Source organism: Aegilops tauschii, chromosome 4, assembly GCF_002575655.3.
Source record: "Aegilops tauschii subsp. strangulata cultivar AL8/78 chromosome 4, Aet v6.0, whole genome shotgun sequence".
NCBI classification, from domain to species: Eukaryota; Viridiplantae; Streptophyta; class Magnoliopsida; order Poales; family Poaceae; genus Aegilops; species Aegilops tauschii.
In genome coordinates, this window is record NC_053038.3 from 341,238,053 (window position 1) to 341,310,141 (window position 72,089).

The 72,089-nt window shown below is 43.8% G+C and overlaps 3 protein-coding genes and 1 non-coding gene across 6 annotated transcripts; all 4 read right to left on the minus strand.

The window, feature by feature from the left end:
* Positions 1-6,931: 6,931 nt before the first annotated feature.
* Positions 6,932-8,539, minus strand: LOC109785438 (uncharacterized). The gene has a single exon (XM_045227869.2). It carries the CDS (start codon positions 8,224-8,226, stop codon positions 7,045-7,047), a length of 1,182 nt encoding a protein of 393 aa, XP_045083804.1. The 5' UTR covers positions 8,227-8,539; the 3' UTR covers positions 6,932-7,044.
* A 289-nt stretch (positions 8,540-8,828) lies between these two features.
* Positions 8,829-8,899, minus strand: TRNAG-GCC (transfer RNA glycine (anticodon GCC)). Its single transcript has one exon. It is a non-coding gene; the product is annotated as a tRNA-Gly (tRNA).
* A 160-nt stretch (positions 8,900-9,059) lies between these two features.
* LOC109785442 (uncharacterized) lies at positions 9,060-12,649 on the minus strand. Its single transcript, XM_020344050.4, has 2 exons — positions 11,464-12,649; positions 9,060-9,615 (listed from the first exon to the last, which is right to left on the minus strand). The coding sequence occupies exons 1-2, from the start codon at positions 12,442-12,444 to the stop codon at positions 9,412-9,414; spliced, it is 1,185 nt and encodes a 394-aa protein (XP_020199639.1). The 5' UTR covers positions 12,445-12,649; the 3' UTR covers positions 9,060-9,411.
* Positions 12,650-14,016: 1,367 nt separating this feature from the next.
* Positions 14,017-19,841, minus strand: LOC109785441 (uncharacterized). 3 transcript variants are annotated; one of them, XR_002238110.4, is made up of 12 exons: positions 19,481-19,841; positions 18,784-18,826; positions 18,542-18,595; positions 17,832-17,895; positions 17,479-17,535; positions 17,300-17,394; positions 17,164-17,202; positions 16,956-17,044; positions 16,732-16,810; positions 15,524-15,571; positions 14,844-15,077; positions 14,017-14,179 (listed from the first exon to the last, which is right to left on the minus strand). XR_002238110.4 is itself a non-coding variant. In XM_020344049.4 (11 exons), exons 1-11 carry the CDS (start codon positions 19,666-19,668, stop codon positions 14,997-14,999), a joined length of 837 nt encoding a protein of 278 aa, XP_020199638.1. In that variant the 5' UTR covers positions 19,669-19,841; the 3' UTR covers positions 14,536-14,996. The 3 variants fall into 3 exon arrangements, 1 of the variants encoding a protein (XP_020199638.1); XR_002238109.4 differs by having other exon boundaries at positions 14,017-14,311; XM_020344049.4 differs by lacking the exon at positions 14,017-14,179 and having other exon boundaries at positions 14,536-15,077.
* Positions 19,842-72,089: the final 52,248 nt, after the last annotated feature.

Here is a 72,089-nt window from a genome sequence, read left to right on the forward strand (position 1 = left end):
GGCCTAAAAATACTAGCCAGAAATGAGGTTAAGGTATACACAGGGAACATAGTAAGTGTTACTATACCTTCCATCGGTGTATTGCCGTCTGTATTTATTTTCATAATTCATTTAGAGTTTTACAAACTCTAGCCCATTGCATAAGGTATCTTGCAAGAAGGTTGTTCATAAGAGAACTTTTTATGTTCGATGTTATGAATAACACAAGGGCCATACTTTCATTATGAATGAGATGTATGTTATGAATATTGATAATAATACAATACCTCTGGGTTTACTTTCATAATTCATTTTAGAGTTTCTTACACTCTAGCCCATTGCATAATGTTTTTTGCAAAAGGGTTGTTCATAAAAGAACAATTGTTGTTCAGTATTATGAATAACATGAAGGGCCATGCTTCCATCCAAGATGGGATGTATGTTATGAATATTGATGGTAAATGATACGTCCATAACACTGACGCTAAATGTCGCAAGACTATGAGAATACCACACATGTGTGGAACTGCATTTGGTCAAATTGGAGAAACCCGCATGAAAAAATTCCATTATGATGGATTTTGAAGTCGTTTGATTTTGAATCATCTGACACTTGCAACTTTCCTCCGAAAAGTGAAGTGACTGAAATACCGTTCACAGGCCATAAGGAACGAGCAACAAACTTATTGGTGATCATACATTTTGATGTGTGTAGTTCAATAAATGTTGTTGCAAGTAGTGGATTTATATATCTTCATAAATGACTCAAGTAGATATATGGATATTTGCTTGATGAGACGTAAGTCTGGATCTTTTGAAATCATTCGAAAGGTTTTCAAAAATGAAGTAGAAGTTATTGTAACAAGGAAATTATGTTTCTATAATTTGATTGCAGAAAGGAATATCTGAGTTACAAGTTTAGCGAATGTCTGATGAGTTGTGAAAAGAGTTTCATAACTTACACCTTCCGGAACACCACTATGAGTGGAATGTCTGTGAAGATGTAATCAAACCATTTATGACATGGTAAGGTCAAAGATGACATAAATAAATTTGCCATTATCCCTTTTAAAGTGATGCTTTAGAGACTGCGGCTTTTACACTGAAAAGAGCTACATCGGGTCTGTTGAAATGAAGCCATGGTATGGTACGCCCAACCATGTTATATATTTTCTTAACATTTGGAATATGGGGCTTGTGTAAAAGGTTACAAACCTATTCCAAATCAGACAAGTGCTACTTTGTAGGTTATACCAAAATGTTGGGTATTCCTCCCTCACTATACCGAGGCAAATAGTTTTGCCGCGAAACGGTGTGCTTTTAAAGAGAATGGTTCTTTCAAAAAGGTGAGTGGGAGAATAGTGCAACTCGACAAGATAAACAGTATCTTTGTCATCAGATCAAAGGAAAGAGACCTTGGAAGTAATTCCAGAGTTTCCTACTGCGACTAATATGGAAGTCCCTACAATAAAATGTATGAACTTCGGCCGAACTTGCAGCTGAACCACGTAGGCAAGGCTCATGCAAACCTCTCAGGTGCGCAAACGAGATATTGTTGTTAGACAACATTATACCTACGATACACAAGGAAGCGTTGATGGGCCCTGACTCCGGAATTGGCTAAATGCCAATACAACCCGAGTTAGTTTCCATATAAGTGATTCAAGATTAAAACCTTGATACACCTTTCGAAAGACTTAGAGTCTAACGAATATTTATGGAACTTAAAACTGATACGGATAAAAATGTTTTATCCATAAAGCTCGACTTGTTGAAATAACAAGTTCAAGAGTTGACTACGATGAGGTTGTTTTCATCGTAGCGATGCTTAAAGTCTGTTCGGGTTGAACTAGCAATTAATACATATTTCAATCATGAGATATGAAACATGGATGAAAATAGGATTTCCATCTGATGGAAATGAAACCAAGGACTTGCATGTGTTACAGTCCAAGGCATTTTGTCTATCCAGAGGATGCTAGTAAGGGTGCAAACTTCAGAGTTCCAGCGATGGACAAAAGAGAGCAAAATGGAGTTGGAATCTTCGTGCTTTGATGAAATGGTCAAAGGGGTTTGACTTCATCAATGGGTAACGAAGATGCTTGTAATTCAAGAAAGTAAGTGGGAGCATAATAATATTTCTAAAAACCTTGTGTGCTTGACACATTGTTAATTGGAAATAAATTTCTTGACATGAATTAGGACTTCATTTGAAAATAGTTTTTTGATGAAGTGCTTAGGCTAAATAGCCTCAATATTAGGCATAATGATCTATGGAGATAGAATTACCTAATAGGGCTAAGCAATGAATACATATTGACAAGGTGCTAAAACCATTTAGCATTTAAAACCGCCAGGGAGTGATTCTTGCCGGAGTCACATGGAAGAGTTTTTTGCAAGACTTGGTGTCCCAAAACACTGATGAGCAAAATACATGATGCAGATTCCACACACTTTTGTGTTTGGATTAATCATGTATTCCATGGTATGTAAAACAACCAGATATGTCCGATACTCCCAAGGTGTTGCGAGTATGGATACCAAAGTGATCAAATTACTGATCATGGGACAACAGTGAAAGATGTCACAGAGTACTAGAGTAAGTACTGATGACATGGTTTTCTCGCAAGCAGAGATCATGAAGAGTTCATTGTAAAATGTTACATCGATACAGTCTTCATCTTTTCTCCATGCGTTTTTCGATTTAAATTAAGGGTTTTGTGTAACACACAATGTGGTGGCACAGTTAGTTGGAATTTGTTCAAACTAGTTACTGTGGCGAATTCTATAACAAGGGCTAAGTATGTTGACGCTTTAGAAGCGACAAAGAAGATGTTGAATCATATAGTTCATTCATGAACTTAGTATGGTTCCAAGATGGCTTCTGACAATGGGACACTACTGCAGGTAGTTGTTCCATAACTCAGTCTGAGGAATCCAGGTTTAACCTGTGATTCACATACATACAAAGCCAAGTCCACACAAAATATGAATTTTGTGAAAGCATGAAAATGCGAGGATATGTAGAGATACACACGGAGCTGAAATTGTCAGATCCGATGGACATCAGGCTATACCACATGTGAAGCATTTTTTACACCAGTATGCCATAGGTGTAAAATGCATTAGCATTAACTAGATTATTGACTCTAGTGCAAGTGGGAGTCTGTAGGAGATATGCCCTAGAGGCAATAATAAATGATATTATTTATCTCTGAGTTCATAATTATGTTTATGTTCCATGCTATAACTGCAATGATTCTCGAGTCTGCAATATCCACGAGGCTCAGAGGAAGACTCATATGCACGTGTGGAATAATAAACGGTAAGAAGTATTCCTAGTCTGGCCTCTAAGACTAGCTCAAGTTTTGCATGATGGTTCTGTTCTCCTGATCATGGGCATGTCTATGCCAGCAATTTTGAGGGCACAATGTTAAGAGAACATTTGTGTTGAATCGACCCGGATTGATGTTATGCTATGAGATACTTTCGTCACAAGTTAATGGTTTATAACACAGAGATAGTTAATGTTTGCATAATTCCTTAGACCATGAGAGTATCGAGTTTCTTCATGCTTGCTTCATGAACTTTGGGGTTTGTTAAACGTCATCCGTAACTAGATGGCTATTACGGCGGCTTACGGGTTCATGGGAAAGTATGTTAAGTAACTTGATAGCTCGAGATTGGGATTTGCTCCTCCGACGATGGAGAGATATACTCGGGCCCTCTTGGTGTTACGGTGTCCATCATCGTCTGGCCAGACACTTTGTGATTTGATCACGGGGATGCCGGAACACGAAACGAGAAAAGAGAACAAAACCGGTAACGAGGTAACTAGCATAGTGGACAAGTTGTTGATCCACGGGAATGCCAACATGTCTCACCTCGGGTATTTGTAACATATCGCGAAGCAACAGGAATAGCACACGGCAACTGGAGGTTCACTCGAATATTTATTCGTGTGGGTATAGGGGTCAATATGGGTGTCCACGGCTCCGATGTTGATCATTGATCGGAAGGGGTTCCGGGTCATGTCTATACTTCACCGAACCTATAGGGTCACACGCTTAAGGGTCATCTATCTGCTGAATACTAGACAGGGAGTCTGAGAGAAAATCACCGAAAAAGTTTCGGACACCGAAAAGTTTCGGACAGCGGAATCGTACCGCAGAGAGAGGTCATCGGATAAGTTTTGATGATACCAAAAAGTTGTTTCGGGATACACCATCAAGTCAAATTGGTTTCGGCACATGCCTGATAATTCTTGGAGGATGCCAGAATCATTCTGGAAGCTTTTTGGAATTTTCTGAGATAAAAACCGGAAATGTTCCGGAGCTGCCGGAGCCACTTCAGATGCGTTTCGCACATGAAAATCACTAAAACCGGAATTGTTTCGGAACGCATTGAAAATCATTTTAGTGGGTACTGGAAATGTTCTTAAGCCACATAAATATTTTCAGTTCGATCAGACGCTGAAAAATGTCGTCGTGAATAGTGAAAATCAGCTTTATGGTTACTTTATGGAAAGCCACCTTTTGGGGCTTTGTTCCAAAAGATCTTGGGGATGACATGGATGGATATGAGCCATTTTTTGGGCCCCTCATGGGGGTGTGGCCGGCCACATGGGGTATCCCCCCTTGGGGACCCTCTTGTTCATTGGTTTCACTCCTAGGTCCTTGTGGAAGGACTTCATTCATGTGCATTTTGGGTTTTTTGTGAAACTACCCTACCCCCTTGGGATTTCCTATAAATAGAGGTGGAGGGGCAGCCCTCCACAATCATCCCTTGCTCTCATACACATGCCATGCATTATCTGGCTTCTTCTCTCCCTCCCACGAAAAGAGTTTCGTAGAGCCGTAAGGCTGTCTGGGTTCCGACAAGAACTAGTTCTGGACGGCGAAGCCCTGCCGGATAGATGACACCGTATGTGTGCAACTCTGTAGAGAGATCGTAGTTTCGGTCTTAGTTCGTGAGTGCCTCCCGGAGGGCTGTCCGTGTGACCGTCCGAGTTTCGAAGGTCCTCCCGAAGGGCTGTCCGAGTGACCATTCGAGTTTCGAAGGTCCTCCCGAAGGGCTGTCCGCGACACCGTCCGGGGGGCTGTTCGACCGCCTCCCGGAGGGCTGTCTGAGGAGAAGATGAGGGTATACATCCTCGCGGTTGGGAGGTTGTAAATCCTAGCTACGGGGATCTGCACCGCCCATCGTCATCGACTCTACTTCCCGCTGCGCTACGAGTTGGTAACGAAAAAGATCAAACCATGTATGCAGTCTCCATAGTGGTCCTGGGTTGGTGCGTAGGTCAGAAATTTTTTGTTTTCTGCTGCGTTACCCTACAAATATACCCCCTGACCTCCGTCATATTTATCGATTTTTTCGCCCCCGCCACTTCGCTTTGAAGACAATCTTCGTTTTCGGCTCTGATACCCCCTGAACATAAAAGACAATTCATCTTCATCAACGTTGTTCCTCGTCTCTCTGAGATGAGTTGTGAGTAGGCTAGACTATGGGTTCATGTCATTAGCCAAGATGCAATATCTCCCCTTTGTAGACCAATACAATAGTCATTCTAGTTTCTGTCCATTATTATGGTTAATCTGATGTAAACCCTTATTGTGATGTTGATCGTGTGATGAATTGCCTTTTATGTTTAGATCATAAGAATGACCTATGTTATTTTTTTATGTTCGGATCATATGGATGACCTATGTTTGATTTATGTATGCATAGTTTCTCCTGTTATTTGTCTACTCTTTGCTGGTTTAGATGGGTAATTAGTGGTGGGAAAAGGAGTGCATTAGCTTGGTTTAATCTTCGAGGTAAACTATTGTAATGAAAAAAAGTGAAAAAGTCTTGCATTGCATTATAGCCATTAAGGATATGCATCTAATAAAATCATGCAAACAATAGCATGGCATCATGTGTAAAGAAATTATTTGTGTTTACACTTAATGCTTGATAGGTGCAAAAAGTGCATTGGCCTTGAAGCGGATTATTACCTATAGATGCAGGGTGAGTTTCAGTCCACATAATTATGGCTATACTGATATCATCACATTACAATTAGTCTAGCATGAGCATGAGATATTTCATTTTAAACTTTTTCACATGAGTATGTTACTTGCCACATTTTTATGTATTCGAGAGTTACACTTGATGAACCTATAAACTTGGTCCACTTTTTAGCATAAGAATTAACTTCAAACAACTTTTATACTCATTTTTATTCCTAGATATCTTTTTCTAAATACAAAATATTATCTGCTGCCACATTATCTTTTTAATTATCTTGTCATCGGACTATTAGCAAGACTAGTAAGGTTGACACCCTTGTTGGTATTGTTGGGGCACAAATTTTATTTGTGTTGTAGGACTTATCATTGGTGTAAAAATCTTGTACCTTCATGGATTGATATCTTGGTTTCTCACTGGGAAACAATTACCGCTTGCTACAAACTCTTACACCAAGAGGTTAACTGGTTGTTAGGCTATACACGCAGCAACAAGCAAGACAAACTATCATTGGACTCGTGAAGACCTTCATGGATGGATTACCTTGGTAGTTGAGTGAAAATCTTCTACCTGTTACAAACCCGCTTGAGTGCCCAATAGATATGAGAGCAATAATGCTAGACCTACAAAAGTTTGACCTTCCAAACTAATTGTACCCCCCCCCCCCTCCCCCAATTTTAAGTGGGAGTGGGCCCCTCATCCCTATATTATCAAGCATAATCCTCCACATCAATTTGTATGTAAAGTTTTTAAGTAAACCTTCGTAGATGTAGCATTACTCATATGGGAGTCATGGGTTTGCAACATCTCATACCATAATGGCATAATAGGTCGTGGAGTTGGTGAAGCATTGCTCAAATCATGTTGTAATAAATAGGTACAAAAATCTTAATTTACATACAAATACAAATAATTCTCCAACAAAAGGAGGCAGAAAATGTGACGAGCAGCAAAATCCTTAATACTTACCCCTAGCATCTCACAATTTTATTTACCTAGCTATGACACAATACTAACTGAAGATTCTGTGACGGGTGTACAGTCTGCTGTGATGTCTCACGCCTGCTTCCCCCTGACCTTGTTGAGATGCACAAAGTCAAAGGCCACCACGACGGTCCTGTCCATCCTCTTGACGACGAACCTCTCCACCAGCACCGACCGGCCGGCCACCTTCTCGGCCTCCTCCTCCTCGTCGACCCACCCGCCCCTGTACTCCTCCCACCGCAGCCTCTCCCACACGCTCGCGCACACCCCCACGCTCTGCCCGGCCGCGGCTCTGAACCACACGTACCCGTCACCGTGCCGCGAGGCGCCGCTGGACACCTCCTGCCTCGCCTCCAGGCTCCCGCCGATGAGCACCTTGCTGCTGTACAGCTTAGAGCCGTTATCTGTCTGCTGGACTGGCTCCCAGCGCTGCTCGAGCGCCACCTCGTAGAAGGCGGCGCGGTCCATCTGCTCCGACGGGGACACGCCGTCTTCTTTGATGAGATAGAACGGGCAGTACCATTTTCCCACAGCCGTCGACACCGCTGTCGCCGCGGGGGAGGCGACGAGGAGGCTCGCGTCGGCGAGCTGGCGCGACCGGAGCGCCACGTTGAGGCCCGGCGCGTCGCCGAGGTCGAGGCGGTTCTTGGTGGGCTTGGAGGCGTACACGCGCCAGTACTTCTTGCGGTAGAGGTAGTTGGGGAAGCCGTCGGCGGCGACGGCCTTGGCCGTGAACCGGCCGCGGCGGCGCTGGACGATCTCGATCTGCTGGTAGAGGTCGGCGGGGTCGAACGGCTGCGGCTTGACGTCGTTGATGCAGCGGCAGAAGCAGCACGGGGTCATGTCCTCCTCGCGGGAGCAGGTCCGGACGAGCCCCTTGCGCTTGCCCGAGGCGACGACGGCGTAGTAGCGGTTGGAGGCGACGGGCTGGTCGGGGACGGGCACGAAGATGACGGAGTCGGTGTAGGTGGTGCTGCTCTGCCCGTGGTGCTCCGTGTAGCGGAGCGTCAGCACGCGGTTCTGCGGGAACGGGAGGTCGCGCACGCGCGTCCCGCCGCACTGCCCCCAGCAGCACGTCTCGTCGTCGCCCCCGTCGTCGTCGCCCTTCACGACGAGGTAGCCTGAGTTTCGGCCGTCCGGCGGCGGCCGGGAAGCCGCCTCCGGGTGGCTCATGAAGAGAGAGAGCGGCTTGGTCGCGTACATGGCTCCTTGATTGTCTGATTCCTGTGTGTGTCTTCCAAGTTTAATTTGCATATATACTACAAGTACGGGTGCGGCACTGAAACTATATGAAAATATGTTTGTGATCTGATCTTATCGTGTGATTAGTAAAAGGGAGTTAGACAAGAAAGTCTGGACGACCGTGAGTTGTTCACTGGACCAAGGAAACGCGTCGTTTGACGCGATTAGTTGCCGCTAGCGCACGTAGTACCTCGTCTGTTGGACGTATTGCAACATTCAGAGTTTCACAAAATATAAGCTTCGTCCAAGAAATTACCTCTGTTTGACCACTGGAATCTCCGAGGAGTTTCTTGTTTTGCCGGGAACAAGGTACGGCTTAACCTGCTCCGCCACGATCACCGCACTCTTTGCAGGAACATGCATATACATTTCGATAATCCAATCCCATGTGGATATGAGCTGGTACTCGTTGACTTTTATTTCCTGAAATTTCCATTAAACCAAGAGATTGTGGCAAGATCACACATTACAGTGATGACCATCTGAACAAATAAACAGAAAAATACAACGAGCACATGACGTAAAAACAGAAAAATGGACTGCTAAACACAAACCAAAGCTGATTTGGGCATCGCCGTCCACAGGAGAATGATAGAAAACGAAAGAAAAAAAATTGCACCAGCCGGGAATCGAACCCGGGTCTGTACCGTGGCAGGGTACTATTCTACCACTAGACCACTGGTGCTCGGATGAGAGAAATGCTCAACAAACATATACTACATCTCGTTATACTACATCTCGTTCCAGACCTTTGCACCCAGCCTTTGGCTTGCTGGACATAATATATTCAGGCACACATCAGGGTTCTTCACAGCATATGGTGACGGGAACAAAAGAAGCGGAAATTGTAACAGAACCAAAATCTCATTCCACTTTATCAAGAATCTGACACAAAGAAGGCCATACAGTATGATAAATGAACGTCAAAAACTATGGCAAAATTATTCTGGTACTAATTTGCTATCCCGGCCACGGGCTGGAAAAATGATACATATAACTCAGCCAAAAAGAAAAGAAATACAACGTACAGACAGATCATCGTTAGACAAATTTCGATGCACGGCGCAACATCCAAATGGATCCTCTGCTGCACACAACTGTATCTAGGCTCTGCCTCTTTCATCAGCCGAGGACACGCCACAGCGAGGAAGCACTTGGCTTCCAGAAAAACACAATCACTTCCAAGAAATGCTCCAACTATTTTCTCCTTTTCTCATTAAATCTTTCAAAGAACGACTTCGAGGCTTCGTATGTGGACCAGCAGATGGCAGCTGCTGGTGCGTGGAACAGCATTCTCGGCTTCCATCCCCTCATGAGCCCAACGTATCCATCGCGCTTTATAATCGTTCTAAACACATCTCCTATAGAGCTACTAGCAAAGCGTTCACAGCCGCATACACCCTGACCACACACAAAAAAGAGAACACTGTTATTACCTTGAAAGTGAAAAACAGGTGGATGACATTCATGTAAACACAAAAATGAACAAGTTATCCAAAGTTGAAAATGTGCGAGGACTATAGAAAGATGATAACATGCACAGCTTATGGGACCATGATATAAGCAACTGTTAGCTAGACCACACATAAGAAGGGTTTGACGGCCCTATTTAGTTAGTTACAGGTAACAACACTAACTGGCAAATATAGTTAAGAAAGTATATGCAACTTGATCTTTAATCCATGTTATTGTATGGTTGTACCAAATGGCCTACACTATACAAGTCGATCACTGAACAACACATGCAACACACACCAGATTTCACGGTAGCCAATTACTCTATAGGTTTTAGGGAATATTTCAAGGTGGCCATAACTTGAATTTTCCCTTATCATCTATTTGTGTGTGTTTCTCTCTGTTGCGTGTTGGCTGACAGAATCCGTGTAGAACGGCGAGGTTCACATTTAGTAACAAAGGGACCCATAGATGGACACATAGAAAGGAAATATACAAGCCCTTTTGCCTAAAGACCAAGAGATTGCTGACAACCTCCATGTTGTGTATGTAGCACATAAGAAAAACATGTTTCTCAATTAACTGAGCTAGGGATAGTCACGACTCATCATAAGATTAATAAAGGTAAAAGTTCAATGAGCTGACCTACCAGTGATGGATCGATAATGACAACGGATCTACAAGCCACATAAGTACGCATAAGACAATCGGTGTGTCATGTCAAACAGAAGTACTATAAATGATAGTGAGGAGCTGAGGATATTGAGATGTTATTAGCACTAATGTTCCAAGTTACAACTACAATATCAGTAATGTGATAACCAATCATTTGTAACTTCTCATCAACATTTCCATCAAAACCTTGTAAGGTCAGCTGTTGGCTGTTGATGTCATTTCAACCAGGGTAAGGCGGACTAAAACTTACACCTTGAGTTTTATAGTAATTTTTTTATTTTTCCTAGCTGAAAGCGCCACGACAAGATTAATGTTCCATAGGTGGAAAGACTGCAGCTTCAGAAGAGACCCTAGTTTAGCATATCCATATCTAACTGGTTAGTAAGCACTTAGCGCGACCAAAAAGATGCTCCTTGTATCACTAGCTCTTCAACATTAATGGTACAGAGCACGCTATAAGGCATCGATCAGCAATAAGTCACTAACAGATCAAAGAGCCACTGGAAAGTATAAATTTTAACTGTAAAAAGTCATTCCAAGAATCTTGGAGGTGAACAGAAACACCACCACAGGCAGCACAAATCAACTCAGAACAGCTCCAAGATATAGGGTAAGGTGGCATAAAACTCACACCTTGAGTCTATACTAATTTGTTTCGATTTTTCCTAGCAGAAAGCGCAACTACACAATTAATGTTCCATAGGTGAAAAGACTGCAACTTTAGAAGAGGCCCAAGTTTAGCATAGCTATATCTAACTGGCCAGTAAGCACTTAGCGCGACCGCAATGATGCTCCTTGTATCACTAGCTCTTCAACATTAATGGTACAGAGCACCCTTAAGGACAGCGATCACCGATAAGTCACTAACAGATCAAAGGGCCACTGGAAAATATAAATTTTAACTGTAAAAAGTCATTCCAAGAATCTTGGAGGTGAACAGAAACAACGGCACAGGCCTAAAATCTCTCCATTTGCTGAGCAAGACAAATTAGCTCAGACCAGCTCCAGTGATATATACTCCCTTTAAGTTAGTACAAAGTTGAGTCATCTATTTTGGAACGGAGGGAGTACTAGACGTCATTAAAGGCCACGGCCAAACCAAACGTGTAAGATCCTCACCTGGCACTGCAGCTGCGTCTTGACAACGTCGAGTGGTGTGGTCAACGCGGCTGCTAGAGCACCGGCGGCAGCACCTGCAGTGGCGTGCACGGCAAGCGACTCCTCGTCAGCTGCCATGTCTCCGAGCACACGCTTGGCCGCCTCGTAGGTGGAGAAGTGGACGGCGGTGTAGGGCGCGTTCATAAGCACCGTGGTCCGGTACGACACGAAGAAGGCCCTGAGGCCCTCGTCGCGGAACACGGTGCGGACGCAGTGCGCGACGCCGGTGTAGGGGCTGCTCGTGAGCTGCAGCCGCTGCTTGACGGTGTCCATCGGGGTGAAGACCGCATCGCTGGCGATGGTGGCGAGCACCCCCGAGGAGGCGTGCGCCGCGGGGTTGTTGGGGCCGAACCGGTCCGAGAGGCGCGACTTGGCGAACTCGTAGACGGAGAAGTAGACGGCGTGGGCGGGGCCGGCACCGAGGGCCATGGCGGGGAGGCCGCGGTAGAGCGCGAGCGCGCCGCCCTCCCCGGCGACGGCGGCCCGCAGCGCGGCCCCCAGCGAGAGGGTCGGGCGGCAGGGCGGCGAGGCGGCCTGCATGTGCGTCTTGAGGGTGTCGACCGGGAACATGGCCGTGTGCTCGACGACGCCGGCGACGGAGCCGGCGAGCATGTACTGCCAGAAGCGCAGACCGTCGTGGGTCGCGGCGGCGGCCGGCCCCGCGACGCCCAGGGCCGGCTTGGGCGGGTCCTGGGCCGGCCCCTCGGCGGCGGCGGCGGCGGGGAGGAGCCTGTCGGGGGTGCGGTAGTCGGCGGCCATGGCGAGGGGCGCCGCTAGGGTTAGGGTTTTGAGCGGGAACGGGGCGGGGGAGGGGGCGAGGGTGGAGGAATAATGAAGAGGAGGAGGCGAGATTTGGAGGAGATGTCGCCATTTAGGCGGAGGGGAGGGGGAGGAGGCGTTGGTGGCGCCCCGGTGGTCAAGTCCATCTCCAGGTCCAGGCATCCCTCTTCGGCCTCCTCTCCTCTCTCGCCTCCTGTCGCGGTTTCTTCCCCAAGTTTCTCTCTTCCTCTGCTCGTGCAATGTAAATTCTCTCTCTCTCTTTCAGGTTTCCAAGAGGCAAATTCTGTCTTTTTTGCCTCCTTTCTTTCTTTCTTTCTTGTGGCGTCGTCAATGAACTTCCTTTTAATTCCCTGGTTTTTTTTAATTCCCTGGTTAATTATGCGTCTAGGAGCAAGGAGAGTTGCCTTTTATGTCCAAAAGGGGATATTCTAGAGATCAATCTCTGGTCTAATTGGAATTGTACACGTTACGTGGTTGTTTATAGCCCCGATTTCACCTGGGTTATCCATCTTCTCTAGTGGAAGTTGAATTGTCCGGCTGTCAACATGACACTGAATCTGTGACGTAACTGTCCGAGCTCCAAATTAAAGTTCGGATTGTGCTTGGAAGGAAAAGAGTTTGGGCCTAGGAAGACAAGTCCAACATGAGGATCTGCAGGTCAAAGAGCACAAAATGAGCTTGTCTATGTGCCAGGTGGCTCATTTTTTGTTAATGGATCGGACTTGAGAAGGGCGGACAAAATTATGCAGGGGCTATAAATCTGCTGTTCGGGATCGTTTGATCTTATAGAAAACACAAATCAGAGTGACGCGGTGGCCAGGGTAGCAACTTTTTCATATAAAAATTTATGAGCAACTTGCTTGCATACTTTGATACGATCGTACACACAACCCAGATCCACTTCTGTTTTATTTATTTGCTGGGTCGCAAGAGAAGATACAGTTGTCTGTAGTTCACGCAATAGTCTTTCTCCCCAAACAAAGAGTACAAGAAAAAACCGCAAAAAGAAGAAGAAAATGTCAGCTCCTATACTTCCGGAACACAGGAAGCATATACGTAGTTCCCAGTTCGAGTCCGTGACTCCTCTGCCATCCTCATAATTCGTCCAGTCTACAGCATCATGAACAGAATATTCGGCAGCACAAACTGTTTTCATCGAAAGCTGCTTGGTTTGATGATCCAAACGTCAACACATATCAGTATCTTTGTGGCAGCAGTGGCAATACATAAATTCAGATCAACAACATCGCAGATGGCATTAGATCGGTCCTTTCAAAAATGAAGCCTCCAATACCCACAAGGCCTTGAGTCCGCAGAATTTGATTTGCCAAGGACAAAAGCAGCACAGAACAGACAAGAGAACGCCAAGTGATCATGGAAATTTCATGAATCCGTAAAAGGGGAATCTGTTAAATTGTAACCAAACCACTAGTCATCTGCGCCAGAGCCCAGGAACAGCACGTGGCACAATTGCGCAACTGCAGCTTAGAAACTATCCTGTGGCACGTTCATATTCTGAAAATGACAAATGCATAAAGATCCCACTAGTAGAGTATAAACAAGCATCTTTATCTGTACAAAAGAAAATGAAAGCTCCAGCTTCAAAACACAGCCAGGAAAATGATTCCCTCTTGTGCCGGCTCACGGAAAATAGTTGCATCACTTTCTGGGCTAAAAGAATGGCAAGGAAGGGAGCAAATTACCATGCTTCCCTATGATAATAGGTTCCTCTACTCGTAATAACGTCACATCACATTACTTCACCATGTCCACTCCTCCTGATTCATATTATCTGCCAAAAGCTGTGGCCAGTACCAGAAGTCCTGTGGCTTCCACACCTTATAATAGAAGTAAATAAGCAGACACTGAATGTCTAAATCTTGTTTTTTCGCTTGCCCTGCGCCGAGCACAAGCATCATGTTGTCTACAGTACTCACAAACTATGATGCAGAAACATCAGAATTCTACAAGTTCCTTTAAACAGGACAATCGTATGATGCAGATCATAGAATCAACTTCATTCTTTGGCCTGTGTGATCAGACAACATCAATCACAACTGTTGTTACATGCCAGCCGACTTCACAGTTTCATAAGGATGAAAATCAGGATATATAGCTGATCACATTTGATCTGGGTATTACTTGCATGGTGACATATAGAATTTTTATAGTAATCACATCCAAATTTCAGTTCCAATTACATAATTTGCTGTTAAATTTATAGCAGGAAGAACAATTTGAAGAAAATACCAATTTTGAAAAAAGAATCCTTAATTCAAGGGCCTCAAAAACTGAATGAGAGGAAGGCCATTATAGTCATAAACACTTGGCATTGAACCAAATCTGAATATTCCATATTTCCATGTGAATAAATAGCCGAGCATCAACTATTGTAAGGACCCCCTGCCCAAAAATGGAAGAGAGAAAGATAGCACTGCAGGTAGTGTAAGGACCTACTGGGCTTAATTATGATCACTGGGTCACTTATCTCCATTACTAGCTCATTCAGATACTCAACCACTAATATACATGGACAAAGATACATGATTCATTGATGGTACCTGGCATATGGGCAGAGATCAAAGGTTTTGCTTTCACCCCAATCCACATATGCTTGTTCACTGTATTTTTTTTCGAGAAGGAGGAATACCCCCGGCCTCTGCAAGCTTGTTCACTGTATGACTGCCAATACTGGTATTGGATTTTTCTACTTCTCAGTGGTTTACAGTGGTGTATGGTCCTCTAGTGTCTCTGCTCTGACTTCTTGGGTTTCTTCTTGAACGAACAAACATGCTCTGGACAGATAACATACCATAAGATTATATTTGATGCTATCATCCTATCACAGTGACCGTTAAAAAAGAACATCCGATCACAGTGACCATTCAAAAAAAAAACATCTTATCACAGTAATAACTCTGAAGCTTTTCAATGGGGGAGATTATGTAAACTGTACAAACACCATTTTCCCTTTCAGAGAAAGCAAGATTGTGGCTTATACTGGGAATGACAGATAATTAAACAATTTAAAATAATGCAGACGTATGTCAGATACGGAGTACTTGTTAGCAATGAAACTTGTTTCCATGCATCAGTAACTGCATACTATCCCCACCTTGAAATGATCTAAACTATGTATCATTAATTCTGGTTTGTCTGGAGATAAACAGTAGTACAGATCAAAAGAATCACACATACACATCAGCATGTTCTATTAGAATAGAAATTTATTTGACCTTACCTTAATTCTCTGTGGCAAACTGATCCAAAATTCCAGGTTCGGAATGGCCTAGAATACATCAAGTAAGACAGGAATGTGGCTTAAGAGCATTAAAATGGTTAATAAATTGCAATACATGACAACAATCCGTAAATTGTTATGGTTCACATAGAGAAACAGTTCACATATCATCGCAAAGTTATCTTTTGATGCTATGGTGTAATTTCACAGGACACACTATGAGTCAGTTATCTTTTGATATGGATTTGATGCAGTCTCTTTATACATATTTTTATGACATCAACTTTCTTAGTTCATTGTACTGTGGTAACTGTTTCTTATGTAATTCTTCAGAGATCCAGAAAAATAAGAGAAATGTATTACTCCTAACAGCAGGACTAACTTTTAAAATTTCATTTTTCTGGGCAAACCATTCAAAAATTTACACTTGTAAGTAGTTTCACAAAACAACACTTATTTTTTCGTCTAAGGATGTCAATGGAAGTGACAGGTGTGACCACCCGTCAGCATCATAACTTGAAATGCCCATTACGAAGTTGCATCGTCCCTGTATACAGTTGTGTGGTTTCTTGACATTGATAGAAAGAAGTGTAATTCTGTGAATATGTTTCTTCAAATTTTAGTTCTTCGAAATATCAAGGAAAATTGTACTCCCTCTGTCCCAAAATAAGTGTCTCAACTTTAGTACAAAGTTGTACTAAAGTTAGTACAAAGTTGAGATACTTATTTTGGGACGGAGGGAGTATTTTTTTACTCCACCAAAAGCTAAAATGATTGAAACTGAGATTTCCATATGAAACCATATTTTCAGTACTGCAAAGTATCTTTCGAATATCTGAAATTAAGCTACTCCCTAAAAGAAACGACCTAAACTTTTGATCTCCCAACCTGAGTTTGCATTACCCATTTGAAGTTATTTTGATCTCTCAAGTCTCGACATTTGGCTCAGGTACAATTTTAGATATATTTTGGTATCTCAACTCTGGGAATAGTTCCGACTCAATTTTCTTTGTCCAAGACAAGTAGAGCTTCACAAAATTGGACAGAAAATTTGCTGAACCCGTCAACAAAGCTGAGAGACTGAAAATACCCTCAAAAGGTTCAGAGTTTAAACTACACGACAACAACTGAGCAGAGTTTAGCATGACATGGATGTGGTATTTATTCCATAAAACAAGACCAACTACTTTGTGCAAGACTAGCTTTACCTCTACAGAATGAATGCCGAGGAAATAATATCTATAGATTGCACCAATCAGAATGTACCCTCCAAGAAGGCACAAAATTCTGCAAAACAGTTAAATATTAGTCAAGCCAGACCTCAATATGCAGTGAGAAACTTTGCTGGCAGTGGGCGATCATGAGGATTGTTGATCAATGGTCTGGCAACTATGTGAAGTTTAGTAACTAAATGCAACTCAACATAACATACGTTATGAACGAAGTGCCTAACCATCCCCAGCCATTTCCAGCATCAGACACTGATCTTGCACACCCAGAAGGGTGTCTAAGTATCGTAACCTGTGAGGTAACATTTTATTAATGCCTTGCAAGAAATCTGCTATATTCCCAACAAAAAGAAAAAAGAAAAAGAAATCTGCTATGTCAGAAGTACTGCGACAGAAAAATAGCGCACTCACGTAATCACAACTTCCAGATTGGGTAAATTTATCTGGTAGCTGCAAAAGAAAAGGGGGGAGAAAGCAGCACAAAATAAGAATGCAACAGTGACAGAGGAAAGAACAAAGGAAAGTTTAACTGAAAAAATGTACTCACTTGGGCTACAGCTGAATCACAGAAGATGAAAACAGAAATAGAACACTTTGATGAAAACATCTTGAAAATGACACCCTTTTGGGGATTACCGTCATCTGCTTTCCCCTCAGCAAAAACAAACAACTAGGTAAGCTTCACATAGCAAGGATATTTGGGAACGATGCATACATGATTCTTACCTATTAGAGATATATGGGATCCAGATGCCCTTCCAATGGTTGTACAAACATCATACCCTGCAGAAAGAAAAATGTAGACTCCAAGCACTAAGTCACTAATACCAGTAGCCAGAAAGAAATACTGCGATTTAATTTTAAACAAAAATAATTAACATCATTAGAAAATGCAGTGGGAACTACTTAATAATGATTGCAACTTAAGGAGTTTTAAAGGAAGCTTATTATCACCAGAAATGCATACTGAAAAGTACTTAATTGATCGACCACTTCACCAGTGCCATTCTTGGTGCACTTTGTAAGGTACAAGAAGAAAAAGCTGGCAAAAATATATCCAACCAGGGGAACAAACCTACCTCCAATGTTATTTGACGCAAGTGCGCTGCATTGGGTGCCACACCGCAATGGACCACCACAGTCCTAATTTGGTAAAGAAATAGTTAAGACGGAAAAACAAAGCAAACAAAATATGTACCCAGATGCAGGTATAGACAAATCCAACATTAGCAAAATAAACTATGATGCAGTTGGGCTTCTGCTTGATATAAATATAATGGTTTTTGGTTGTCTCTGTTATGTATACAGATCAGCACACTGATGTTACTAGTTCTCAAGACTGTCACAGTAGGTTTTCTTTGGTGACGTACTGGCGATTCAAACCATTATCGCTACTCCTACCACTGCTACTGATATAACACCTTGTTTCTGTTTCCTTTTTTTGTAATAGAAAATAAGAAGACCCAGTTTGAAAAACAAAAAGGTAACATTATAATAGGGTGATTACAAATTTCAGGATGACCTGATCATTTCTGCACTAGTACATGTGATTTGCCAAGAGAATGGAAACGGGGGCTATACTCTTAGGAAGTGTTTCTTGTATTTGTAAAATAAGTGAGATACTCAAGAAAGGCTGAGCCGCTGAGGTATACGCAACATAAGACCAGATGAAAGAACAATAAACAGATGCACTAGCCTGCAGCATCCAAGTAAATAGCATAAACAGACAAGCTAACCGATAAAAGGAAGGTTTCTAATTAAATTATGGGATGATTCATCAGTAGAGTACCTCACAGTGAAGACAGACAGGTGGGTCAAAGTTGAATATCATCTGATCGCAGAGCTGCAAACAATAACAAATGGTGAAGCAGGACACAGAAACCTCTAGGTTATATTATACGCAGAGATTTCAAAGTCCATATTGCAGTTTTTATCCACACCTAGTTGTGGTTGTAGTGTATAGATATCTTAAATGTAGCAACTACATATGCAAAAACAATCACACAAAAGGAGTGTCCTAGCGAAACAAACCTGGAACCAGATGACTGAATCGTTCATGGCCACTTTGTAAAACCTGAAACACAAGATGCTCATTGTTATGGGACAGAGTGGAACTTCGATAGCGATCAGAACACGTGACAGTAAACATACAGGCAATCTGTAAGCTGCATGCTCCGAAATACCAAGTCCTTCGCCAATCGCATAAAGAATATTCAATCATGGTTTCAACATTCAAGAAGTGAGCCAAGGAGAGCACCAATGCAACAACTTGCTCTGCTACCAAGGCAGGTTTCATGGAGTACTTATATACTAATCGGTCCATCATGTGAAAGCCAAGAGGTCCCCAGAACTACAAAATTACTGATCTCCGAATGCCGATGCCAGCAACTAGCACTGTAGTATACTACACTACTGCTACTGCATTCTCCACTATTCAAGAGACGAAATCACGACTTCACAATTGAGTCGGTGATAGCAAGTAAAAAAAAAACATAACACGAGCATTTCGTCAAACATGAGAAGCGCGTGTCCACTAAGCACGAGGACCCTGAGCGTATCGCACGCATCTCCTGTCAATTGGTTCAGGTTGGTTTGATCTCATGACGCGACTCGCAGTCCCGCTCCCAAACTAGCATATCCATATGCCGATCGAATCTAAGGAGTGGCCAATTTATCAACTATAAGCGGTGCCAACGGGCAGTGCGCAGTTGGTTGGTTGGCAAGTTACCCATCCTCGCTGAGGACGCCGTGGCGGTGGGCCGGCGTCGGCGCCGCGAGGCTGAAGTTGTAGAGCGCGCCACCGCGCTCGACCGAGAGCTCGCAGGAGCCGCCTCCACCTTCCGCGGCGGCGAGGCAGAGCAGGCCGAGGCTCCACGCCGCCGCGAGGAGCTGCTGCTGCGGTCTCGGCGCAGGCATTTGCACCGGCGACGCCGAGGAGCGGAGAGCGGCCGGGCGAGGAATCGCCGCCGGCTGCCTCGGGTGCTCCACCGTCTCTTGCACGCTCGCGGAGTCTCAGGGCCGCAGCACGGGCGAGCTTTGGTCGGCTCACGTGGTACGTGTCGCCTTCCGTGTGTCTCTCTCTTGGTCCGGGACGGACCGCGCCGTTGTGGCCTCCGCCTCGGTGCGTCGCGGCCTGCATCCCCCACGTGCTGGCCTCGGGTGCGGTGCAGCGGCTGTTCTTCCCGTGCCGTGCTTGGCATCGCGGGCCCGCTCTGTCAGGTCTGATCAATAAGACTAGCCACAATGGGTAGTAACATGAGCATGTTATTACTCTATGTTACTACCTCTATAGTGAGAAGTAACGTATGTGTAGTAACATGCAACACTTCATTTATTATGCTATAGACTCATCTTGCCTTGATATGTGTGATGTTACAGTAACTAGCTAAGTTACTAGAACTACCTCTCTCTTCATTAACTCATTGCCACATAGACAAATTTGCTGAGTTGGACTTGAAGTTACTGCTAAAGTTACTCCCACTGTGGCTAGTCTAAAACAGTGACATGCTCGGTCGGTGTAAGCAACCGAACGTGTCGAGTTGTTGCTTTTGATTGGTGTGTCACGGTTGTAATCAAGATTTCAGTGGCTCATGAAATTAGAACAACCCTAGCACAATCGTTAAGACGTTCGTTATCGGCATATTTTACGGAGGACGTTGCATTTTTCTCTTGCAACCTGTATATTTTAAAGGGTTTTTTAACATAGTATACATGCAAACGCTCATACCCTCACACATATGAATGCAGAATGTACACCCTATTCTTATGAGTTGGCACATTATCTTAAGATTGCGTAGTCGATCGGAACGTCTCCTCACATTGAACGCATATCGCCGAAAGGTCTGAAAGAAATTCAGAAAAATGCGACTATCAATGCCAAGTGACTTGAACCTTGGTGAGTTGGTTCCACCACAAGAAACCTAACCATCTGAGCTGCACTTAGTTCGCTAATCATTAATTTGAGAGTGTGTTCCAACGCTGACCGTTTGCGGGAAGGGAAGTTTCACCTCTCTCTTATCCTCCCACGTGGCCTATCTTCTGGTGCAAATAGCCATACCAATCCCTTGCACATCTCAATGTTAAAACGAGTCAATTAATGCCCATCGTCGTGTGGCCAACTACCCGCGCCATTTTTCGTTGTATTTCGTAGTGCGCGCGGCACGCGGCTAAGGCTCCCCCCCAACTCCACTTCCCTCTCCACCTCAACTTCCCTCTCCACTTCCCTCCTCGTCCTCATCATGCCCCTTCGCCCAAAGCTAGATTGGGCGTCGTTCATGGAGGAGGAGGAATGGCAACTAGACGAGGAGGGCACGCTGCAAGAGGCCGCCCTCATCGCAGAGGGGGAGTGGTAGAAGCGCTGGCACATGTTGGAGGGCCTCGGCTACCCAGTGCCATGCCGAAGCCCTACCTTGATCGCGTCGAAGGACGCCCGGCGCTGGAGATGCCTTGCCACAACTGGTATTCCACTGCCATGCCAAAGCCTTGCCTCGGTTGAGTTGAAGGCCGACCGACACTGGATCGATCCCTTGCCATAGTCATCTTCTTGCATCTCCTTCACTACTGGGGAGGCTTAGGATGCCTGTGGTGGCTTGCAAGTGCAGAAGGTTTAGTTGTAGCCTTATTTAAGTAAAAGTATCGATCCTACAAGGAGCATAGAAATTTGACGTCTTTCTTGTAGGGACTTATGGGAATTGTGACCGCAAGTTAGTTGTAGATGAAAAGCAAAATGAAGGCGAAAGGTTAGAATGTTTTTGAGTGAAGTACGAACAGAAATAAATCATGCAAAAGAAGTAAAAAAACAACGCTGTGTAAATGAAGTGATGAAACCAACAGGGAGATCGAGGCATTCTCAGTGAGTTCAGAATTCCCACTAGTAAATGTCTAACTTAACTTATGCGATTGCACAGTTCTAAGTTGGATACAACTATCCGAAGTAGTCATATCTTGCATGCCTCTACGTGGTTTCCCCATTCCGGTTCTCACTATGGTAATTAAGACTTTCCCGCAGATGTGGCCACTGAAGGAAATATGCCCTAGAGGCAATAATAAAGTTGTTATTTATATTTCCTTATATCATGACAAATGTTTATTATTCATGCTGGAATTGTATTAACCGGAAACTTAGTACATGTGTGAATACATAGACAAACAGAGTGTCCCTAGTATGCCTCTACTAGCTCGTTAATCAAAGATGGTTAAGTTTACTAGCCATGGACATGTGTTGTCATTTGATGAACGAGATCACATCATTAGAGAATGATGTGATGGACAAGACCCATCCGTTAGCTTAGCATACTGATCGTTTAGTTTATTGCTATTGCTTTCTTCATGACTTATACATGTTCCTCTGACTATGAGATTATGCACCTCCCGAATACCGGAGGAACACCTTGTGTGCTATCAAACGTCACAACTCTACAAGTGTCTCCGAAGGTGTTTGTTGGGTTGGCATAGATCAAGAATAGAATTTGTCACTCCGTGTATCGGAGAGGTATCTCTGGGCCCTCTCAGTAATGCACATCACTATAAGCCTTGCAAGCAATGTGACTAATGAGTTAGTTGCGGGATGATGCATTACGGAACGAGTAAAGATACTTGCTGGTAACGAGATTGAACTAGGTATGATGATACCGACGATCGAATCTCAGGCAAGTAACATACCGATGACAAAGGGAATAACGTATGTTGTTATGCGGTTTGACCGATAAAGATCTTCGTAGAATATGTAGGAGCCAATATGAGCATCTAGGTTCCGCTATTGTGAAGGAAATATGCCCTAGAGGCAATAATAAAGTATTATATATTTCCTTATATCATGATAAATGTTTATTATTCATGCTAGAATTGTATTAACCGGAAACATAATACATGTGTGAATACATAGACAAACAGAGTGTCACTAGTATGCCTCTACTTGACTAGCTCGTTAATCAAAGATGGTTATGTTTCATAGCCATAGACATGAGTTGTCATTTGATTAACGGGATCACCTCATTAGGAGAATGACGTGATTGACATGACCCATTCCGTTAGCTTAGCACCCGATCGTTTAGTATGTTGCTATTGCTTTCTTCATGACTTATACATGTTCCTATGACTATGAGATTATGCAACTCCCGTTTACCGGAGGAACACTTTGTGTGCTACCAAACGTCACAACGTAACTGGGTGATTATAAAGGTGCTCTACAGGTGTCTCCAAAGGTACTTGTTGGGTTGGCGTATTTCGAGATTAGGATTTGTCACTCCGATTGTCGGAGAGGTATCTCTGGGCCCACTCAGTAATGCACATCACTATAAGCCTTGCAAGCATTGTGACTAATGAGTTAGTTGCGGGATGATGTATTACGGAACGAGTAAAGAGACTTGCCGGTAACGAGATTGAACTAGGTATCGAGATACCGACGATCGAATCTCGGGCAAGTAACATACCGATGACAAAGGGAACAACGTATGTTGTTATGCGGTCTGACCGATAAAGATCTTCGTAGAATATGTGGGAGCCAATATGGGCATCCAGGTCCCGCTATTGGTTATTGACCGGAGAGGTGTCTCGGTCATGTCTACATAGTTCTCGAACCCAAAGGGTCCGCACGCTTAAAGTTACGATGACAGTTTTATTATGAGTTTATATGTTTTGATGTACCGAAGGTTGTTCGGAGTCCCGGATGTGATCACGGACATGACGAGGAGTCTCGAAATGGTCGAGACGTAAAGATTGATATATTGGACGACTATATTCGAACACCGGAAGTGTTCCGGAGAAGTTTCGGATTAAACCGGAGTGCCGGAGGGTTACCGGAACCCCCCGGGGAAGTATTGGGCCTTAGTGGGCCTTGAGGGGAGAGAGAGGGCAGCAGCCAGGAGGTGGTGCGCCCCCTCCCAGGAGGAGTCCTAGTTGGACTAGGAGAGGGGGGCGCAGCCCCCTTTCCCTCTCCCTCTCCCTCTCTTTCCTTCCCCCCTTCTTTTCCTAGTAGGACTAGGAAAGGGGAGTCCTACTCCTACTAGGAGGAGGACTCCCCCCCTCTCCTTGGCGCGCCCATAGGCAGCCGGCCTCCCCCTTGCTCCTTTATATACGGGGGCAGGGGGGCACCTCTATACACACTTGATATACGATATTTTAGCCGTGTGCGGTGCCCCCCTCCACCAGATTACACCTCGATAATATCGTCGCGGAGCTTAGGCGAAGCCCTGCGTCGGTGGAACATCATCATCGTCACCACGCCGTCGTGCTGACGAAACTCTCCCTCAACACTCGGCTGGATCGGAGTTCGAGGGACGTCATCGAGCTGAACGTGTGTAGAACTTCGGAGGTGCCGTGCGTTCGGTACTTGATCGGTCGGATCGTGAAGACGTACGACTACATCAACCGCGTTGTGATAACGCTTCCGCTGTCGGTCTACGAGGGTACGTGGACAACACTCTCCCCTCTCGTTGCTATGCATCACCATGATCTTGCGTGTGCGTAGGAAATTTTTTGAAATTACTACGTTCCCCAACAGTGGCATCCGAGCCTGGTTTTATGCGTTGATGCTATGCACGAGTAGAACACAAGTGAGTTGTGGGCGATATAAGTCATACTGCTTACCAGCATGTCATACTTTGGTTCAGCGGTATTGTGAGATGAAGCGGCCCGGACCGACATTACGCGTACGCTTACGCGAGACTGGTTTCACCGTTCGGAGCACTCGTTGCTTAAAGGTGACTGGCGGGTGTCTGTCTCTCTCACTTTAGTTGAACCGAGTGTGGCTACGCCCGGTCCTTGCGAAGGTTAAAACAACACCAACTTGACAAACTATCGTTGTGGTTTTGATGCGTAGGTAAGAACGGTTCTTGCTAAGCCTGTAGCAGCCACGTAAAACATGCAACAACAAAGTAGAGGACGTCTAACTTGTTTTTGCAGGGCATATTGTGATGTGATATGGTCAAGACATGATGTGATATAATTTGTTGTATGAGATGATCATGTTTTGTAACCGAGTTATCGGCAACTGGCAGGAGCCATATGGTTGTCGCTTTATTGTATGAGATGCAATCGCCATGTAATAGTTTTACTTTATCACTAAGCGGTAGCGATAGTCGTAAAAGCAATAAGTTGGCGAGACGACAACGATACTACGATGGAGATCAAGGTGTCGCGCCGGTGACGATGGTGATCATGACGGTGCTCCGGAGATGGAGATCACGAGCACGGTGCTTCGGAGATGGAGATCACAAGCACAAGATGATGATGGCCATATCATATCACTTATATTGATTGCATGTGATGTTAATCCTTTATGCATCTTATCTTGCTTTGATTGACGGTAGCATTATAAGATGATCTCTCACTAAAATTTCAAGACAAAAGTGTTCTCCCTGAGTATGCACCGTTGCGAAAGTTCTTCGTGCTGAGACACCACGTGTTAATCGGGTGTGATAGGCTCTACGTTCAAATACAACGGGTGCAAAACAGTTGCACACGCGGAATACTCAGGTTAAACTTGACGAGCCTAGCATATATACAGATATGGCCTCGGAACACAGAGACCGAAAGGTCGAGTGTGAATCATATAGTAGATATGATCAACATAGTGATGTTCACCATTGAAACTACTCCATCTCACGTGTTAATCGGACATGGTTTAGTTGCTTTGGATCACGTAATCACTTAGATGATTAGAGGGATGTCTATCTAAGTGGGAGTTCTTAAGTAATATGATTAACTGAACTTAAATTTATCATGAACTTAGTCCTGATAGTATTTTGCAAATTATGTTGTAGATCAATAGCTCGCGTTGTTGCTTCCCTGTGTTTATTATTGATATGTTCCTAGAGAAAAATTATGTTGAAAGATGTTAGTAGCAAAGATGCGGATTGGATCCGTGATCTGAGGATTATCCTCATTGCTGCACAGAAGAATTATGTCCTTAATGCACCGCTAGGTGACAGACCTATTGCAGGAGCAGATGCAGACGTTATGAACGTTTGGCTAGCTCAATATGATGACTACTTGATAGTTTAGTGCACCATGCTTAACGGCTTAGAATCGGGACTTCAAAGACGTTTTGAACGTCATGGACCATATGAGATGTTCCAGAAGTTGAAGTTAATATTTCAAGCAAATACCCGAGTTGAGAGATATGAAGTCTCCAACAAGTTCTATAGCGAAAAGATGGAGGAGAATCGCTCAACTAGTGAGCACGTGCTCAGATTGTCTGGGTACTACAATCGCTTGAATCAAGTGGGAGTTAATCTTCCAGATAAAATAGTGATTGACAGAATTCTCTAGTCACCATCACCAAGTTAGTAGAACTTCGTGATGAACTATAGTATGCAAGGGATGACAAAAGTAATTCCCGAGCTCTTCGTGATGCTGAAATCGACGAAGGTAGAAATCAAGAAAAACATCAAGTGTTGATGGTTGACGAGACCACTAGTTTCAAGAAAAGGGCAAAGGGAAGAAGGGTAACTTCAAAAAGAACGGCAAGCAAGTTGCTACTCAAGTGAAGAATCCCAAGTCTGTACCTAAGCCTGAGACTAAGTGATTCTACTGCAAAGGGACTGGTCACTGGAGGCGGAACTGCCCCAAGTATTTGGTGGATAAGAAGGATGGCAAAGTGAACAAAGGTATATTGGATATACATGTTATTGATGTGTACTTTACTAGTGTTTATAGCAACCCCTCGGTATTTGATACTGGTTCAGTTGCTAAGAGTAGTAACTCGAAACGGGAGTTGCAGAATAAACAGACACTAGTAAAAAGGCGAGGTGACGATGTGTGTTGGAAGTAGTTCCAAGATTGATATGATCATCATCGCACACTCCCTGTACTTTCGGGATTAGTGTTGAAACTAAATAAGTGTTATTTGGTGTTTGCGTTGAGCATGAATATGATTTGATCATGTTTATTGCAATACGGTTATTCATTTAAGTTAGAGAACAATTGTTGTTCTGTTTACATGAATAAAAACCTTCTATGGTCATACACACCAACGAAAATGGTTTGTTGGATCTCGATCGTAGTGACACACATATTCATAATATTGAAGCCAAAAGATGCAAAGTTAATAATGATAGTGCAACTTATTTGTGGCACTGCCGTTTAGGTCATATTGGTGTAAAGCGCATGAAGAAATTCCATACCTCATGGGCAAGATGACTAAAACGCCGTTCTCCGGAACTATAGAAAGAGCAACAGATTTGTTGGAAATCATACATACAGATGTATGTGGTCCGATGAATATTGAGGCTCGTAGCAGGTATCATTATTTTCCGACCTTCACAGATGATTTGAGCAGATATGGGTATATCTACTTGATGAAACACAACTCTGAAACATTTGAAAAGTTCAAAGAATTTCAGAGTGAAGTGGAGAATCATCGTAACAAGAAAATAAAAGTTTCTACGATATGATCGCAGAGGTAAAATATTTGAGTTACGAGTTTGGCCTTCAGTTAAAACAATGTGAAATAGTTTCACTACTCACGCCACCTGGAACACCACAGTGTAATGGTGTGTCCGAACATCGTAACCGTACTTTATTAGATATAGTGCGATATATGATGTCTCTTACCGATCTATCACTATCGTTTTCGGGGTTATGCATTAGAGACAGCTACATTCACGTTAAATAGGGCACCATCAAAATCCGTTGAGACGACGCCTTATGAACTGTGGTTTGGCAAGAAACCAAAGTTGTCGTTTCTTAAAGTTTGGGGTTGCGATGCTTATGTGAAAAATTTTCATCCTGATAAGCTCAAACCCAAATCGGAGAAATGTGTCTTCATAGGATACCCAAAGGAGACAATTGGGTACACCTTCTATCACAGATCCGAAGGCAAGACATTCGTTGCTTAGTATGGATCCTTTCCAGAGAAGGAGTTTCTCTCGAAAGAAGTGAGTGGGAGGAAAGTAGAACTTGATGAGGTAACTGTACCTGCTCCCTTATTGGAAAGTAGTTCATCACAGAAATCTGTTCTTGTGACTCCTACATCAATTAGTGAGGAAGTTAATGATGATGATCATGTAACTTCAGATCAAGTTACTACCAAACCTCGTAGGTAAACCAGAGTGAGTTCCACACCAGAGTGGTACAGTAATCCTGTTCTGGAGGTCATGTTATTTGACCATGACGAACCTACGTACTATGAAGAAGCAATGGTGAGCCCAGATTCCGCAAAATGGCTAGAGGCCATGAAATCTGAGATGAGATCCATGTATGAGAACAAAGTATGGACTTTGATTGACTTGCCCAATGATCGGCGAGCCATTGAGATTAAATGGATCTTCAAGAGGAAGACGGACGCTGATAGTAGTGTTACTATCTACAAAGATAGAATTGTCGGAAAAAGGTTTTTGACAAAGTTCAAGGTGTTGACTACGATGAGAGTTTCTCACTCGTATCTATGCTTAAGTCTGTCTGAATCATGTTAGCAATTGCCGCATTTTATGAAATCTGGCAAATGGATAAACAAAACTACATTCCTTAATGGATTTATTAAAGAAGAGTTGTATATGATGCAACCAGGAGGTTTTTTCAATCCTAAAAGTGCTAACAAAATATGCAAGCTCCAGCGATCCATCTATGGACTGGTGCAAGCATCTCGGAGTTGGAATATACACTTTGATAAAGTTGATCAAAGGATATAGTTTTATACAGACTTGCGGTGAAGCCTGAATTTACAAGAAAGTGAGTGGGAGCACTACAGCATTTCTGATAAGTATATGTGAATGACATATTGTTGATCGGAAATAATGTAGAATTATTCTGCAAAGCATAAAGGAGTGTTTGAAAGGAGTTTTTCAAAGAAAGACCTCGGTGAAGCTGCTTACATATTGAGCATCAAGATCTATAGAGATAGATGAAGACGCTTGATGAGTTTTTCAATGAGTACATACCTTAACAAGATTTTGAAATAGTTCAAAATAGAACAGTCAAAGAAAGAGTTCTTGCCTGTGTTACAAGGTGTGAAATTGAGTAAAGACTCAAAGCCCGACCACGGCAAAAGATAGAAAGAGAATGAAAGTCATTCCCTATGCCTTGGCCATAGGTTCTGTAAAGTATGCCATGCTGTGTACCAGATCTATTGTATACCCTACACTGATTTTGGCAAGGGAGTACAATAGTGATCTAGGAGTAGATCACTGGACAACGGTCAAAATTATCCTTAGTGAATAAGGATATGTTTCTCGATTATGGAAGTGACAAAAGGTTCGTCGTAAAGGGTTACGTCGATGCAAGTTTTGACACTAATCTAGATGACTCTAAGTCTCGGTCTAGACACATATTGAAAGTGGGAGCAATTAGCTAAGAGTAGCTCCGTGCAGAGCATTGTAAACATAGAAATTTGCAAAATACTTACGGATCTGAATGTGACAGACCCGTTGACTAAAATTATCTCACAAACAAAACATGATCACACCTTAGTACTCTTTGGGTGTTAATCACATAGCGATGTGAACTAGATTATTGACTCTAGAAAACCCTTTGAGTGTTGGTCACATAGAGATGTGAACTATGGGTGTTAATCACATGGTGATGTGAATTATTGATGTTAAATCACATGGCGATGTGAACTAGATTATTGACTCTAGTGCAAGTGGGAGACTGAAGGAAATATGCCCTAGAGGCAATAATAAAGTATTATATATTTCCTTATATCATGATAAATGTTTATTATTCATGCTAGAATTGTATTAACCGGAAACATAATACATGTGTGAATACATAGACAAACAGAGTGTCACTAGTATGCCTCTACTTGACTAGCTCGTTAATCAAAGATGGTTATGTTTCATAGCCATAGACATGAGTTGTCATTTGATTAACGGGATCACCTCATTAGGAGAATGACGTGATTGACATGACCCATTCCGTTAGCTTAGCACCCGATCGTTTAGTATGTTGCTATTGCTTTCTTCATGACTTATACATGTTCCTATGACTATGAGATTATGCAACTCCCGTTTACCGGAGGAACACTTTGTGTGCTACCAAACGTCACAACGTAACTGGGTGATTATAAAGGTGCTCTACAGGTGTCTCCAAAGGTACTTGTTGGGTTGGCGTATTTCGAGATTAGGATTTGTCACTCCGATTGTCGGAGAGGTATCTCTGGGCCCACTCAGTAATGCACATCACTATAAGCCTTGCAAGCATTGTGACTAATGAGTTAGTTGCGGGATGATGTATTACGGAACGAGTAAAGAGACTTGCCGGTAACGAGATTGAACTAGGTATCGAGATACCGACGATCGAATCTCGGGCAAGTAACATACCGATGACAAAGGGAACAACGTATGTTGTTATGCGGTCTGACCGATAAAGATCTTCGTAGAATATGTGGGAGCCAATATGGGCATCCAGGTCCCGCTATTGGTTATTGACCGGAGAGGTGTCTCGGTCATGTCTACATAGTTCTCGAACCCAAAGGGTCCGCACGCTTAAAGTTACGATGACAGTTTTATTATGAGTTTATATGTTTTGATGTACCGAAGGTTGTTCGGAGTCCCGGATGTGATCACGGACATGACGAGGAGTCTCGAAATGGTCGAGACGTAAAGATTGATATATTGGACGACTATATTCGGACACCGGAAGTGTTCCGGAGAAGTTTCGGATTAAACCGGAGTGCCGGAGGGTTACCGGAACCCCCCGGGGAAGTATTGGGCCTTAGTGGGCCTTGAGGGGAGAGAGAGGGCAGCAGCCAGGAGGTGGTGCGCCCCCTCCCAGGAGGAGTCCTAGTTGGACTAGGAGAGGGGGGCGCAGCCCCCTTTCCCTCTCCCTCTCCCTCTCTTTCCTTCCCCCCTTCTTTTCCTAGTAGGACTAGGAAAGGGGAGTCCTACTCCTACTAGGAGGAGGACTCCCCCCCTCTCCTTGGCGCGCCCATAGGCAGCCGGCCTCTCCCTTGCTCCTTTATATACGGGGGCAGGGGGGCACCTCTATACACACTTGATATACGATATTTTAGCCGTGTGCGGTGCCCCCCTCCACCAGATTACACCTCGATAATATCGTCGCGGAGCTTAGGCGAAGCCCTGCGTCGGTGGAACATCATCATCGTCACCACGCCGTCGTGCTGACGAAACTCTCCCTCAACACTCGGCTGGATCGGAGTTCGAGGGACGTCATCGAGCTGAACGTGTGTAGAACTTCGGAGGTGCCGTGCGTTCGGTACTTGATCGGTCGGATCGTGAAGACGTACGACTACATCAACCGCGTTGTGATAACGCTTCCGCTGTCGGTCTACGAGGGTACGTGGACAACACTCTCCCCTCTCGTTGCTATGCATCACCATGATCTTGCGTGTGCGTAGGAATTTTTTTGAAATTACTACGTTCCCCAACATATTGGTTATTGACCGGACATGTGTCTCGGTCATGTCTACATAGTTCTCGAACCCGTAGGGTCCGCACGCTTAATGTTCGATGACGATTTGTATTATGAGTTATGTGATTTGATGACCGAAGTTTGTTCGAAGTCCCGGATGAGATCAAGGACATGACGGGGAGTTTCGAAATGGTCAAGAGGTAAAGATTCATATATTGGAAGGCTATATTCGGACATCGGAAAGGTTCCGAGTGATTCGGGTATTTTTCGTTGTACCGGGGAGTTACCAGAATTTACCGGGAGAAGTAATGGGCCTTATTGGGCCATACGGGAAAAGAGGAGGCAGGCCAAGGGAAGGTGCCCCCCCCGTGGGTCCGAATTGGACTAGGGGAAGGGGGCGGCGCCCCCTTGCCTTTTCCTGTTCCCTCTCTCTTTCCCTCTTTCCTTCTCTCCTACTCCAAAAAGGAAAGGGAATCCTACTAGGACTTGGGAGTCCTAGTAGGACTCCCTACACTTGGCGCGCCCCTAGGAGGGTCGGCCTCTCTCCCTCCCTCCTTTATACGTGGGGAGGGGCACCCCAAAGGAACACAAGTTTCTCTTAGCCGTGTGCGGTGCCCCCCTCCATAATTACACACCTCGGTCATATCGTCGTACTACTTAGGCGAAGCCCTGCGCCGGTAACTTCATCATAACCGTCACCATGCCGTCGTGCTGACGGAACTCTCCCTCGGCCTCAATTGGATCAAGAGCTCGAGGGACGTCATCGAGCTGAACGTGTGCTAAACGCGGAGGTGTCGTACGTTCGGTGCTTGGATCGGTTGGATCGCGAAGACGTTCGACTACATCAACCGCGTTACTAAACGCTTCCGCTTTCGGTCTACGAGGGTACGTGGACACACTCTCCCCGCTCGTTGCTATGCTTCTCCTAGATAGATCTTGCATGATCGTAGGAAATTTTTGAAATACTACGTTCCCCAACAATGGCATCCGAGCCAGGTCTATGCGTAGATGTTATATGCACGAGTAGAACACAAAGAGTTGTGGGCGATAATAGTCATACTGCTTACCAGCAATGTCTTACTTTGATTCGGTGGTATTGTTGGATGAAGCGGCCCGGACCGACATTACATGACCACGTTCATGAGACTGGTTCTACCGACGTGCTTTGCACACAGGTGGCTGGCGGGTGTCTGTTTCTCCAACTTTAGTTGAATCGAGTTTGACTACGCCCGGTCATTGTTGAAAGTTAAAACAGCACACTTGACGAAAAATCATTGTGGTTTTGATGCGTAGGTAAGAACGGTTCTTGCTAGAAGCCCGTAGCAGCCACGTAAAACTTGCAACAACAAAGTAGAGGACGTCTAACTTGTTTTTGCAGGGCATGTTGTGATGTGATATGGTCAAGACGTGCTGAGATATAAATTGTTGTATGAGATGATCATGTTTTGTTAAAGTTATCGGCAACTGGCAGGAGCCTTATGGTTGTCTCTTTATTGCATAAGATGCAAACGCCATATAATTGCTTTACTTTATCGCTATGCGATAGCAATAGTTGCAAAAGCAATAGTCGGCGAGACGACCATGTGACGACACATTGGTAAAGATCAAGATGATGGAGATCATGGTGTCATGCCGGTGACAATGGAGATCATGACGGTACTTTGGAGATGGAGATCAAAGGCACAAGATGATGATGGCCATATCATGTCACATATTTTGATTGCATGTGATGTTTATCTTTTATGCATCTTATTTTGCTTAGTACGACGGTAGCATTATAAGATGATCCCTTACTAAAATTTCAAGGTATACGTGTCTCCCTGAGTATGCACCGTTGCGACAGTTCTTCGTGCTGAGACACCACATGATGATCGGGTGTGATAAGCTCTACGTTCACATACAACGGGTGCAAGTCAGTTTTGCACATGTAGAATACTCGGGTTAAACTTGACGAGCCTAGCATATGCAGATATGGCCTCGGAACACCGAGGCCGAAAGGTCGAACGTGAATCATATAGTAGATATGATCAACATAGTGATGTTCACCATGGAAAGCTACTCCATCTCACGTGATGATCGAACATGGTTTAGTTGATATGGATCATGTGATCATTTAGATGACTAGAGGGATGTCTATCTAAGTGGGGGTTCTTGAGTAATATGATTAATTGAACTTAAATTTATCATGAACTTAGTCCTGATAGTACTTGCATATCTATGTTGTAGATCAATTGCTCGCGTATAGCTTCCCCGTTTTATTTATGATATTTTCCTAGAGAAAACTAAGTTGAAAGTTGATAGTAGCAATGATGCGGACTAGGTCCGTGATCTGAGGATTATCCTCATTGCTGCACACAAGAATTATGTCCTTGATGCATCGCTAGGTGACAGAACTATTGCAGGAGCAGATGCAGACGTTATGAACGTTTGACAAGCTTGATATGATGACTACTTGATAGTTTAGTGCACCATGCTTTACGGCTTAGAACCGGGACTTCAAAAATGTTTTGAAATGTCACGGAGCATATGAGATGTTCCAAGAGCTGAAATTGGTATTTCAGACTCATGCCCGAGTTGAGAGGTATGAGACCTCTGACAAGTACTTTGCCTACAAGATGGAGGAGAATAGCTCAACCAGTGAGCATGTGCTCAGAATGTTTGAGTACTACAATCGCTTGAATCAAGTGGGAGTTAATGTTCCAGATAAGATAGTGATTGACAGAGTTCTCTAGTCACTATCACCAAGTTACTGCAACTTCATGATGAACTATAATATGCAAGGGATGACGAAAATGATTCCCCGAGCTCTTCGCGATGCTGAAATCGGCGAAGGTAGAAATAAAGAAAAGAATCAAGGGTTGATGGTTGACAAGACCACTAGTTTCAAGTAAAAGGGCAAGGGAAAGAAAGGGAACTTCAAGAAGAATGGCAAGCAAGTTTCCACTCCCATGAAGAAGCCCAAAGCTAGACCTAAGCCTGAGACTGAGTGCTTCTACTACAAAGGGACTGGTCACTCGAAGCGGAACTGCCCCAAGTATTTGGTGGATAAGAAGGATGACAAAGTGAACAAAAGTATATATGATATACATGTTATTGATGTGTACTTTACTAGTGTTCATAGTAACCCCTGGGTATTTGATACTGGTTCAGTTGCTATGATTAGTAACTTGAAATAGGAGTTACAAAAATGAACAGAGACTAGTTGAGGGCGAGGTGACGATGTGTGTTTGAAGTGATTCCAAGGTTGATAAGATCACCATCGCACACTCCCTTTACCTTCGGGATTAGTATTAAACCTAAAATAAATGTTATTTGGTGTTTGCGTTGAGCATGAATATGCTTAGATCATGTTTATTGCAATACGGTTATTCATTTAAGTCAGAGAATAATTGTTGTTCTGTTTATATGAATAAAACCTTCTATGGTCATACACCCAATGTAAATGGTTTATTGAATCTCGATCGTAGTGATACACATATTCATAATATTGATGCCAAAAGATGCAAAGTTGATAATGATAGTGTAACTTGTTTGTGGCACTGCCGTTTAGGTCATATTGGTGTAAAAGCATGAAGAAACTCCATGCAGATGGGTTTTTGGAATCACTTGATTATGAATCATTTGATACTTGCGAACCATGCCTCATGGGCAAGATGACTGAAACTCCGTTCTCCGGAACAATGGAGCGAACCACTGACTTATTGGAAATAATACATACCGATGTATACGATCCAATGGGTGTCGTGGCGGGTATCGTTATTTTCTGACCTTCACAGATGATTTGAGCAGATATGGGTATATCTACTTAATGAAACATAAGTCTGAAACATTTGAAAAGTTCAAAGAATTTCAGAGTGAAGTAGAAAATCATCTTAACAAGAAAATAAAGTTTCTACAATCTGATTGCAGAGACGAATATTTGAGTTACGAGTTTGGTCTTTATTTGAAACAATGTGAAATAGTTTCGCAACTCATGCCACCTGGAACACCACAGCGTAATGGTGTGTCCGAACGTCGTAACCACACTTTATTACATATGGTGTGATCTATGATGTCTCTTACTGATTTACCGCTATCATTTTGGGGTTATGCTTTAGAGACAGTTGCATTCACATTAAATAGGGCACCATCAAAATCTGTTGAGACGACACCATATGAACTGTGGTTTGGCAAGAAACCCAAGTTGTCGTTTCTTAAAGTTTGGGGTTGCGATGCTTATGTGAAAAAACTTCAACCTGATAAGCTCGAACCCAAATCGGAGAAATGTGTCTTCAAAGGATACCCAAAGGAGACTGTTGGGTACACCTTCTATCGCAGATCTGAAGGCAAGATATTCGTTGCTAAGAATGGATCCTTTCTAGAGAAGGAGTTCCTCTCGAAAGAAGTGAGTGAGAGGAAAGTAGAACTTGATGAGGTAATTGTACCTTCTCCCAAGTTGGAGTACATCACATAAATCAGTTCCAGTGATTCCTACACCAATCAGTGAGGAAGCTAATGATGATGATCATGAAACTTCAGATCAAGTTACTACCGAACCTCATAGGTCAAGCAAAGTACGATCCGCACCAGAGTGGTATGGTAATCCTGTTCTGGAGGTCATGTTACTTGACCATGATGAACCTACAAACTATGAGGAAGTGATGATGAGCCCTGATCCCGCGAAATGGCTTGAGGCCATGAAATCTGAGATAGAATCCATGTATGAGAACAAAGTGTGGACTTTGGTGGACTTGCCCGATGATCGGCAAGCCATTGAGAATAGATGGATCTTCAAGAGGAAGACGGACGCTGATAGTAGTGTTACTATCTACAAAGCTCAACTTGTCGAAAAGGGTTTTTGACAAGTTCAAGATATTGACTACGATGAGATTTTCTCACTCATATCGATGCTTAAAGTCTGTCCGAATCATGTTAGCAATTGCCACATTTTATGAAATCTGACAAATGGATATCAAAACTGCATTCCTTAATGGGTTTATTAAAGAAGAGTTGTATATGATATAACCAGAAGGTTTTGTCAATTCTAAAGGTGCTAACAAAATGTGCAGGCTCCAGCGATCCATCTATGAACTGGTGCAAGCATCTCGGAGTTGGAATATACACTTTGATGAGTTGATCAAAGTATATAGTTTTATACAGACTTGCGGTGAAGCCTTGATACGTATCCAACGTATCTATAATTTTTGATTGTTCCATGCTGTTTTATTATCAATCTTGGATGTTTTACAATCATTTTATATCATTTTTTGGTACTAACCTATTGACATAGTGACAAGTGTGAGTTGCTGTTTTTTTCATGTTTTTACAACACAGAAAATCAATATCAAACAGAGTCCAAATGCCACGAAACTCCACGATGATTTTTTATGGGCCAGAAGAAAGGCAATGGGCCCTGGTTGCACCTGGGGGTGCCCCGAGGGGGGCACAACCCACCAGGGTGCGCCAGGAGGCCCAGGCGCGCCCTGGTGGGTTGTGCCCACCTCGGGGGCCCCCGGACCGCCTCTTTGCTCTATAAATACCCAAATATTCCAGAAACCCTAGTACAGAAGACGAAATATTCATCCAGCTGCCGCAGAGTCCAGAACCACCAGATCCAATCTAGACACCATCTCGGATGGGGTTCACCACCTCCATTGGTGCCTCTCCGATGATGCATGAGCAGTTCTTTGTAGACCTTCGGGTCCGTAGTTAGTAGCTAGATGGCTTTCTCTCTCTCGCTGAATTCTCAATACAATGGTCTCTTGGAGATCCATATGATGTAACTCTTTTGCGGTGTGTTTGTTGGGATCTGATGAACTTTGAGTTTATGATCAGTCATATCTTTTTATATCCATGAAAGTTATTTGAGTTTCTTTGATCTCTTATATGCATGATCTCTTATAGCCTCGTATTTCTTCTCCGATATTTGAGTTTTGTTTGGCCAACTTGATCTATTTATCTTGCAATGGGAAGAGGTGCCCGGTAGTGGGTTCGATCTTACAGTGCTTGATCCCAGTGACAGAAGGGAAACCGACACGTATGTATCGTTGCTACTAAGGATAAAAAGATGAGATCTATATCTACCGCCATATAGATAAACGGATCTTGTCTACATCATGTCATCATTCTTATTGCATTACTCTGTTTTTTCATGAACTTAATACACTAGATGCATGCTGGATAGCGGTAGATGTGTGGAGTAATAGTAGTAGATGCAGGTAGGAGTCGGTCTACTAATCTTGGACGCGATGCCTATGTAATGATCATTGCCTGGATATCGTCATAATTATTTGAAGTTCTATCAATTGCCCAACAGTAATTTGTTTACCCACCATTTGCTATTTTTCTCGAGAGAAGCCACTAGTGAAACCTACGGGCCCCGGGTCTTATTTCTCATATATTTGCCTTGCGATCTATTTTTCCTTTGCATTTTTATTCAGATCTATTAAAACCAAAAATACAAAAATACTTTGCTGCACTTTATTTTATTTGCGATCTATTTATTCAATCTATTACAACTTTCTCCCGTCAACTTGCCAATTTCTGGCGCCGTTACCCGAAAGGGATTGACAACCCCTTTAACACGTCGGGTTGCGAGGTGTTGTTATTTGTGTGCAGGTGTTGTTTACGTTGTGTTGCTTGGTTCTCCTACTGGTTCAATACCTTGGTTTCATAACTGAGGGAAATACTCTACCATCGCTGTGCTACATCATCCCTCCCTCTCCGGGGAAATACCGACGTAGTTCCAGCTACCATCAAGGAGAATTTCTGGCGCCGTTGCCGGGGAGGATCTTCAACATAACCAGGTTCCTAATCACAAATCTCATCTCCTTGCAATATACATTATTTGCCATTTGCCTCTCGTTTTCCTCTCCCCCACTTCACAAAACTTTGCCGTTTTATTCGCCTCTCCTTTTTCGTTCGCCATTTTCTCATCAGATCTATTCTTTGCTTGCAATCATGAGTGATTTCGGTATGGCACCAACAGATGATGGCCTGACTCCTAAGATTGGACGTACAAGCAATCTGGATGCTAAAACTTTTATCTTGGGGCAAGGAACGTTATGGGAAAAGAACGTATCCAAGAATTTTTCAATTGTGTTGGAAATCTAAGCCTTGATGATGCTCCTATACTTAAAACTACTAGATCTTATGCGGATGCTATTTCAGCACTAGTTCTGAAACTTGAAAGCAAATTTATTCGCACTCATCCTACTTTGCAAAGATTGTTTTTTGAGCTTCCAGAAACAAAGAATCCTAGAGCCAAAAAGTTGGCAATCTCGTTCTTATGAATGAGTTTGACTACATAATTCGGGAAGCTAGGGAAATATTTGACTTTTATGGTATGAATCGTGAAAAACCCATGATAGATGAAATTCTTTACAATAGTGACTATGCACTAAGGCATTTGCTTGGGGACAATAAGATCTTTGACGAGAATCTTAAAAAGGAGGTCCCCGTTCTAGAAATAATCCAACAAGTTTTTAATAATGTTAATCAACACTATTCTTGGATTGTTGCGGGAAATCAAAGGGGTTATGATGAAAACCAACTAAGGAATGCTAAAGTTTCAATGGATAATATGTTTTATGTTGTGTTTACAAAACCTCCGGATAAAAACACCTCCAAGAAAATTAAGAAGAAGAAAGATGAAAAAACTTAGATCCTTGCTTTATGCCTAGCTAAGGGCGTAAAACTATAGCGCTTGTTGGGAGGCAACCCAATGAATAGAATTTATTTTTGCCTTTTGCTTTCTGTTCTTGTGTGTTTACACAATTATGCTACTGTTATGATTGTGTTTTTTATGTTTTAATTAGTGTTTGTGCCAAGTAGAACCAATAGGATCTTCTTGAGTGATAGTTGTTTGATCTTGCTGAAAAAGACAGAAACTTTGTGCTCACGAAAACAATTGTTAAAATTCACCAGAACGTGATAAAATACTAATTCTTTCCGAAGAAGATCAATATACAAATTATCCAGGTTGTCCTAGTTTTTCAGAATTTTTGGAGTTCCAGAAGTATTCAAACAAATCAGATTACTACAGGCTGTTCTATTTTGATAGATTCTGTTTTATTTGTGTTGTGTGCTTATTTTGATGGCTCTATTGATGAGGACATCAATACCATTGTTACACCCACATCCCCTACTTCTACATATACTGGACCAATTACTAGAGCTTGCGCACGCCAATTAAATTATCAGGTACTTTTGTTTCTTCGTGATGATTCTAATGTTCATGAGAATATGATGCTGCCTAAATTGGATACATTTGTTTTGCTTACAAATGAAGGGCCTGGCATGGATAAGAGGGATGAACACTGGAGCAAGACCAAGCATGGAGATGATGGCATGCGCAAGGGGAACAAGAACGGAGTTACAAGTGATGATTTCAGGACTTTGAAGCCACCATAAGGAGTGCATGAAGACTTGGACGAAATATACAAGATGCCACTTCATAAATTTCGTCCAGAGGCTATTCTAGGTGCTGCATCACCTTATTATTGGGCCAGGCCCATGTAATTTCAAAATACTTGAGTATAGGCTGTTTTTAGAGTCCGTATGTGTGGGGAAACAAGAGTTAGGGTTGGTTTCGGACCCTTCCTCCAAGGGCCACGAAATCCCCCCTCTTCCTCCATATATACAGCCCTTAGGGCGTCATTTAGACTCTGGGTTTTGTTTAGATTAAAGTTCACCATAGCTGCAACTTCGCGTACTTCGTTTGTGTTCAACGACCAGACAAAGGCGTCACGGAACCCCACCTTGATCAATGAAGCTTTCCTCTTATATTCGCAATATCCAGATTGCAATCTTAGTTTCTTGCTTGTTCTTCATTTTCCTGCAGGAAACAGACCTTCGTGGTCAGGTTGATCGTGCTCCGGCGTGGTCAATAACCTCTCGGAGTTGGTTTAGCGATTGCTAAGGCGCGACGTCCTCACACGTTCGTAGTCGGATCGTCAAAGTCGACTTCCTCCAAAACGATAGCCACCATCTTATCGAAAGACAGGACACCTTTGCCTTTATCAAGTGGTATAGATTTTATAGTTTTTCGTAGTTTAGATCGAGTATGTTCTTCATACCTACAGTCCATGAAAAAGCCAAAAAATAGGGTTAGTTCATCATATCCGAACCAGTCTGAGCCATTGCATAGTATTTTCAGTATTTTGCTTTGTTGAATTTGCGGTTGCATCGTCGTGTCAAGTTGCTAGTCTTAGCGTCTAGTTTCCCTTAGAGTTTCGAGTTCTATTCACAAGTTGTCATGCTGCCACTGCACCATCGTCATTGTTCCTGCCATATACCACCACCACCAACATATTCCTTACCGCTGCCATATACATCTGCCTGTCCACCACCAATCCGAGTGCACATATACATCCGCCTTTCCACCACCAATCCGAGTCCACATATACATCTGCCTGTCCACCACCAATCCGAGTTCTTTTCATGTTAGGTTTGTTTTCACAATCCATCTATTTTCCATTTCGTGTTTCCTTGCCTGAGTAGGTCTCGAAAAAAAAAGAGTCTGGAGACCCCCAGGCAAGTTTTAGGCCAAAATTTTGGCGATCGAAAATATTTTTTCCTATCCTATTTTTAGGCTTTTCTGAGTCTTTTGAGCCACGTGCCATCGTAGTGATTTTTTGTCGCACTTTTTCGTCGTCGATGACCTGATTTCCGAAAAAATATAGTCAAAAAAATTTCGTGCACATCCTGTCATTTTGACCTGGGAAGAGTTTTGAGACACTCGCCATTATAGTGATTTTTCACAAAAAAAGAGGAGCGAAAAAGAAAAATTCCAGAGTGTGTCTTTCTCTTGTATACGTGCAGCGCCGTGATTTTGTTAGTGTTCTAGGCTCGCGTCTCTAGCATGGTCTAGCCTAGGACCAGCACAGTACCGCCGTTGAGCGTTTATTCAACTTTGCATCTCTGAATTGATTATTGCTGACCCTTTTTGCTACCATATTATAAGCCTTCCTAGCTCCACATACATCTATGACGTGCGTTTGACTCTCCCTGGTAATTTCTCTATCCAAGCTTTGAGAGTTTTGATTACAACGGTTGCCGTTCACCACTTGCTGTTTGGTAAGAACTGGTAAGAATTTGAGATTTGCTTGACGGATTTGTGACACCCCACCACCGCCATTTTCTAGTAGTCTGTAGGATCATATTCTTGTGTGTTTCTATTGTTGCTAACCATGGCAGGATCACAAGGCGACGAGACTGACTGGGAGAACATGACGAACAAAGAGTTACATGATAAGTTTCAGCAAATGATGAGTGGACAGGTGGAAGATGTGCTAAACAGATTTGAAGAGGCCATGGAGAAGATAGATGGCATTGAGAAGGCGTTCGAAACAAAGCTCGATAACAAGTTTAATGAATTGCTCGCGCGTCTTCAACAACCACCGCCCGCCGCACCTGCCGCACCTCTGCAACAACAACAACGACGACTACCTCCATGTCGCGAAACAGCCCTCCGCCGAGCGAGCCGTGTCCCTCTTGAGCCTGGCCAAACTGTTGGTGCTGCCGTTGATACTTCTGTGGCTCATGCTGCTGATGAGGAGGAGAATGATTATGCGGGAGATTATGAGGATGAGGTTAATCAAAATCAGAACTACGTGCAACCACCAGCACCAGGTCGTCCACAAGTAAATAATCGCAATGGTAGGGCAGCATTACCAGCTCAGGTACGCGATCATGACTATCTTCCTAAACTGAAATTGAATATTCCACCATTTGAGGGTAGATATGTCCATGATATATATCTTACTTGGGAGTTAGAAATTGAACAACGTTTTACATGTTTACAATATCCCGAGGAGAGACGTGTTGCTGCTGCTGTTTGTGCTTTCAATAGTTTTGCATGTGTATGGTGGTCTGAACATTGTAGATTATATCCTATTCCAGCTACTTGGGCTGCTTTGAAAACTGCTATGCGTACTCGTTGGGTTCCACCATATTATCAACGTGAATTACTTCAAAAATTATAGCGTTTAAGACAAGGAAAAAATTCTGTAGAGGAATATTATCAGAAATTACAAACTGGCATGATTAGATGTGGTATTGTTGAGGATAATGAAGCTATGCTTGCACGTTTTATGGGTGGATTAAATAGAGAGTTTCGGACCATTCTAGAGTACAAGGATTATAATAATATCACTCGTTTATTCCATCTTGCTTGTAAAGCTGAACGTGAAGTGCAGGATCGTCAGGCATTGGCAAGAACTAACTTTTCTGCAAGTCGACCTTCCTCATGGACACCGCGTGCATCCTCTACTTCCACACATTCTACTGCATCATCACCTCCATCAGCTGCCAACTCCAGTTGTGATACAAGAAAGCAGGCCCAACCACTGCTATCTACCAAGAGCACACCTATCGGGCCTGTACCGAGCTCTTCTTCTTCCATGACATCAACAGGGCACACAAGTGATATTATTTGTCGTCGTTGAAAGGGAAGAGGTCATTATGTGAGAGAATGCAAATCTCAGCGTGTGATGATTGCTACCGAGGATGGTGGTTATGAGTCCGCTAGTGACTATGATGAGGAGACTTTGGCTCTTATTACACGTGAAGAACACGGTGGAGATGATTCTGATCATGAGACACAAATACATGGCTCCTGAAGACGCTGACAGGTATGAATGTTTAGTTGCTCAACGTGTTTTGAATGTGCAGGTCACACAAGCTGAGCAAAATTAGAGGCATAATTTGTTCCATACAAAGGGAGTTGTGAAGGAATGTTCTGTCCGCGTCATCATAGATGGAGGGAGCTGCAGCAACTTGGCTAGCATGGAGATGGTGGAGAAGCTATCTCTCACCACAAGACCACATCCACATCCTTACTACATCCAATGGTTCAACAACAGCGGCAAGGTTAAGGTAACACGTATTGTTCGTGTGCATTTTAGTATCTCTACATATGCTGCTTATGTTCATTGTGATGTGGTACCTATGCAAGCATGTTCCTTTTTACTTGCACTGGTGCGCGTCGGTCCTAAACAAACGGTTTTTTACCCCTTTCGGCGATGGCATTTGGAACCGTCACCAAGTGAGTGTGGGCGATAGGGGGGGTCCTTCCCACACGACCCAGAAACCGTTGGGGATATGCCCTCCTGGTACACACGCTCGGCTAAATGAGGTCGTCTGCGACCGACGAGCACTCAAATACAGAAATACATACAGTAGTGCTAAAAAAATACAATTATACATGCAAAATCATTTCCGGTCGTAAGTACATCCCACACAGTCAGTCACCACTAAACGTTTCCGTTCGTATATACATCCCACATGGTCACTACAAGGAAAACGTTTGCGCAAGGTGGTGTAACGCAAACAGTTTTGAAGAGAATGTCGTGTGTGATTGTTCATTGATCCAACACGGTTTATTCCTAGAAACTGTGTACGTTTCCTTAGGTCATTGCCCACGGTGTTTTCTCATTAACCGTTTGCAAGAAGAAAACCCAATTAACAAGCTAATTGGCCAATTAGCGGGCTAATTGGCCTATTATTAATAATCCATTTACTAATCTAATTGACATTCATATTAAGCACATAATATATTCCATTTCCATATTAAGGAAGCAGGATTTCATAAGTGAAATACATCGGAGTACAACATGATATAGCTTCAGCACTCAACTACCCCATTACACAACTGCACCAGCAGCAAGTTTCACATGCAACATCTAGAACCCGTCGAAATTAGCATCATAGACGGTACATAGAGAGATGCATCTCATCTGGAAAACTGCTGAAGCGGAAGGCGAATATTGAGCCTTCATTCATGTTGAAGGTCGTTGCAACTTTAGGCCAGTGCCTGTGGATGATTCACCGTCCATCCTTCAACCTCTTCAGGAACACTTCAATATTGAACCGTGGGTGTTGTATGAAAACTTTCCTCGCCTCCTGACCACAGAGGTGGTTTGAGAGTACCATCTTGTAAACCTCAGTGCTTCCCATTGTTTCCTTGCAACACATATAAGGTAGTTAGTCATCAGGTTAAGTAAGAGTTCGCATGCTATCAGTAAAATATGTTGATGAAAAATAAGCACATTGCAGATTCATCAGATTAATTCAAGCCGCATGGAAAACCCATTTATCCAAACCAAGCATGATTAAGAACTAGGAAATATAGCACTTGTATATGTTTCTCATGTATTAAGTGCAGCCAAATTCGATTTATTCCTCACATAGTATACAATAAGAGAATGCAGCCACAACAATTGAACATCGCATTGCAGAATTGAACCAAGTAGTTAACTAAACACCACAACAAATGAACCAAACGTTAACTGAGCACCACATTGCACAATATAACATACTCCTAATAGAAGATCAGACAGTTAACCAAACCAAGCATGCTTAACAACTTGGAAATATAGCAATTGTATTTGTTTCTCATGTATTTAGTACAGCCAAATTCGATTTATTCCTCACATGGTATACAATAAGAGAATGCAGCCACAACAATTGAACATCGCATTGCAAAATTGAACCAAGCAGTTAACTAAACACCACAACAAGTGAACCAAGCCACAACAAATGAACCAAGCAGTTAACTAAACACCAATTGAACAATATAACATACTCCTAATAGAAGATCAGACAGTTAACCAAACCAAGCATGCTTAACAACTTGGAAATATTGCACCCTGAAGAATTGAACATCTCATTTGCAGAATTGAACCAAGCAGTTAATTGAACACCAGCAAGACATATAGAACATATACACTATAGCAGAAGATTGCATGGTGAAAGTAGATAGCACAATTCACTAGAATTTGTTAAGGAAAGGCAGTAGCTAGCAAACTGAACATGGGTCCTTATAGTGAGCTAATAAGGCAAGCTACTCCCCATTGTCGGAGATATCAATGATGATTGGGTCCTTGGACATGGAAGAGGGCGAGGCCTCCGCATCGTGGGTGCCCTCGTTATAGTGGTGAGTTGCCTGAGCCGCTCCGGGCACCAACCTGCTGGCTCTCGAGATGAGGTAAGCACGTGCACGCTGAGAAAACACCTCGTAGTCTTCGTCGAAGGCACCGACGGTGGCTGATACGTCTCTAATGTATCTATAATTTTTTGATTGTTCCATGTATTATATTTTGTTTTGGATGTTTAATGGGCTTTATTATACACTTCTATATTATTTTTGGGACTAACCTATTAACCGGAGGCCCAGCCCAAATTGTTGTTTTTTGCCTATTTCAGAGTTTTGCAGAAAAAGAATATCAAACAAAGTCCAAACGGAATGAAACCTTCGGGAACGTGATTTTCGGAACAAACATGATCCAGAGGACTTGGAGTCCACGTAAAGAAAGCAACGAGGAGAGCACGAGGCAGGGGGGCGCGCCTACCCCCCAGGCGCGCCCTCCACCCTCGTGGGGCCCATGTTGCTCCACCGACGTACTTCTTCCTCCCATATATACCTACGTACCCCCAAACCAACAGAAGCATCCACGAAAACCTAATTCCACCGCCACAACCTTCTGTACCCATGAGATCCCATCTTGGGGCCTTTTTCGGCGTCCTGCCGGAGGGGGCATTGATCACGGAGGGCTTCTACATCAACACCATAGCCCCTCCGATGATGTGTGAGTAGTTTACCTCAGACCTTCGGGTCCATAGTTATTAGCTAGATGGCTTCTTCTCTCTTTTTGGATCTCAATACAAAGTTCTCCACGATTCTTGTGGAGATCTCTTTGATGTAATCTTCTTTTGCGGTGTGTTTGTCGAGACCGATGAATTGTGGGTTTATGATCAAGTTTATCTACGAACAATATTTGAATCTTCTCTGAATTCTTTTATGTATGATTGGTTATCTTTGCAAGTCTCTTCAAATTATCAGTTTGGTTTGGCCTACTAGATTGATCTTTCTTGCAATGGGAGAAGTGCTTAGCTTTGGGTTCAATCTTGCGGTGTCCTTTCCCAGTGACAGCAGGGGCAGCAAGGCACGTATTGTATTGTTGCCATCGAGGATAAAAAGATGGGGTTTATATCATATTGCATGAGTTTATCCCTCTACATCATGTCATCTTACTTAAAGCATTACTCTGTTCTTATGAACTTAATACTCTAGATGCATGCTGGATAGCGGTCGATGTGTGGAGTAATAGTAGTAGATGCAGAATCGTTTCAGTCTACTTGTCGCGGACGTGATGCCTATATACATGATCATACCTAGATATTCTCATAACTATGCTCAATTCTATCAATTGCTCGTCAGTAATTTGTTTACCCACCGTAATACTTATGCTCTTGAGAGAAGCCACTAGTGAAACCTATGGCCCCTGGGTCTATTTTCCATCATATTAATCTTCCAACACTTAGTTATTTCTATTGCCGTTTATTTTACTTTGCATCTCTATTTACTCTTTATCATAAAAATACCAAAAATATTATCCTATCATATCTATCAGATCTCACTCTCGTAAGTGACCGTGAAGGGATTGACAACCCCTTTATCATGTTGGTTGCGAGGTTCTTGTTTGTTTGTGTAGGTGCGTGGGACTCGCGCGTGGTCTCCTACTGGATTGATACCTTGGTTCTCAAAAACTGAGGGAAATACTTACGCTACTTTACTGCATCACCCTTTCCTCTTCAAGGGAAAACCAACGCAGTGCTCAAGAGGTAGCAAGAAGGATTTCTGGCGCCGTTGCCGGGGAGTCTACGCACAAGTCAAGACATACCAAGTACCCATCACAAACTCATCTCCCTCGCATTACATTATTTGCCATTTGCCTCTCGTTTTCCTCTCCCCCACTTCACCCTTGCCGTTTTATTCGCCCTCTCTTTTCCGTTCGCCTCTTTTCTGCTTGCTTCTTGTTTGCTCGTGTGTTGGATTGCTTTCTTGTCACGATGGCTCAAGATAATACTAAATTGTGTGAATTCACCAATACCAACAACAATGATTTTCTTAGCACTCCGATTGCTCCTCTTACCGATACTGAATCTTGTGAAATTAATGCTGCTTTGTTGAATCTTGTTATGAAAGATCAATTCGCCGGCCTTCCTAGTGAAGATGTCGCTACCCATCTAAATAGCTTCATTGATTTGTGTGATATGCAAAAGAAGAAAGATGTGGACAATGATATTGTTAAATTGAAGCTATTTCCTTTTTTGCTTAGAGATCCTGCTAAAGTTTGGTTTTCGTCTTTGCCTGAAAACAGTATTGATTCATGGAATAAGTGCAAAGATGATTTTATCTCTAAGTATTTTCCTCCCGCTAAAATCATCTCTCTTAGAAACGATATTACGAATTTTAAGCAACTTGATCATGAACATGTTGCACAAGCTTGGGAGAGGATGAAATTAATGATACGTAATTGCCCTACACATGGTTTGAATCTTTGGATGATTATACAAAATTTTTATGCCGGGTTGAATTTTGCTTCTAGAAATCTTTTAGATTCGGCCGCGGGAGGCACTTTTATGGAAATAACTTTAGGAGAAGCTACTAAACTCCTAGATAATATTATGGTTAATTATTCTCAATGGCACACCGAAAGATCTACTAATAAAAAAATACATGCGATAGAAGAAATTAATGTTTTTAGTGGAAAGATGGATGAACTTATGAAATTATTTGCTACTAAAAGTGTTTCTTCTGATCCTAATGATATGCCTTTGTCTACTTTGATTGAGAATAATAATGAATCTATGGATGTGAATTTTGTTGGTAGGAATAATTTTGGTAACAACGCATATAGAGGAAACTTTAATCCTAGGCCGTTCCCTAGTAATTCCTCTAATAATTATGGCAATTCCTACAACAACTCTTATGGAAATTTTAATAAGATGCCTTCTGAATTTGAGACTAGTGTTAAGGAGTTTATGAATTCACAAAAGAATTTCAATGCTTTGCTTGAAGAAAAATTTCTCAAGGTTGATGAATTGGCTAGGAACGTTGATAGAATTTCTCATGATGTTGATTCTTTGAAACTTAGATCTATTCCACCTAAGCATGATATCAATGAGTCTCTCAAAGCCATGAGAATTTCCATTGATGAGTGCAAAGAAAGAACCGCTAGGATGCGTGCCAAGAAAGATTGCTTTGTAAAAGCATGTTCTTCTAGTTTTTATGAGAATAAAGATGAAGATCTAAAAGTTATTGATGTGTCCCCTATTAAATCTTTGTTTTGCAATATGAATCTTGATAATTATGGGACTGGATATGAGTCACCTTTACCTAGAAGGCATCCCAAAAATTCGGAGTTTTTAGATCTTGATGCAAAAATTGGTAAAAGTGGGATTGAAGAGATCAAAACTTTAGATATTAATGAAGCCACTATTTTGGATTTCAAGGAATTTAATTATGATAATTTCTCTTTGATAGATTGTATTTCCTTGTTGCAATCCATGCTAAATTCTCCTCATGCTTATAGCCAAAATAAAGCTTTTACTAAACATATCGTTGATGCTCTGATGCAATCTTATGAAGAAAAACTTGAGTTGGAAGTTTCTATCCCTAGAAAACTTTATGATGAGTGGGAACCTACTATTAAAATTAAAATTAAAGATCATGAATGCTATGCTTTGTGTGATTTGGGTGCTAGTGTTTCCACGATTCCAAAAACTTTGTGTGATTTGTTAGGTTTCCGCGAATTTGATGATTGCTCTTTAAATTTGCACCTTGCGGATTCCACTATTAAGAAACCTATGGGAAGAATTAATGATGTTCTTATTGTTGCAAATAGCAACTATGTGCCCGTAGATTTCATTGTTCTTGATATAAATTGCAATCCTTCATGTCCTATTATTCTTGGTAGACCTTTCCTTAGAATGATTGGTGCAATTATTGATATGAAGGAAGGGAATATTAGATTCCAATTTCCATTAAGGAAAGGCATGAAACACTTCCCTAGAAACAAAATAAAATTACCTTATGAATCTATTATGAGATCCACTTATGGATTGCCTACCAAAGATGGCAATACCTAGATCTATCCTTGCTTTTATGCCTAGCTAGGGGCGTTAAATGATAGCGCTTGTTGGGAGGCAATCCAATTTTATTTTTAGTTTTTTTTGCTTTTTGCTTCTGTTTAGGAATAAATATTTGATCTAGCCTCTGGTTAAATTTGTTTTTATGTTTTAATTAGTGTCTGTGCCAAGTTAAACCTATAGGATCTTCTTGGATGATAGTTTTTTGATCTTGCTGAAAATTCCAGAAACTTTATGTTCACGAAAACAATTGTTAAAAATCACCAGAACGTGATAAAATACTTATTCCAATTGAAGCAGATCAATAAACAAATTTTCTAGGTCTTCCTATTTTGGTAGATTTTTTTGAGTTCCAGAAGTTTGCGTTAGTTACAGATTACCACAGACTGTTCTGTTTTTGACAGATTCTGTTTTTCGTGTGTTGTTTGCTTATTTTGATGAATCTATGGCTAGTAAAATAGTTTATAAACCATAGATAAGTTGTAATACAGTAGGTTTAACACCAATATAAATAAAGAATGAGTTCATTACAGTACCTTGAAGTGGTATTTTGTTTTCTTTCACTAACAGAGCTCACGAGTTTTTTTGCTAAGTTTTGTGCTGTGAAGTTTTCAAGTTTTGGGTAAAAGATTAGATGGATTATGGAACAAGGAGTGGCAAGAGCCTAAGCTTGGTGATGCCCATGGCACCCCATGATAATCTAAGGACACCAACAATCCAAAGCTTGGGGATGCCCCGGAAGGCATCCCCTCTTTCGTCTACTTCCATCGGTAACTTTACTTGGAGCTATATTTTTATTCACCACATGATATGTGTTTTGCTTGGAGCGTCTTGTATTATTTGAGTCTTTGATTTTTATTTTACCACAATAATCCTTGCTGTACACACCTTTTGAGAGAGACACACACAAATCAGAATTTATTAGAATACTCTGTGTGCTTCACTTATATCTTTTGAGCTATATAGTTTTTGCTCTACTGCTTCACTTATATCTTTTAGAGCACGGTGGTGGATTTGTTTTATAGAAACTATTAATCTCTCATGCATCACTTATATTATTTTGAGAGTCTTAAAACAACATGGCAATTTGATTTAATTATAATATCATGAGAAATTTGATGCTTGATAATTGTTTTGAGATATAAAGGTGGTAATATCATAGTTGTGCTAGTTGAGTAATTGTGAAATTGAGAAATACTTGTGTTGGAGTTTGTGATTCCTGTAGCATGCACGTATGGTGAACCGTTATGTAACGAAGTCGGAGCATGAGGTATTTGTTGATTGTCATCCTTTGTGTGGCGGTCGGGATCACGCGATGGTTAACTCCTACCAACCCTTCCCCTAGGAGCATGGGTAGTAGTACTTTGCTTCGAGGGCTAATAAATTTTTGCAATAAGTATATGAGTTCTTTATGACTAATGTGAGTCCATGGATTATACACACACTTACCTTTCCACAATTTTCTAGCCTCTTCGGTACCGTGCATTGCCCTTTCTCACCTTGAGAGTTGGTGCAAACTTTGCCGGTGCATCCAAACCCCGTGACATGATACGCTCTATCACACATAAACCTCCTTATACCTTCCTCAAAACAGCCACCATACCTACCTATTATGGCATTTCCATAGCCATTCCGAGATATATTGCCATGCAACTTTCCACCGTTTCATTTATCATGACACGCTCCATCATTGTCATATTGCTTTGCATGATCATGTAGTTGACATCATATTTGTGGCAAAGCCACCGTTCATAATTCTTTCATACATGTCGCTCTTGATTCATTGCATATCCCGGTACACCGCCCGAGGCATTCACATAGAGTCATATCTTGTTCTAAGTATTGAGTTGTAATTCATGAGTTGTAAGTAAATAAAAGTGTGATGATCATCATTATTAGAGCATTGTCCCAGGTGAGGAAAGGATGATGGAGACTATGATTCCCCCACAAGTCAGGATGAGACTCCGGACTAAATAAAAAGAAAAAAAAGAGGCCAAAAAAGAGAGAGAGAGAAAAAAGGCCCAAATAAAAAATGACAGAAAAAGAGAGAAGGGACAATGTTACTATCCTTTTACCACACTTGTGCTTCAAAGTAGCACCGTGATCTTCATGATAGAGAGTCTCTCATTTTGTCACTTTTCATATACTAGTGGGAAATTTCATTATAGAACTTGGCTTGTATATTCCAATGATGGACTTCCTCAAATGCCCAAGGTCTTCGTGAGCAAGCAAGTTGGATGCACACCCACTTAGTTTCTTCTTTTTGAGCTTTCATACACTTATAGCTCTAGTGCATCCGTTGCATGGCAATCCCTACTCCTTGCATTGACATCAATTGATGGGCATCTCCATAGCCCGTTGATTAGCCTCGTCGATGTGAGACTTTCTCCTTTTTTGTCTTCCCACATAACCCCTAACATTATACCTTATTCCACCATAATGCTATATCCATGGCTCGCGCTCATGTATTGCGTAAAAGTTGAAAAGGCTGAAGCGCGTTAAAAAGTATGAACCAATTGCTTGGCTAAAACCGGGGTTGTACATGATATGAATATTTTGTGTGGGGAAGATGGAGCATAGCCAGACTATATGATTTTGTAGGGATAACTTGCTTTGGCTATGTTATTTTGATAAGACATAATTGCTTGGTTAGCATGCTTGAAGTATTATTGTTTTTATGTCAATATTAACTTTTATCTTGAATCATATCGAATCTGAACATTCGTGCCACAATAAAAAGAACTACATTGAAATTATGCTAAGTAGCATTCCGCATAAAAATTCTGTTTTTATCATTTACCTACTCGAGGACGAGCAGGAATTAAGCTTGGGGATGCGTGATACGTCTCTAACGTATCTATAATTTTTGATTGTTCCATGCTATATTATATTCTGTTTTGGATGTTTAATGGGCTTTATTATACACTTTTATATTATTTTCGGGACTAACCTATTAACCGGAGGCCCAGCCCAAATTGCTGTTTTTTGCCTATTTCAGAGTTTCGCAGAAAAAGAATATCAAACGAAGTCCAAATGGAATGAAACCTTCGGGAACGTGATTTTTAGAACAAACGTGATCCAGAGGACTTGGAGTCCACGTAAAGAAAGCAACGAGGAGAGCACGAGGCAGGGGAGCGCGCCTACCCCCCCAGGCACGCCGTCCACCCTCGTGGGGCCCACGTTGCTCCACCGACGTACTTCTTCCTCCTATATATACCTACGTACCCCCAAACCAATAGAAGCATCCACGAAAACCTAATTCCACCGCCGAAACCTTCTGTACCCGTGAGATCCCATCTTGGGGCCTTTTCCGGCGTCCTGCCGGAGGGGGCATTGATCACGGAGGGCTTCTACATCAACACCATAGCCCCTCCGATGATGTGTGAGTAGTTTACCTCAGACCTTCGGGTCCATAGTTATTAGCTAGATGGCTTCTTCTCTCTTTTTGGATCTCAATACAAAGTTCTCCACGATTCTTGTGGAGATCTCTTTGATGTAATCTTCTTTTGCGGTGTGTTTGTCGAGACCGATGAATTGTGGGTTTATGATCAAGTTTATCTATGAACAATATTTGAATCTTCTCTGAATTCTTTTATGTATGATTGGTTATCTTTGCAAGTCTCTTTGAATTATCAGTTTGGTTTGGCCTACTAGATTGATCTTTCTTGCAATGGGAGAAGTGCTTAGCTTTGGGTTCAATCTTGCAGTGTCCTTTCCCAGTGACAGCAGGGGCAGCAAGGCACGTATTGTATTGTTCCATCGAGGATAAAAAGATGGGGTTTATATCATATTGTATGAGTTTATCCCTCTACATCATGTCATCTTACTTAAAGCATTACTCTGTTCTTATGAACTTAATACTCTAGATGCATGCTGGATAGCGGTCGATGTGTGGAGTAATAGTAGTAGATGCAGAATCGTTTCGGTCTACTTGTCGCGGACGTGATGCCTATATACATGATCATACCTAGATATTGTCATAACTATGCTCAATTCTATCAATTACTCGACAGTAATTTGTTTATCCACCGTAATACTTATGCTCTTGAGAGAAGCAACTAGTGAAACCTATGGCCCCGGGGTCTACTTTCCATCATATTAATCTTCCAACACTTAGTTATTTCTATTGCCGTTTATTTTACTTTGCATCTCTATTTACTCTTTATCATAAAAATACCAAAAAAATTATCGTATCATATCTATCAGATCTCACTCTCGTAAGTGACCGTGAAGGGATTGACAACCCCTTTATCGTGTTGGTTGCGAGGTTCTTGTTTGTTTGTGTAGGTGCGTGGGACTCGCGCGTGGTCACCTACTGGATTGATACCTTGGTTCTCAAAAACTGAGGGAAATATATACGCTACTTTACTGCATCACCCTTTCCTCTTCAAGGGAAAACCAACGTAGTGCTCAAGAGGTAGCAGTGGCCTCGAGAAAATGCCACGAACTGTCGTTTAAAGCAGTCAACTGCGTCACGGCGTCGGCGTGCGAGGCGTCAATGGTGGCCTCAACGGTGAGGTGCTCCTCCAAGATTTGGGGGTCGGCACGAAAATTTGGAATCGCTTCAGCCAAAAAAACTGGCGCGCAAAGTGTCATCAAACACGGTCCCTTATTCATACACGGTCCGAAGATATTTTTTGCTGCATCTCACACGGTTGGTTATAATATACTGTGTGAGATCTACTTGATTTTTCGTCTTGATTTGAATTACATAATGGGGTCACAGTGGCCATGGACGGTGTTTGAATTGCTAGACCTTTTATTTGCAGTGATGATAAAATAATTGGAATTATTCAGGGTTTGTTTGGACATTTTTATGCATCAAGTGAGTTTTCAATGCATTTATGTGCATAATTCAAATTTGAACTACATGCACATGCTCCAGTGCATATAAATTGGTTGAAAAATCAAATCTTTGTCCTTGGGTGCATGCTTAGGTCCCATGCAAGAAATGGGAATGAATGTCAAGCACCCTGCCACCGTCACTCGGCCACAAACATTGAGATACCTGGTTTTTAAATTCTAGTAAATCCAAAACTCGTCTGGAATTCATGAAACTTGGCATGCTATCATGGAGCGACATCAACATGGCGTGGTAAAGTTTTTGTCCCATTTGGGGCAGGTTTGGGTATATGCTTCTCACAAACCAGAGCTTCTCACAACAAGCATGATGGTTTCGGTAGGGAACGCCCCAACTTTGGGGACAAAACGATATCCATTGTGTCGTGGTTTTGTCACGGAAGATGTCCCAGAGAAAGGACTTAGTCGTGGAGCCATCGCTATGGGTTAACTTAAAGGGGTTAAAGCGGAGAAGGGACGCAAGATAGTTTTTATACTAGTTCGACCCCTTAGGATGAAGGTAAAAGCCTACGTCTAGTTGTGATGGAATTGCTGGGGTTTTGATGACCAGGGAGCGAATACGCTTTGCCTGGGCCTCGAGTTGTTGTCCCTGAACCGCCGCCGGGTCATCCCCTTATATACCTGGGTTGACGCCCGTCGGTTTACAAAATCCCGAGGCCGGCTCATAATCGTGTCCAGCTCGGTCTCTGCTACTTCTATCTTACAACACAAGTTTACATATCAACGCCGGTTTATGTCTACAGGCCTTAAACCGGCTTTGGGCCCTGGGCCTTCATAAAGCGTCACCGTCTGTCTTCATGGACTTCAGATACAGATGAACTACTTATGGGGTTAACCCGGTGTAACACCCCGGATGTAACTTTCCATATTTGTAACTTCAACTCTTGCCATTTTCGGCTATGTGTTATGATATTCCCTTCGTGGTCGGGTTTTGTTTTTTGTTTTGCATTTTGTTCATGTCATGCATCTCATATCATGTCATCATGTGCATCTCTTTTGCATACGTGTTCGTCTCATGCATCCGAGCATTTTCCCCGTTGTCCGTTTTGCAATCCGACACTCCCACCTCCTCCGGCGCACCCCTCTTGTTTATTTTCGTGAGCGGGTGTTAAATGTTCTCGGAATGGACCGAGGTTTGCCAAGTGGCCTTGGTACACCACCGGTAGACCACCTGTCAAGTTTCGTTTCATTTGGAGGTCGTTTGATGCTCCAACGGTTAACCAGGTAACCGCAAAGTCCTTTTGTGTGTTGCAGCAAAACCCCCCTCCAAACAGCACAAAACCCATCCAAGTCACTTCCATGCTCTAGGTCATTCGATCACGATCGTGTGGGCGAAAACCGCACTCCATTTGGAGTCTCCTAGCTCCCTCTACCTATAAAAACACCTCCCCCTCCGAAATTCGGGCGAAACCCTAGTCTTCTTCCACCCCGCGCCGCCGGACACGTTCGGTCCGGACGGACGCATCGCCGCCGCCGCCCCGGGCCAATCGGGAGCCGCCACGTGGCCCCGCGCCACCCCGCCGGCCGCCGGCCCGCTCGGCCCGTGCGGAGCCCTCATGAGCCCGTCTCCTCCGCCCCGCGCCCGAGCGCCCCGCGCCTGTTGGGGATCGTTGCAGAATTTTAAAATTTTCTACGCATCACCAAGATCCATCTATGGAGTTTACTAACAATTAGGGGAAAGGAGTGCATCTACATACCCTTGTAGATCGCGAGCGGAAGCGTTCAAGTGAACGGGGTTGATGGAGTCGTACTCGTCGTGATCCAAATCACCGATGACCGAGCGTCGAACGGACGGCACCTCCGCGTTCAACACACGTACGGAGCAGCGACGTCTCCTCCTTCATGATCCAACAAGGGGGAAGGAGAGGTTGATGGAGATCCAGCAGCACGACGGCGTGGTGGTGGAAGTAGCGGGGATCCCGGCAGGGCTTCGCCAAGCGCAAGCGGGAGGGAGAGGTGTCACGGGAGGGAGAGGGAGGCGCCAGGGGCTAGGGTACAGCAGCCCTCCCTCCCCACCCCCTTTATATAGGCCCCCTGGGGGGGGGGGGGCGCCGGCCCTGGGATCCCATCTATGGGGGGGGGGGGGCGGCCAAGGGGGGAAACTCCCCCCCCCCAAGTCAGGTGGGGCGCCCCCCACCCCCAGGGTTTCCAACCCTAGGCGCAGGGGGAGGCCCATGGGGGGCGCACCAGCCCACTAGGGGATGGTTCCCCTCCCACTTCAGCCCATGGGGCCCTCCGGGATAGGTGGCCCCACCCGGTGGACCCCCGGGACCCTTCCGGTGGTCCCGGCACAATACCGATAACCCCCGAAACTTTCCCGGTGGCCGAAACTGGACTTCCTATATATAATTCTTCACCTCCGGACCATTCCGGAACTCCTCGTGATGTCCGGGATCTCATCCGGGACTCCGAACAACTTTCGGGTTTCCGCATACTAATATCTCTACAACCCTAGCGTCACCGATCCTTAAGTGTGTAGACCCTACGGGTTCGGGAGACATGCAGACATGACCGAGACGCCTCTTCGGTCAATAACCAACAGCGGGATCTGGATACCCATGTTGGCTCCCACATGTTCCACGATGATCTCATCGGATGAACCACGATGTCGAGGATTCAATCAATCCTGTATACAATTCCCTTTGTCAATCGGTACGTTACTTGCCCGAGATTCGATCGTCGGTATCCCAATACCTTGTTCAATCTCGTTGCCGGCAAGTCACTTTACTCGTACCGTAATGCATGATCCCGTGGCTAACTCCTTAGTCACATTGAGCTCATTATGATGATACATTACCGAGTGGGCCCAGAGACACCTCTCCGTCATACGGAGTGACAAATCCCAGTCTCGGTCCGTGCCAACTCAATAGACACTTTCGGAGATACCCGTAGTGCACCTTTATAGTCACCCAGTTACGTTGTGACGTTTGGTACACCCAAAACACTCCTACGGTATCCGGGAGTTGCACGATCTCATGGTCTAAGGAAATGATACTTGACATTGGAAAAGCTCTAGCAAACGAACTACACGATCTTTTGTGCTATGCTTAGGATTGGGTCTTGTCCATCACATCATTCTCCTAATGATGTGATCCCGTTATCAATGACATCCAATGTCCATAGTCAGGAAACCATGACTATCTGTTGATCAACGAGCTAGTCAACTAGAGGCTTACTAGGGACACGTTGTGGTCTATGTATTCACACATGTATTACGATTTCCGGATAACACAATTATAGCATGAACAATAGACAATTATCATGAACAAGGAAATATAATAATAACCATTTATTATTGCCTCTAGGGCATATTTCGAACAGTCTCCCACTTGCACTAGAGTCAATAATCTAGTTACATTGTGATGAATCAAACACCCATAGAGTTCTGGTGTTGATCATGTTTTGCTCTAGGGAGAGGTTTAGTCAACGGATCTGCTACATTCAGGTCCGTATGTACTTTACAAATATCCATGTCTCCATTTTGAACACTTTCACGAATGGAGTTGAAGCGATGCTTGATATGCCTGGTCTTCCTTTGAAACCTGGGCTCCTTGGCAAGGGCAATAGCTTCAGTGTTGTCACAGAAGAGAGTCATCGGGCCCGACGCATTGGGAATCACCCCTAGGTCGGTAATGAACTCCTTCATCCAAATTGCTTCTTGCGCAACCTCTGAGGATGCCATGTACTCTGCTTCACATGTAGATCCCACCACGACGCTTTGCTTGCAACTGCACCATCTTACTGCCCCTCCATTCAAAATATACACGTATCCGGTTTGTGACTTCGAGTCATCCAGATCTGTGTCGAAGCTAGCGTCGACGTAACCTTTTACGACGAGCTCTTCGTCACCTCCATAAACGAGAAACATATCCTTAGTCCTCTTCAGGTACTTCAGGATATTCTTGACCGCTGTCCAGTGTTCCATGCCGGGATTACTTTGGTACCTTCCTACCAAACTTACGGCAAGGTTTACATCAGGTCTGGTACACAACATGGCATACATAATAGACCCTATGGCCGAGGCATAGGGGATGACACTCATCTTTTCTCTATCTTCTGCCGTGGTCGGGCATTGAGCCGTGCTCAATTGCACACCTTGCAATACAGGCAAGAACCCCTTCTTGGATTGATCCATATTGAACTTCTTCAATATCTTGTCAAGGTACGTACTCTGTGAAAGACCAATGAGGCGTCTTGATCTATCTCTATAGATCTTGATGCCTAATATATAAGCAGCTTCTCCAAGGTCCTTCATTGAAAAACACTTATTCAAATAGGCCTTCATACTTTCCAAGAATTCTATATCATTTCCCATCAATAGTATGTCATCCACATATAATAAGAGAAATGCTACAGAGCTCCCACTCACTTTCTTGTAAACACAGGCTTCTCCATAAGTCTGTGTAAACCCAAACACTTTGTTCATCTCATCAAATCGAATGTTCCAACTCCGAGATGCTTGCACCAGCCCATAGATGGAGCGCAGGAGCTTGCATACCTTGTTAGCATTCTTAGGATCGACAAAACCTTCCGGCTGCATCATATACAATTCTTCCTTAAGAAAGCCGTTAAGGAATGCCGTTTTTACGTCCATTTGCCATATCTCATAATCATAGAATGCGGCAATTGCTAACATGATTCGGACGGACTTCAGCTTCGCTACGGGTGAGAAAGTCTCATCGTAGTCAACCCCTTGAACTTGTCGATAACCCTTAGCGACAAGTCGAGCCTTATAGATGGTTACGTTACCATCCGCATCTGTCTTCTTCTTAAAGATCCATTTATTTTCTATGGATCTCCGATCATCGGGCAAGTCAGTCAAAGTCCATACTTCGTTTTCATACATGGATCCTATCTCAGATTTCATGGCTTCTAGCCATTTGTCGGAATCCGGGCCCGCCATCGCTTCTTCATAGTTCGAAGGTTCACCGTTGTCTAACAACATGATTTCCAGGACAGGGTTGCCATACCACTCTGGTGCGGAACGTGTCCTTGTGGACCTACGAAGTTCAGCAGTAACTTGATCCGAAGCTTCATGATCATCATCATTAACTTCCTCCCCAGTCGGTGTAGGCACCACAGGAACATCTTCCCGCGCTGCGCTATTTTCCGGTTCGGAAGGGGTGACTATCACCTCATCAAGTTCCACTTTCCTCCCACTTAATTCTTTCGAGAGAAACTCTTTCTCCAGAAAGGACCCGTTCTTGGCAACAAAAATCTTGCCTTCGGATCTGAGGTAGAAGGTATACCCAATGGTTTCCTTGGGGTATCCTATGAAGACGCATTTTTTCGACTTGGGTTCGAGCTTTTCAGGTTGAAGTTTCTTGACATAAGCATCGCATCCCCAAACTTTTAGAAACGACAACTTAGGTTTCTTCCCAAACCATAATTCATACGGTGTCGTCTCAACGGATTTCGACGGAGCCCTATTTAAAGTGAATGCGGCGGTCTCTAAAGCATAGCCCCAAAATGAGAGCGGTAGATCGGTAAGAGACATCATAGGTCGCACCATATCCAATAGAGTGCGATTACGACGTTCGGACACACCATTTCGCTGAGGTGTTCCAGGCGGCGTGAGTTGTGAAACGATTCCACATTTCCTTAAGTGTGTGCCAAATTCGTGACTTAAATATTCTCCTCCACGATCTGATCGCAGGAACTTTATTTTCCTGTCACGTTGATTCTCAACCACACTCTGAAATTCCTTGAACTTTTCAAAGGTTTCAGACTTGTGTTTCATTAGGTAGACATACCCATATCTACTTAAATCATCAGTGAGAGTGAGAACATAACGATAGCCTCCGCGAGCCTCAACACTCATTGGACCGCACACATCAGTATGTATGATTTCCAATAAGTTGGTTGCTCGCTCCATTGTTCCGGAGAATGGAGTCTTGGTCATCTTACCCATGAGGCATGGTTCGCACGTGTCAAATGATTCGTAATCAAGAGACTCCAAAAGTCCATCTGCATGGAGCTTCTTCATGCGTTTGACACCAATGTGACCAAGGCGGCAGTGCCACAAGTATGTGGGACTATCGTTATCAACTTTACATCTTTTGGTATTCACACTATGAATATGTGTAACATCACGTTCGAGATTAATCAAGAATAAACCATTGACCAGCGGGGCATGACCATAAAACATATCTCTCATATAAATAGAACAACCATTATTCTCGGATTTAAATGAGTAGCCATCTCGAATTAAACGAGATCCAGATACAATGTTCATGCTCAAAGCTGGCACTAAATAACGATTATTGAGGTTTAAAACTAATCCCGTAGGTAATGCAGAGGTAGCGTGCCGACGGCGATCACATCGACCTTGGAACCATTCCCGACGCGCATCGTCACCTCGTCCTTCGCCAGTCTCCGCTTATTCCGCAGCTCCTGTTTTGAGTTACAAATATGAGCAACCGCACCGGTATCAAATACCCAGGAGCTACTACGAGTACTGGTAAGGTACACATCAATTACATGTATATCACATATACCTTTGGTGTTGCCGGCCTTCTTGTCCGCTAAGTATTTGGGGCAGTTCCGCTTCCAGTGACCACTTCCCTTGCAATAAAAGCACTCAGTCTCAGGCTTGGGTCCATTCCTTGGCTTCTTCCCGGTAACTGGTTTACCGGGCACGGCAACTCCCTTGCCGTCTTTCTTGAAGTTCTTCTTACCCTTGCCTTTCTTGAACTTAGTGGTTTTATTCACCATCAACACTTGATGTTCCTTTTTGATCTTCACCTCCGCTGATTTCAGCATTGAATATACCTCAGGAATGGTCTTTTCCATCCCCTGCATATTGAAGTTCATCACAAAGCTCTTGTAGCTTGGTGGAAGCGACTGAAGGATTCTGTCAATGACCGCATCATCCGGGAGATTCACTCCCAGCTGAGACAAGCGGTTGTGTAACCCAGACATTCTGAGTATGTGCTCACTGACAGAACTATGTTCCTCCATTTTACAACTGAAGAACTTGTCGGAGACTTCATATCTCTCGACCCGGGCATGAGCTTGGAAAACCATTTTCAGCTCTTCGAACATCTCATATGCTCCATGTTTCTCAAAACGCTTTTGGAGCCCCGGTTCTAAGCTGTAAAGCATGCCGCACTGAACGAGGGAGTAATCATCAGCACGTGATTGCCAAGCGTTCATAACGTCTTGGTTCTCTGGGATGGGTGCTTCACCTAGCGGTGCTTCTAGGACATAATCTTTCTTGGCAGCTATGAGGATGATCCTCAGGTTCCGGACCCAGTCCGTATAGTTGCTGCCATCATCTTTCAGCTTGGTTTTCTCTAGGAACGCGTTGAAGTTGAGGACAACGTGGGCCATATGATCTACAAGACATATTGTAAAGATTTTAGACTAAGTTCATGATAATTAAGTTCATCTAATCAAATTATTCAATGAACTCCCACTCAGATAGACATCCCTCTAGTCATCTAAGTGAAACATGATCCGAGTTAACTAGGCCGTGTCCGATCATCACGTGAGACGGACTAGTCAAGATCGGTGAACATCTCCATGTTGATCGTATCTTCTATACGACTCATGCTCGACCTTTCGGTCTTCCGTGTTTCGAGGCCATGTCTGTACATGCTAGGCTCGTCAAGTCAACCTAAGTGTATTGCGTGTGTTCCGAGGCCATGTCTGTACATGCTAGGCTCGTCAACACCCGTTGTATGCGAACGTTAGAATCTATCACACCCGATCATCACGTGGTGCTTCGAAACAACGAACCTTCGCAACGGTGCACAGTTAGGGGGAACACTTTCTTGAAATTATTATAAGGGATCATCTTACTTACTACCGTCGTTCTAAGCAAATAAGATGCAAAACATGATAAACATCACATGTAATCAAATAGTGACATGATATGGCCAATATCATTTTGCTCCTTTGATCTCCATCTTCGGGGCGCCATGATCATCTTCGTCACCGGCATGACACCATGATCTCCATCATCATGATCTCCATCATCGTGTCTTCATGAAGTTGTCACGCCAACGATTACTTCTACTTCTATGGCTAACACGTTTAGCAATAAAGTAAAGTAATTTACATGGCGTTATTCAATGACACACAGGTCATACAAAAAATAAAGACAACTCCTATGGCTCCTGCCGGTTGTCATACTCATCGACATGCAAGTCGTGATTCCTATTACAAGAATATGATCAATCTCATACATAACATATATGTCATTCATCACATCCTTTTGGCCATATCACATCACAAGGCACATGCTGCAAAAACAAGTTAGACGTCCTCTAATTGTTGTTGCAAGTTTTTTACGTGGCTTCTATAGGTTTCTAGCAAGAACGTTTCTTACCTACGTAAAACCACAACGTGATATGCCAATTTCTATTTACCCTTCATAAGGACCCTTTTCATCGAATCCGTTCCGACTAAAGTGGAAGAGACATACACCCGCTAGCCACCTTATGCAACTAGTGCATGTCAGTCAGTGGAACCTGTCTCACGTAAGCGTACGTGTAAGGTCGGTCCGGGCTGCTTCATCCCACAATACCGCCGAAACAAGATAAGACTAGTAGTGGCAAGAAAAATTGACAACATCTATGCCCACAACTGCTTTGTGTTCTACTCGTGCATAGTAACTACGCATAGGCCTGGCTCATGATGCCACTGTTGGGGATCGTTGCAGAATTTTAAAATTTTCTACGCATCACCAAGATCCATCTATGGAGTTTACTAGCAATGTGGGGAAAGGAGTGCATCTACATACCCTTGTAGATCGCGAGCGAAAGCGTTCAAGTGAACGGGGTTGATGGAGTCGTACTCGTCGTGATCCAAATCACCGATGACCGAGCGCCGAACGGACGACACCTCCGCGTTCAACACACGTACGGAGCAGCGACGTCTCCTCCTTCTTGATCCAGCAAGGGGGAAGGAGAGGTTGATGGAGATCCAGCAGCACGACGGCGTGGTGGTGGAAGTAGCGGGGATCCCGGCAGGGCTTCGCCAAGCGCAAGCGGGAGGGAGAGGTGTCACGGGAGGGAGAGGGAGGCGCCAGGGGCTAGGGTACAGCAGCCCTCCCTCCCCCTTTATATAGGCCCCCTGGGGGGGGGCGCCGGCCCTGGGATCCCATCTATGGGGGGGGGGCGGCGGCCAAGGGGGGGAAACTCCCCCCCCCCCAAGTCAGGTGGGGCGCCCCCACCCCCAGGGTTTCCAACCCTAGGCGCAGGGGGAGGCCCATGGGGGGCATACCAGCCCACTAGGGGCTAGTTCCCCTCCCACTTCAGCCCATGGGGCCCTCCGGGATAGGTGGCCCCACCCGGTGGACCCCCGGGACCCTTCCGGTGGTCCCGGTACAATACCGATAACCCCCGAATTTTCCCGGTGGCCGAAACTGGACTTCCTATATATAATTCTTCACCTCCGGACCATTCCGGAACTCCTCGTGATGTCCGGGATCTCATCCGGGACTACGAACAACTTTCGGGTTTCCGCATACTAATATCTCTACAACCCTAGCGTCACCGAACCTTAAGTGTGTAGACCCTACGGGTTCGGGAGACATGCAGACATGACCGAGACGCCTCTTCGGTCAATAACCAACAGCGGGATCTGGATACCCATGTTGGCTCCCACATGTTGCACGATGATCTCATCGGATGAACCACGATGTCGAGGATTCAATCAATCCCGTATACAATTCCCTTTGTCAATCGGTACGTTACTTGCCCGAGATTCGATCGTCGGTATCCCAATACCTTGTTCAATCTCGTTACCGGCAAGTCACTTTACTCGTACCGTAATGCATGATCCCGTGGCTAACTCCTTAGTCACATTGAGCTCATTATGATGATGCATTACCGAGTGGGCCCAGAGACACCTCTCCGTCATACGGAGTGACAAATCCCAGTCTCGGTCCGTGCCAACTCAACAGACACTTTCGGAGATACCCGTAGTGCACCTTTATAGTCACCCAGTTACGTTGTGACGTTTGGTACACCCAAAGCACTCCTACGGTATCCGGGAGTTGCACGATCTCATGGTCTAAGGAAATGATACTTGACATTGGAAAAGTCTAGCAAACGAACTACACGATCTTTTGTGCTATGCTTAGGATTGGGTCTTGTCCATCACATCATTCTCCTAATGATGTGATCCCGTTATCAATGACATCCAATGTCCATAGTCAGGAAACCATGACTATCTGTTGATCAACGAGCTAGTCAACTAGAGGCTTACTAGGGACACGTTGTGGTCTATGTATTCACACATGTATTACGATTTCCGGATAACACAATTATAGCATGAACAATAGACAATTATCATGAACAAGGAAATATAATAACAACCATTTATTATTGCCTCTAGGGCATATTTCCAACAGCGCCCGCGTCCCCGAGCCCCGCGCCACCGCCGTTCCTGCCTCGCCGTCCGGCGCCCGCCTCCGCCGGCCGCCGCGAGGTCAGGCGACCTCGCCCGGCGCGCCCCGCCGTCGCACGCCGCCGTCCGCCGCCGCCTCTTCTTCCTCGACATCCGCGACCGCCGCCGCTTGTGCCCGCCGTCGACCCCGCCGTCTCCTCCCTCGCCGCCGTCTCCCTCCGTCACCGGCAGCCGCGCCAGCTCCGGCCGTCCTCGATCCGCACGCCGACGAACCCTAGATCGGGCAGACGGTTGACTTCTTCCTCCCCTCGATTTTGCTGTCCCAGATATTTTGCAATATGTGCTCATATTCATCGCATCCTAACTCTCTGCATACTGCTCCGTTTTGTGCGTGTAATATATTGAAATGTTCGTCTGGAGATGCTCTTCATTTTGTTCCATTGTGATATGCTCATTTGAGTCGATCTTGATGCCCAAATCTCTGGTGCAAGAGTGCTATATGTTGTTACCTGCTGTTACTTATCAGAACTTGATGATTTGTTATTTTTGTTGCATTTGATGTGTGCATCTTATGGGCATGAGCTCTACATGTGTTTTGATCTATGCCATGCCATCTGTACAGAAGTGTATGCCATATGGTTTTGTGATCTATTTGGTGACTAGCACAAGCATGCAAACTAGGCTTCGTGATGTTTCTGTTTTCAGGGACAGGATTTTCTCCGTCTGTTACTGCTGTTATTTTGTTGCCATGTATCCATGTGTCTACAGAGAGATCCATGCTCCTTTTGGTGATGTTCATTAAGGATGTTTTGTAGATATAGTTGTTCTCTATCCATCCATGCCCCTGTTTGAAATTATGGAGTGCCATAGCATGTCTTAATCTTGCTCTACTTTTGCTATAAAATATTCCTGGCAGATTGTTAACATGATATTCAATTTTGCCAAGCTTGTTGTAGTTGATCCATACATGCTATGAACTTGTTCTTGCCATGGTTAGCTTCATAAACATGCCATCTTGCTGTAGGTATGCTTTTTTTTGTCATGCATTGCTTTGTGATGAGTGCATCAAGCTCACCAAGGTGCCTTCATAATACTGTTTCTGCCATGCTCTGTTTTCTGCTAAGTCTGAAACCTGTTAACGGAAGTTGCTATGTTTACATGGGTGCCATCATATCTTCTGATTCTTTTTGGCTCATGGTCAGTAAGGGACTTTTGTCATATGAATTTATTAGATTCATGCCATGTCTTGTGTTGCTATGTTAAGTTCCTATAGCATGTGTTTTGTTTGCTCTGAACATTGCTACCTGATGCTGTTTCAGCCATGTCCAGTAATTTCACCAAGTCTGTGAACCTGATATCTTTTGCATTTTTGCCATGCTTGTTTGAGCCTGTTATGGTGTGATCTAGCCGTAGCTCAGTGTTCATATTTTGTGAAGCATCTCCTTTAGTTTACTGCCGTATGCTTTGTTGCTATGTTGGAGTGCTGTAGCATAGTTACTTGTTGCATTCTAAGTGCTATCATGCTGTTAATCGCAGAATCGTGTCATTCTTGTTTTGCTTGCCATTTGCAAACCGTGCATCCGTTTCCGGTGATCTTTATATCGATTTCGACCGAAATCATCTCATCTTTCCAGTGGCATACTTGATTTGCCAAGTTACTGCCTTGTTCATCATTTTTTCTTCCGGAGCACGCATATGCATCGCATACCACATCTCGCATATCATACATGTTTTGCATCATGTTGCTTGTGCATTTCCCGTGATTGATTGTGGTTCCGTTGCTTGTGTTCTTGTTTTGGGTAGAGCCGGGAGACGAGTTCGTGAACGAGGAACCTGTTGAGTACGCTTACGAGGATCAAGCTTTCGACAACTCTGAGAACCTTGCAGGCAAGATGACCATACCCTCGAAATCACTTCTATCTTTGCTTTGCTAGTTGTTCGTTCTATTGCTATGCTGCGCTACCTACCACTTGCTATATCATGCCTCCCATATTGCCATGTCAAGCCTCTAACCATCCTTTACTAGCAAACCGTTGTTTGGCTAAGTTACCGCTTTTGCTCAGCCCTTCTTATAGCGTTGCTAGTTGCAGGTGAAGTTGAAGTTGGTTCCATGTTGGAACATGGATATTTTGGAATATCACAATATCTCTTATTTAATTAATGCATCTATATATTTGGTAAAGGGTGGAAGGCTCGGCCTTATGCCTGGTGTTTTGTTCCACTCTTGCCGCCCTAGTTTCCGTCATACCGGTATTATGTTCCTTGAGTTTGCGTTCCTTACGCGGTTGGGTGATTTATGGGACCCCCTTGACAGTTCGCCTTGAATAAAACTCCTCCAGCAAGGCCCAACCTTGGTTTTACCATTTTCCACCTAAGCCTTTTTCCCTTGGGTTTTCGCGAGCCCGAGGGTCATCTTTATTTAAACCCCCGGGCCAGTGCTCCTCTGAGTATTGGTCCAACCTGTCAGTCGCCGGTGGCCACCAGGGGCAACTCTGGGCTCGCCTATCGGAAGCTTGGACAATCCGGTGTGCCCTGAGAACGAGATATGTGCAGCTCCTATCGGGATTTGTTGGCACATTCGGGTGGCTTTGCTGGTCTTGTTTTACCATTGACGAAATGTCTTGTAAACCGGGATTCCGAGACTGATCGGGTCTTCCCGGGAGAAGGTTTATCCTTCGTTGACCGTGAGAGCTTATAATGGGCTAAGTTGGGACACCCCTGCAGGGTATTATCTTTCGAAAGCCGTGCCCGTGGTTATGAGGCAGATGGGAATTTGTTAATGTCCGGTTGTAGAGAACTTGTCACTTGACTTAATTAAAATACATCAACTGTGTGTGTAGCCGTGATGGTCTCTTCTCGGCGGAGTCCGGGAAGTGAACACGGTTTGAGTTATGCATGAACGTAAGTAGTTTCAGGATCACTTCTTGATCATTCTAGCTTCGCGACCGTTGCGTTGCTTCTCTTGTCGCTCTCATTTGCGTATGTTAGCCACCATATATGCTTAGTGCCTGCTGCAGCTCCACCTCAGTACACCATCCTTTCCTATAAGCTTAAATAGTCTTGATCTCGCGGGTGTGAGATTGCTGAGTCCTCATGACTCACAGATTCTACCAAAACAGTTGCAGGTGCCGATGATGCCAGTGCAGATGACGCAACCGAGCTCAAGTGGGAGTTCGACGAGGAACGTGGTGTTACTATGTTTCTTTTCCTGATGATCAGTAGTGGAGCCCAGTTGGGATGATCGGGGATCTAGCATTTGGGGTTATCTTATTTTCATTTGGATTCTGACCGTAGTCGGTCTATGTGTGGATTTTGGATGATGTATGAATTAATTTATGTATTGTGTGAAGTGGCGATTGTAAGCCAACTCTCGTTATCCCATTCTTGTTCATTACATGGGATTGTGTGAATATAACCCTTCTTGCGACAATACCACAATGCGGTTATGCCTCTAAGTCGTGCCTCGACACGTGGGAGATATAGACGCATCATGGGCGTTACACCCGGCTTCTCCTGGCCGGTTTACGCCCAGTGGTAATATCCCCAACATTAGGCCCCAGATTGATTTGAACTGGTTCATGTCAATCCTCAATACTTAAGAAAATTTCTTCTTCAACATCTTCACATAATCTTGTAAACCGCCGTGACATCATCTTCTAGGACCATGGTAAACTGCCGTGACGTCACCTATTATTTAAAACTGTGTATAATCCACCTTCATTAATGAGCCTCCGACAATCGAGGCGACAGCTCCGCCTCATATCCAAAATTTAGGCTCCTCGATTTTCATGCCTGACGCTTATCTTTCTGCCCTTATAAATAGGGCCAGGGGGTCTTTCCATTTTCCCCCTCGTGCCTCTTCGCGTCGTCGTCTTCCTCGCGCCGACCGACCCTCAAGCTCTGCCGCCGCCGTCATCCTTCGCCTCTGCTTCGACAAAGGCCGCTGCATCAACTTGATCGTATCAAAGAAAAGCGGTGATCCTCCGCTGCTTCCTCCTGCACCAGTAAGTCCCTCTTCTTCTCGCCCTAGATCCGCCATTAGGGTTCGGTGTTCTTCGTAGCTTGAAGCTGTTCTTCCTTCGGTAGCACCAACGGCCGGTTAGATCTGACTATTTTCAGCGCCTTTTGTAGTTTAGAATCCTTTCTTCTTGTTAAGGCACCTGCTTGATATCCAACTCATCTGAACTTACTGAACTTTTTAAGCGGTTGATATTAGACCAGAATATATTTTGTTTTTCCAATGCACGGTAGATCTGAAATTACCATGGCAAGATGTGAAACTTGTTTCTTCCTTCGGTTATACACTTTTAATACCAGATGGGGCGGTTTAACTTCATATACAAAATGATGACCTAGTAGATACCATTAGTCCCCTGTTGAACCGCCAATGCATTCATCATTGTACTGTTTCCATTGGCAGACTCCGGATTACGAATAACCAATTCCGGTTTAACAATATGCTTACATCCTTATACCGTTGTATAGTTGTCCATTGTAAATCTTAAACCGGCAATAATCATGTTTCAGATCTTTCATTGCCATGGCCAAGCAAGTCTACGAATGCAATTGGGGTCCTTCTCGAGTAACCGAAGAACAGTTAAACAATCTTGTTAAAACGGGTGCTTTAGCCAAGAAAGATGTCATCTACTGGAGGGTCCCTGGCCCGGAAAATCCTCCTACACCCAAGGACGGAGAGGTAGTCGTGTTTGCTGACCATCCGAGTAGAGGTTTTAGCCCTCCCGGTTCGAAAATTTTCCGAGATGTACTAGCCAATTTTCAGCTGCACCCTCAAGACATCGGTCCCAATTCTGTGACCAACATCTGCCACTTCCAAGTCTTTTGTGAGGTTTATCTGCAAGAGGAACCTACAGTCGAACTATTTAGGGATTTCTTTCACTTAAACTGTCGCACCGAGTTCTCGGATGGACCCAATACGGAACTGGGCGGAATGGCGGTTCAGAAAAGGAAAGAAGTCACCTTCCCTCATCCCAAACTCCACAGTCACCCCAAAGAGTGGAACCAGACTTGGTTTTATTGCATGGATACATCTCCACCTGATGAAAACCCCCTGTCGGGTTACCGCCCTGAACGCCTGAGCAACACACATCCTTTTCCTTAGAGGTTGACTGCAAGAGAAAGGGCCAACTATGCTCCTCAATTATCAAAGCTTAGAGCCTTCATGGCAAATGGTTTGACAGGAGTTGATCTTGCTCGTTGTTGGATAAGCTGGAGTATTCTGCCCTTAAGCCGGCGCTCCGGTTTGATGCGTGAGTATACGGGGAGTTTGAAGGATGCTCAACGGCACATTGACATTCAGCTCACAGATGCAGAAGTCACTGAGGCTGTAAAAAAGATACTGAACGAACCGGAGGCTATCTGTGCCCAAACCGGACTACTCCCTTTCTGCACCTTCAACAAACCACCAGCTGTAAGAATCATATAATCTTTTTATCTAAAGTTGCTTCTGTCCAAATATTCTATGAAAGTGTGATTATTTTCTGATAGGGTGATGATCCGTTCTAGAACAAGAAACCATCACAAGACAAACCGGCGAAGCTGCAAGACAAACTGGTCAAGCCAGTTCGTCCAAAGACCAAGGTTGTTAAAAAACCTGCCAAGAAAAGGACCACTGCATCCTCCGATCTACCAGCTGATGGCGATGTGGGTAATCCGGAACCAGAGGTAGAACCTGACTCTCTTGGTTCATTTTTCGTACACCTCATTGACAATGATTATTACCAGGACGACGCTGAAGGCAGTCATGCTGATGATGTAGAGCTAATCATTCTTTCCTCCGATTCAGATCCTCTGCCGACATCAAAAATCCGTCGAGCAAACCGGAAAGTAAAATTTTCTCACCCCTTGCTTACTTGGACCCAAACTTTCTTTTGAAGACACAACAGCACGAGGCTCGCCGCACAACTCGACACAGCGGCCAGGTAGTTACCTCCGCCGGTTTACCGAACAGTCCGGTTCGGAAACGCCGATCAGAGGTCTCTTATCCCATTGATACTTCATGCCCCAAAGCAGGTTGTTTCCGCCAGCCTCTTAACCCGTCTGATTCAAATTATCAGGGTACTTCTCACTCATCTTCTGGCGAGTCGTCGGCCACAAAACTTCCACCCCTCAAAACGGTTCTTGGGTGAGCTATACACTTGTTGTTATCCTTGATGTTGCTATTTTGATATACTGTACTGATCCTCATGTTTATTTTTCTCAGCGCCAAGCCCAGACCCAGCAAGAAAGCTCGGTTGAATAAACCGGCTGATGAAGACGTGGCTGTTGAACTGGAGAAAACTCCAGATCCTGAAGAGACCAACATTGATGCCATACTGAATGACCCACCGCCTCAAGATCATGACTTCGTTGCTGAGCAGGCAGAAGTTGACACCACAAGCCATGCTGACTAGCCAACCAGCCCTGTCCGAACTGACAATAAACCGGCAAGTCCAGTTAAAAATACTGACAAACCGCCAACCCCAGTAACGGCTGCTGATGACAAAGATGATGACATTATGATTACTGGCACTGGCCATACCGCTCCGGGCAATCCTGTCGCTTTGTCAAAACATGCTGCCAAAGATGAGCTCTCTGCAATTGGCAAAGGCAAATGGAACGCCGATTTGTCAAATTATGCCCATCTGAATGCTCAAGACCTTCACTCTGGCTTCCTGAACCGTCTGTACACCAGCCGTGACTATGAAGCCGGTTTGGTAAATATGATGAAGGAGTGATATGAGGTAACTTCATAAGTGTTTCTCTCTTATATTTAATTGCAGCTTATCAACTCCAGTAGCCCCCAAGTGACGGTTTAAGATACCAATTTAAACCGGGACTTAGTAACAATTTCATGTTTGCACCAATGCATCTTAACTTCACTGATGTAGCCCCCAAGGGCCGGTTTAACTTTATAAAGATGAACCGTGACTTTGTAGAAGAATTCCCATATCAGCATTTTATGAGCAAATACACATTAGCCCCTAAGTGCCAAGCTTAATACTTGTATTGTGCTTGGGACTTGTAAAAATTTCTGATAAAGAGCAAATATGCATTAGCCCCCAAGTACTAAGGGCATAACTTGTTATGTGCTCGGTACTTCAAATATGTACTGTTAACTCATTATATATCTGTCTCTTTATAGGCTGAACTGAGCAAGAAGGAAAGCCAAACCGCTGATCTGCAAGAGAACCTCAAGTCCCAACAAGCTGAAACCTCCAAAGCGAAGGAAGCATTGACCAGCGCTCTAGGCGCTATGGAAAAACTGAAAGAGGGTTTCAACAAAGAGCGGGCGGATTGGGAGACTGAAAAATCTGCTTTGATAAAAAGGGCTGAAAACGCAGAAGCCGCTCTTAAACCGGTGGTTGACGAACTGACCGGCGTAAAGCGGCAGATTCATGCCATGACTCCTACTGTGTTCGGTAAACATTTTTTCCTTAATACTTTCAACATATCTTTCCCATGTGTTGTCGGTTTACTGATGTGTACAATGGTACAGGAACTCGCATTAGCCATCTGGGCTCTGACGTACGGAAGAAATTGAAAGCGGCCTATACTCTGATAGAGCAGCTGTATACCGGCGCACAGCGGATCATCTACACCGCTTCACACAATAAACCTCCTCCAACATTGATCAAGGACACCTTAGAAAGGCTATCCATGCTGCCTGCCCGAGTTGAAGAACTAAAGAAAGCTGCGGCAAGGGCCGGAGCTTTGACCGCTCTAACCCGGGCAAAGGCGTGGGTGCCTGATCTTGATCCGGTGGACGTGGCTAAAGGCTTCCCAAGCTTAAAAGAAGACGGGTCAGAATTTGGCCAGGAGTATCTCCGCGCCATAAATCGGGAAGTACGTCCACTGGCTTGTCAATTGGCTGAAGAAGCTGATCTCCCATACTATCAGGC

Excerpts from the sequence above, each read along its gene's own strand:
- LOC109785438 (XM_045227869.2), bottom strand. The coding sequence starts at position 8,226 with ATGCAAATTAAACTTGGAAGACACACACAGGAATCAGACAATCAAGGA.
- LOC109785442 (XM_020344050.4), bottom strand. The coding sequence starts at position 12,444 with ATGCCTGGACCTGGAGATGGACTTGACCACCGGGGCGCCACCAACGCC. Across the intron at positions 9,616-11,463 it reads AGACGCAGCTGCAGTGCCAG|GGTGTATGCGGCTGTGAACG; the intron begins GTGAGGATCTTA and ends GTGTGTGGTCAG.
- LOC109785441 (XM_020344049.4), bottom strand. The coding sequence starts at position 19,668 with ATGCCTGCGCCGAGACCGCAGCAGCAGCTCCTCGCGGCGGCGTGGAGC. Across the intron at positions 18,827-19,480 it reads GGCGTCCTCAGCGAGGATGG|GTTTTACAAAGTGGCCATGA; the intron begins GTAACTTGCCAA and ends CTTGTGTTTCAG. Across the intron at positions 17,536-17,831 it reads TGCGTCAAATAACATTGGAG|GGTATGATGTTTGTACAACC; the intron begins GTAGGTTTGTTC and ends TTCTTTCTGCAG.